At 43.6% G+C, this 71,161-nt stretch overlaps 5 protein-coding genes and 1 long non-coding RNA gene across 6 annotated transcripts; 2 read left to right on the top strand and 4 right to left on the bottom strand.

Moving 5' to 3' along the window:
• Positions 1-30,027: 30,027 nt before the first annotated feature.
• LOC133888410 (OVARIAN TUMOR DOMAIN-containing deubiquitinating enzyme 6-like) lies at positions 30,028-34,521 on the bottom strand. Its single transcript, XM_062328646.1, has 9 exons — positions 34,327-34,521; positions 33,468-34,229; positions 33,029-33,190; positions 31,802-31,879; positions 31,255-31,333; positions 31,013-31,158; positions 30,804-30,872; positions 30,511-30,676; positions 30,028-30,424 (listed from the first exon to the last, which is right to left on the bottom strand). The coding sequence occupies exons 2-9, from the start codon at positions 34,143-34,145 to the stop codon at positions 30,174-30,176; spliced, it is 1,629 nt and encodes a 542-aa protein (XP_062184630.1). The 5' UTR covers positions 34,146-34,229; positions 34,327-34,521; the 3' UTR covers positions 30,028-30,173.
• Positions 34,522-36,265: 1,744 nt separating this feature from the next.
• Positions 36,266-42,953, bottom strand: LOC133889412 (mitochondrial fission protein ELM1-like). Its single transcript, XM_062329943.1, has 10 exons — positions 42,768-42,953; positions 39,279-39,517; positions 38,535-38,631; positions 38,254-38,407; positions 38,037-38,162; positions 37,193-37,305; positions 37,046-37,109; positions 36,868-36,961; positions 36,678-36,786; positions 36,266-36,575 (listed from the first exon to the last, which is right to left on the bottom strand). The coding sequence occupies exons 1-10, from the start codon at positions 42,951-42,953 to the stop codon at positions 36,477-36,479; spliced, it is 1,281 nt and encodes a 426-aa protein (XP_062185927.1). The 3' UTR covers positions 36,266-36,476.
• A 4,723-nt stretch (positions 42,954-47,676) lies between these two features.
• LOC133888226 (uncharacterized) lies at positions 47,677-51,370 on the bottom strand. Its single transcript, XR_009903749.1, has 4 exons — positions 48,457-51,370; positions 48,267-48,370; positions 48,129-48,199; positions 47,677-48,044 (listed from the first exon to the last, which is right to left on the bottom strand). It is a non-coding gene; the product is annotated as an uncharacterized LOC133888226 (long non-coding RNA).
• Positions 51,371-52,397: 1,027 nt separating this feature from the next.
• LOC133888225 (protein S40-7-like) lies at positions 52,398-54,991 on the bottom strand. The gene has a single exon (XM_062328383.1). The coding sequence runs from the start codon at positions 54,834-54,836 to the stop codon at positions 54,093-54,095; it is 744 nt and encodes a 247-aa protein (XP_062184367.1). The 5' UTR covers positions 54,837-54,991; the 3' UTR covers positions 52,398-54,092.
• A 5,251-nt stretch (positions 54,992-60,242) lies between these two features.
• Positions 60,243-63,735, top strand: LOC133888224 (putative hydrolase C777.06c). The gene is made up of 10 exons (XM_062328382.1): positions 60,243-60,609; positions 60,800-60,935; positions 61,060-61,187; positions 61,293-61,440; positions 61,528-61,633; positions 62,394-62,461; positions 62,589-62,627; positions 63,044-63,153; positions 63,237-63,298; positions 63,383-63,735. The coding sequence occupies exons 1-9, from the start codon at positions 60,419-60,421 to the stop codon at positions 63,292-63,294; spliced, it is 984 nt and encodes a 327-aa protein (XP_062184366.1). The 5' UTR covers positions 60,243-60,418; the 3' UTR covers positions 63,295-63,298; positions 63,383-63,735.
• A 739-nt stretch (positions 63,736-64,474) lies between these two features.
• LOC133889313 (small ribosomal subunit protein uS11y) lies at positions 64,475-68,276 on the top strand. Its single transcript, XM_062329831.1, has 6 exons — positions 64,475-64,634; positions 64,722-64,844; positions 64,957-65,002; positions 66,963-67,048; positions 67,122-67,251; positions 68,049-68,276. The coding sequence occupies exons 1-6, from the start codon at positions 64,632-64,634 to the stop codon at positions 68,114-68,116; spliced, it is 456 nt and encodes a 151-aa protein (XP_062185815.1). The 5' UTR covers positions 64,475-64,631; the 3' UTR covers positions 68,117-68,276.
• The last annotated feature ends 2,885 nt before the right edge of the window (positions 68,277-71,161 follow it).

Here is a 71,161-nt window from a genome sequence, read left to right as displayed (position 1 = left end):
CCGGATACTCTGGGTGACCGAAGTCTCTGGATTTTAGTCCAGCAGAGAGTCTTGGTTAGAGCCTAAAAATTTAACCCAGAGTCTTTGGGTTGACCTGGATACTCCGGGTTCTGTGTTCATCCGGACCCTCTGGGTTGGGTTCCAAACAGGCTCGTGGTTGTGCGTTGCATGTCAACCCAGAGTCTCCGAGTTGACCCGGATAATCCGGGTCAGTTCAAAAAGCATAGTAACGGCTAGTTTTTAAGGGGGAGGATATAAAAACCCCCTCCTTCATTTGTTGCTAAACTACTCATGGACAAACTGATTTATAGCCATTCAGTAGCCCTCCTAACTCCTCTAAAGCCTTAAATCTTTGAAGATTTGGAGAGTAGGGTTGGGAGACTGAGACTAAAGAACTAGTGAGCTTAAATCCAATCTTGAGCACTTGAGTTCATCGCCAAGCCGTCGATCTGCGTTATTTACTCTTGAAGCCATGAGCTCCTAGACGGTTAGGCATCGTCCGGAGAGCACCCAAGCTTGTGGAGTGCCCCCGGGAAGTTTGTATTACCCCAACGATTTGAGTAAGCAACCATAATTTGATCTTGGTGGTCGCTTGGGTGAGAAAAAAGAGACACGACTCTTTGTGAGCTCCTTAGTGGAGTGGCTGAACTTTGGAATACAAATTCTTGTCTCCTTTACTTTTTGCACTTTCTTGTTCTAGTTGATTTTGGGCGATTTGCCCCGATCTACTTGCTTGTGCGTGTTTAGTTGCAGGTTGTTGATCAATAGGTCTTTAGACATCTATTAGAACATGTGGTAACTCATAGACTAAATTAGGTTTGCTTAAAAGTTTTTAGTTTTTTGATTTCCTGATCAAGCCAAACTATCCGGGTTCACTCGAAGTATCCAGGTCTGTATAACCCAGAGCCTCCGGATTTACTTGGAGTATCCGAACACTATAATCCGCTGCGAAGTTTTAAATTTCAGGAATCGCCTATTCACCCCCCCCCCTCTAGGTGACATCTCGTACATTCAGGTTTTAGCGGGTGCAATGGTCACAATCGCTACTACAGCTGCCTCTACCCCTTATGCCCAACTTCCACAACCTCCGAACTCCTCGCCGTCTCTCGAGCCCGAGCCACATTGTTTCCCTGAGCCACCTCACGACCGCACGATCCACCTCGTGACTACTGTCTTCGAGCATGTCACTGACCTCGCCATCCTGTAGCCTCATCTCTCTATCTCCAGAGCTCATAGACCTGTCTCCTCATCTCCCTGTCTCCCCATCTCCCAAGCCTGCAACCCTGTCTCTTCATCTCCCTAACTAAACGAGTGGCTAAGTTTGAGTGTTAAATATTATGGCAATAAGTAAATCTAAACAAATGATAGAAAACACATTTGCTTCAAGATAAATTTTTCTCACCTTTATTATATACTTACTATTGTCACTCAGATAGCGCAAGATGTAAAACGGATGGCGCAAGGCTATAGTATCAGAAGCTCTTTGACTTGGAATGTTAGAAGAACTCCTAGTATAGCAGCTTCGTAAACATCTGTTCTTATTTGTTATTGCGAATGTAGATTTAGATATCAAATACTCTACCACGAATATTTTGGCATGGAGTCTTTGTCTAAGTTTGAGGCTGATCCCCATGCTAAAGAGTTCACGCTAGAGTATTTTTATAGGTGTGGATGGTTTATCACTGTCAATTCTTGGCTTGAACTTGCAGTGATAGTTGAATTATCACTGCCAGTTCTTGGTTTGAACCGGCAGTGATACCTCCTATCACTGTCGGTTTATATGCTAGCAGTGATGACATTTTCTGTAGGAGTGAAGCCCTCTTATAGCCTTCATCCATACCAACAGTGGCGGGTGCAGCGATATCATGGAGGGAGGTAGATCTTCTTCTTCCTCCTCCTCCCCCCACTTTGTCTCTCAGAACACATATTTTGAAATTCAAAAAAAAAAGTTCAATTGGCCCTCACCTGATCATCTCAATTAGCAGGAAAGAGCCTGAGAGCATGTAAACCTACCAGCCTCGCCACCGACCTCTTTCCATGAGCTCTCAAATGGAGGTACCCAGAAGTGAAGCGGCAATTGGTGGTGGCATTTGAAGCTAGCGACACGACGTGCTTGGAAGGGATGGCAACGTAGGGGACTCCCCACCTTACGCTAGAGCAAAGGACCGAGCAGTGAGGCACCCGCTCTACATATCACTAGTTCGGAGCCCAGCTTGCCATGGGCAGAGCTATAGGCTTGTCCAGGTAGGCCCAGGACTATGCTGTGATTTTGGCCATGTTAGTAGTTTCCACTTCCCAACGGCCCAGCCCATAGCCAACTTTTGTCGTCTCGATTGACAGCAAGAAAAGGTCTGGCTCGCGACTTGGCAACTCCCATTGTCCTAATCCCCATCCCCAAATCCCCATCTACATCTGGAATTCTGGCATCCCCATCCCAGGACACCACCACCTGCCGACCCACGCGGCCGCTCCTTCCAACCCGCCTGCGTTGCCGACCCACCAGCACGCCAAGGCACCGTCGCGCTGACCCGCACTCAATGGTTGGCCATCGGCACTCGCAGGGTCCTTAGAGTCTTGAAGCAACAGGAGTACCACGTCACATGAGCTAACAATAGCACGAAGCGCAGTGGATCCTCCACGAGGGATTGAGGGTGAGATTAATTTCTAGCTGGTCATATTTCCACACTAGTTGGTGTTGTACACACTACGGATTGAAAATATAATTATTCCAAACATTGATCCGCTCTTCAAAGTAGCTCTAGATGACCATGTTTAGAGCTCCACAATCAGTTATCATTGTTAGTTTGTAATTACTATGTGACTATAAGATGTTCACACTTGGATATCAAACTTCTTTGACCATTGTGCGGATATAGTTTTTAGGTTAAGTGACTTGATCTTGCATCATTTGATTCATTGTATTATCTTGGTTTTGAATTGCATATGTAGAATGCTGATTGTGAGTGAGTATGTGTGGTTTGTTGTCATTGTCAGTGAATTTATTCTATTCTCCCAATTGTTGGTATCATTGTTTGTTAGGTAAGATCTGAAATCAAGCTGTAAAGCTGACATGTAATCTCTAGCCCTAAAGAGTTAGGAAAATGCTTATTTTTCGAACAAGATCGAAGCAGATGTACAGCAAAAATACACCAAGATCTCTAGCCCTTCTAAAAGATCATTTGTTTTACTTGTGAGAAATAACAAAGTGAGGACACCTTAATTCTTGAATCTGAATGATGTTGTAGTTCTAATTGCTTATATATCATTGAAGGCTCAATGCACTTGGAGTCTTGGATTATCATTTCAGTCTTAAAGATAGTCAATATATGTCACACCCCGAAAACCCCAACCTAGACATCGAGCATGCATACGCATCATGACATCATAATTCATGTCATTGGTTTTTAATTTATGTGTCCCAAAAACTTTCTGAAAAGGTTACGTCATTAAACACCTCGCTTTTTCACATAAATGTTTGAGTGGGAATTGTTGGAGCGTAGTTAGATAGCTCAAAATCATTTAGGAAGGAAGGGAAGAAGATTTGATAGAAAAGGGAAAAAGAGGGAGAATTTTCAATAACTGGGTAGCCTGTGGTCTATGTAACACCCAGTTGTAAAGAAACAAAACCAGGTACAACATATGTATGGTAGGATCAAGCTTCATACATGCATTATATCATCAGTGCATCATCACAGTGCCAAATTTACAATAACGACATAACTTATTACAAAAGGACCTAAGGTCTAGAAGAAAACACACCAGAAAAGCTGAACTCCAGTGTCATAGGGTCTTCCATCTTCCATAGGCATTAACCGGGGCAACACCAGCCTAGAAAAGAAGCTCTGGGTCGAAGTCGTCTCCTTCGAAGGGCACATCTTCATGTAGAATGTAAGAGAGGGAGCAACGTGTGTGAGTACATAATATACTCTGCAAGTGTAGAAAAGCTTGATATGGGGCTTAGTCAAGAAAAGGTTAGACACTAGTTTACTGCACTAAGCAACCTCAACCTATAACACCAACAATATGCATCCTATTTACTAAGTATGAAGATACCACTTAAACAAGAAGAACAGCTCATCAGATTTCATCCGACTATCAAGACTCACCAGATAATTCCATTACATGGCTACCCGACTAACCATACCAACACCTTGATCCCAACTAATCAAGAAGAAGTCTGTGAGGAACCGTCTAAATAATATTCTAATTAATCACCAGGAGGATCATTATTCATAATCACAACCTCGATGATTAACCAGAATATCATCCCGGTAGTTCCGGCACGTGTTTTGTGTCCAAGATCGGAACACATGTCTTCCCAACATGTACATCACAACAAAGCTTAAGAAAGAGCGAGTAATTAACATTATATTACAAGTTCTTAAGCATGCAACAAGTTATCACAATTTACATCAAAAGAGAGCTAGGATGAGACTAAAACCTACTCAACTCCTAACCAACAAAAGAACTAAGCAGCGGAAGACTAAAAGCTATACAATAAAATGATATGGAGCCACATGCCCTTAGGCTCCATACCAGAACACTGAGTTCGGAGTAGAGTGTGCTACTCCTGCCCGCCACCCTAATCGGCAGTCACAAAGTAGCCAAACACCGCCCCCTCCTCGCCGACCTGTGAACCTGTATCAACTTAAGGGCAGCACCCTGAGCACAAAGGTACTTGCAAGTCTTACACAATATGGGTATATAATATCCTGACTCCAAGGATTATGCATTGAGCTGTTAGCAAGAGTAGGTCACAAGGTTAAGTAAAACATATGCGGTAAGCAACCTAGACATATGTGTGAGCAACTAACTTAACCAACATATATGAAATTACCCTGCAACTACCAACTGATCATATGGAACTAAAAAAAATTAGTATCAATGTATAACAAGTACCATCTCGACCACCTCCCACATATCTGAACCACAAACCACATATCCAAACCATACAGCCGAACCAACCACGAGAACTCTACGACCGGGTGCAAATAGCATGCTCATGACCGAGAGCGCGGCAGTTCAAACTATTTGTACACCCTGCAGGGGGATACTCCTGGACCCACACGACACGAGGACCATACAGCTTGTGCCACCGGCCAAAGTGCACACAAGGGGGTACTCATGACAACATTTCCCAACCAGCCCCAACCGTGTGGGGCATGCATCGCTCGACGCGGCGATACTAGAACTACTCCCGGAGTAAACTAGTACCGCTTACAAGCCCACCCACTCACACCGTTGATGTCCACGCCCACAAAGCCACAGCTACGAAGGTATTTGGCTCGCCTTACCATTAGATCGGCATGTGGTGAGTAAGGTAAGTGCTAAAGCTAACTACCCCGACAATCGACCTTAAACGATGCAAGGGGCCTATGGTGTCTGGGTTCCCTTCCCGAACTACCCCCGGACTTTCCTTGAGGGCAGATGACACCCCTAACACCGCCCACATCTCATCTCATACTCACCACTCGACCAACCAACACCAACAACCCAACACGGTAACCATTGTGAAAGTAATTTAACTTATAGCTCGCGAACGATGGGACGTTCCACCGCTCGACTCCTACCGATGACCTATGCATTGCTAAGCATCTCGCATCACTTTTAAGTTAGACCTTATCATGAATAAACCCAGACTAAAAGGATATAGATCAACAATAATTCAAGGTAGAGACAATGTGATCAACATAGGTACTACCCGTAAAAGCCCGACATCGACTTCCTATACATGCAAACCTATACATAAGCATAATTTATCAATATTTACACTTTACTCCATTCAACTAACAGGGTTCAATATAATAGATGCTTGCCTTGATGTACTGGTACACAAAGGTGCGGCGCCTCGGGATCGACCTCGCTCGTTGGGATCGTCGGTTCGGCGATCTCTAAAAAGAATAACGCGTGCAATGAATGAAGTGCAAATATATGCCACAATATGTATATAATAGATGAAAATATTTTTCCTAGATAGAAAAAGTGATAAGGGAACTAGAAAAATTGGATTCATCAATTTTGGACTTATGATGAATTAACGGTAAATTAATTAAGCTTTAAACTAATTAATTAATCTCAGAAATTTAATTCATTATTTCATGGATGGGGATATTTTTAGTAGGTATAGTAGGTTATTATGAAACCAAAAAAAATTATTTCATAATTTTTTGGAGCTACAGAGAATTTATTATGAATTTTACAAGTTTCAGCAAGCAGTAACTATGCTGTCTGGGTATACAGCGGTTAGACCGTAGGTATACTGGCGGTCAGACCACCAAGAGTCGAGGTCAAACTGCCGGAAACGAGGTCAGACCACCTCCATGCAGAGGGTTTTGGCCCCTGGCGGTCTAACCGACCTTGGAGTGGCGGTCAGACCGCTGGGAGTCGCTGGGGGCACTTTAGGAGCTCACCGGTGACGATTTCGGTGACATTTGGAGTGGAGACTTAGACCTAGAGCATCACATTAACTTACTCTACTGCGTAGGTGTGAGGAACCGTCCAAATAATATTCTAATTAATCACCAGGAGGATCATTATTCATAATCACAACCTCGATGATTAACCAAAATATCATCCCGGTAGTCCCGGCACGTGTTTTGTGCCCAAGATCGGAACACATGCCTTTCCAACATGTACATCACAACAAAGCTTAAGAAAGAGCGAGTAATTAACATTATATTACAAGTTCTTAAGCATGCAATAAGTTATCATAATTTACAGCAAAAGAGAATTAGGAGGAGACTAAAATCTGCTCAACTCCTAACCAGCAAAAGAACTAAGCAGCGGAAGACTAAAAGCTATACAACAAAAGGATATGGAGCCACATGCCCTTAGGCTCCATACCCGAACACCGAGTTCGGAGTAGAATGTGCTACTCCTGCCCGCCACCCTGATCGGCAGGCACAAAGTAGCCAAACACCGCCTCTTCCTCAACAGCAGCACCTGAAACGCAGGCATGAGTACGAAGGGTACTCGCAAGACTTAAACCATATAGAGCACATAAACATAGCTCGACTCCAAGGATTATGCATTGAGCCATTAGCAAGGATAAAGCCATATGGTTATGTTAAACATTAGCGGTAAGCAATCTAAACATCTATGTGTGAGCAACTAACTTAACCAACAACATGATTCTACCCTACATATACCAACTGAACATAAAGGTAACTGTAACCAACATAAACATAAAACTAGAACCAACATGAGTATATATGTAACCAAGAACCAACTCGCCCATCTCCCACATAACCAACCACAACCACAATCGAAACTCTACGACCGGGTGCAAATGAAACAATAGCATGCTCATGACCGAGAGCGCGGCAGTTCGAACTGTTTATACACCCTGCAGGGGGATACTCCTGGACCCACACGACTCGGGGACCATACGGCTTGTGCCACCCGCTAAAGTGCACACAAGGGGGTACCCGTGTCAACCTTTCCCAACCAGCCCCAACCGTGTGGGGCATGCATCGCTCGGCGCGGCGATACTAGAACTACTCCCGGAGCAAACTAGTACCGCTTACAAGCCCGCCCGCTCACACCGTCGATGTCCACGCCCACAAAGCCACAGCTGCGAAGGTATTCGGCTCGCCTTACCATTAGATCGGCATGTGGTGAGTAAGGTAAGTGCTAAAGCCAACTACCCCGACGATCGGCCTTAAACGATGCAAGCGGTCTACGGTGTCCGGTCTTCCTCTACCGGCCTACCCAGGGGAACTCCACATCCGGGCAGGACAAAACACCATCCTAGCACCGCCCACATCTCGTCTCATACTCACCACTCATACAACCATCACCAACCAATCTCCAACATTGTGATCATAACAACAGTAAATAATGCCTATGCTCGCGAACGATGAAACCATTCACCGCTCGACTTCTACCGAAAGACCTATGCATTGCTAAGCATTTCGATTAATTTGTAATCTAGACAACAACATATTCAAGGCAACAAGGGTATGGATAAACAACATATCAAGGTAGAGGATATGCAATTCAACATAGGATCTACCCATTTATACCCGACAATAACTCACTAAACATGCAAACATACACAAGCATAATTTATCAATTTTAGACTTCATTCAATTCGATTAAATGGGTGCAATATGCAAACATAATAGGTTGCTTGCCTTGATGCACTGGTTCACAAAGGTGCGGCGCCTCGGGATCGACCTCGGTCCCCGGGATCGATGGATCAGCGCGTTCTAAGAAACATAACGCGTGCAATGATAAGCATAAATGAAATGCAACAATCTAAGCCACAAGGTGCAAATGATGAAATATCATGAAAATGTACTTTAAAATGTAGGAAAATATTTTTCCTAACTAGAACAAGTCATAAGAAGACTAGCAAAATTGGTTTCATCCATTTTGGATCTGTAAAGAATTAATGGTGAATTAATGAAGCTTAAGCCTAATTAATTAGCCTCAAAATTTTAATTCGATATTAAATTGCTGGGGATATTTTTAATAGATAGAGTAGTTTATTATGAAACCAACAAAATTGGTTTCATGATTTTTGGAGTTCGTATGAATTAATTATGAATTTTACAAGTTTCAGCAGAGACTGATGAACAGTGCACCCGGATACTCCGGTGAAGGCCGGATACTCCGGGGTACCGGAGACTCCGGGAGACTCTCCGGCAGCACCCTCTCTGTTATTTTCGGCTGGAGCTCACCGGAGACTCCGGGGAAGGCCGGATACTCCGGGGAAGCTCCAGAACTGGGCTGTTTTGAGGGGAAAAATGCCCGGAACGAATTGCAATCTTCTCCAAACCAAAAGGGAACATGTTTGAGCTAGTTCAAGGGTTCTAGAACTCATTTAACAACTTAGAAACTCCATTCCTAACTCAAATTCATCCAATTCCTCAATTTAGGGTTAAACTCACAAAAACTCATGAATTTCACTCTTTTGCAAAATCGACCAATCGAATCACGAATTCCTGCTATGGGGAGCCTAAGAGACTTACCCACAACACTTGTGAAGGTTAGTGGCCGCCGGGTGATGAAGAAAACGGTGGGAAATCGAAGAATTCCGGCGTTCTTCACTTTTCAACCCTATCACCAAAAGACATCCAAATCGGCTCAAATCCTTCGGGAATGAGCAAACAAATTGGAGGAATGAAATGCTTGTGAGCTTGTGATCGCAATGGTACCACATGCATACCTTGATTCGGCTCCTAGAGCACGGATTTGAGGGAGAAAGGGAGAGGGGCTTGAGAGAGTGAGAGAGGGAGGTGGCTCCCTTGCTTGCACGGGAGAGGCACGGGAGTGAGGTGGGGCTGCTGTGGAGTTGGCAGCCGAGTGAGGGAGAGAGAGTGAGGTGTGGGGCCGGCCAGCTGGTGGGTCCCACATGGTAAGGAAAGAGTCCGCTTTGACTGCGAAATTCATTCTTTTCGCTCCCGAATTCGATTCTCTCATCCGATTGACAAGAAACGAATTGCGCTAGAGTTATAAAACAAAATTACACAAAATTAAACATAATGCTTAAGAAGCATAATTATGCTTAATTATGTGATTATGGAATTTGGGACGTGACAAACCTCCCCCCCTTAAAAGGAATCTCGCCCCGAGATTCGGTACGAGTCGGGGAAGAGCACGATGAGTCTAGGAACCACGCTGTGAGAGATAGGATCCAATGAACATTTCCATTTAACACGGTGATGAACACATACATGCGAAATGTTCCAACTGTGCAAAATTTACAACGACTTTTCCAAGCCTGCAAAGAGCTCGGGATACTCGGAGCGGATCTTATCCTCACGCTCCCAAGTTGCCTCGTCTTCCGAGTGGTTGCTCCATTGGACTTTGATGAATTTGATGGAACTTCGCCGTGTCTGGCGTTCGGCTTCGTCCAAGATACGGAGTGGCCGCTCACAATATGTCAAGTCCGGTTGCAACTCTTGGGGTGCAACATCGACAACTTCCGTTGGGACTCGGAGACATTTCTTCAATTGTGACACATGGAACACATTGTGCACGGCGGAGAGAGACGGAGGTAAGTCCAGTTGATATGCCACCTCTCCACGACGAGCAACAATCTGGAATGGTCCCACGTATCGAGGCGCTAACTTGCCTCGAACTTGGAATCGGCGAACACCCTTGAGCGGTGAAACCTTGAGGTATACATAATCTCCAATTGCGAACTCGAGGTCTCGGCGACGACGATCCGCATAGCTCTTTTGCCGGGATTGAGCCGTGAGAAGACTCTTGCGGATATTTAGAACATGATCTTCCGCCTCCTTGACCAAATCCGGACCTAGATAAGCACGTTCGCCGGATTCGGACCAATTTAGCGGCGTTCGACATCTCCGGCCATAAAGAGCCTCAAACGGCGCCATCTCAATACTAGCTTGGAAGCTGTTATTGTAGGAGAATTCTGCGAATGGCAGGCATATGTCCCACTTCTTCCCATAAGTGAGAACACACGCTCGGAGCATGTCTTCTAGAATTTGGTTCACCCTCTCGGTTTGACCGTCTGTCTGAGGATGATATGCCGTGCTGTGAAAAAGCTCGGTTTCCATAGCCTCTTGGAAGCTCCTCCAGAAATGAGAAGTGAATTGCGTGCCTCGATCGGAGACAATCTTCTTCGGAATACCATGAAGGCAAACTATCCTGGTGAGGTACAACTCCGCATATTGCTTGGCCGAAAATGTGGTCTTGACGGGCAAGAAATGAGCGGACTTCGTAAATCGGTCCACAATCACCCATATAGAGTCGTACCCATTCGAGGTCTTCGGCAAGCCGGTAATGAAATCCATTCCAATTTCCTCCCACTTCCAGGAAGGAATGGGCAAAGGCTGAAGTGTACCGGCTGGCCTGAGATGCTCGGCCTTCACTCTTCGGCAGACATCACACTCAGCTACATATCGAGCGATCTCTCGCTTCATGCGAGTCCACCAAAATCTCGGCTTGAGGTCTTGATACATTTTTGTGCTTCCCGGATGAATAGAGAGCAATGAATCATGAGCCTCATCAAGAATCTTCTTTCTCAAAGCCTCAACCTTCGGAACCACGAGACGGTTCCCAAACCATAGAATGCCCTGCTCATCTCCAGAAAAGCATAAGGCTTGACCGATCTTCATCTTCTCTCGGATTCGAGCCATGCCTTTGTCATCCTTCTGAGCTGCCTTGATCTCATCCAGAAGAGTGGATTTGATCTCCAGGTTGGCAATGAATCCATCCGTGACCATCTCGAGCCCAAGCCGTCGGAACTCATCACAAAGTGTGGAATTTCCGGGCTCGACCCTAAGACAATGGCAATGAGCTTTCCGGCTCAAGGCATCGGCGACCACATTCGCCTTGCCGGGGTGATAATGAACTTCCAGCTCGTAGTCCTTAATCAGCTCGAGCCATCTTCGCTGCCTCATATTCAAATCTGCTTGAGTGAAGATGTACTTCAAACTCTTGTGATCCGTATAGATACGGCACAAGTTTCCCAACAAGTAATGACGCCAAATCTTCAGAGCGTGCACGACAGCAGCAAGCTCTAAGTCATGTGTCGGATAATTCTCCTCGTGGCGCTTCAACTGTCGTGAGGCATAAGCGACAACCCTACCTTCTTGCATAAGGACACATCCGAGGCCCATGCGAGAAGCATCGCAATAAACATCGAAACTCTTGCTCATATCGGGCTGAGCGAGAACTGGAGCGGTCGTGAGCAACTTCTTCAAAGTCTGAAAGGCGGACTCACACTCACTTGACCACTCGAACTGGTTGCCCTGCTTCAACAACTCAGTCATTGGCTTGGCAATCTTGGAGAAGTTCTCGATGAACCGGCGGTAATAGCCCGCAAGTCCGAGAAAACTCCGGATGTCAGTGACATTCTTGGGCTGCACCCAATTGAGCACATCCTGCACCTTGCTCGGGTCGACTGCAACACCGTTTTCTGATAGAACATGACCCAGAAAAGCTACCTTCCTAAGCCAGAACTCACATTTGCTGAACTTGGCATAAAGTTGATGATCTCTGAGTCGGCCAAGGACAATACGGAGGTGCTCAACATGTTCTGCATCAGTCTTAGAGTATATAAGAATGTCGTCGATGAAAACCACGACAAACTTATCCAATTCCTCCATGAACACCGTGTTCATCAAGTACATGAAAAATGCCGGTGCATTCGTCAATCCGAAGGACATGACGGTGAATTCATATAAGCCATAGCGAGTCGAGAAAGCCGTCTTCGGAATATCCTCCGGTCGGACTTTGATTTGATGATAGCCCAGTCTTAAGTCAATCTTTGAGAAAACCCGGGCTCCAGTCAATTGATCAAACAGAATATCAATCCTAGGGAGAGGATATTTGTTCTTGATAGTGACCTCATTCAACGGACGGTAATCAACACACATCCGTAGGGTACCATCCTTCTTCTTCACAAAGAGTGCCGAGCATCCCCAAGGCGAGGAGCTCGGACGAATGAACCCCTTCTCCAGCAACTCCTTCAATTGTTTCTTCAGTTCCACTAATTCATTAGGTGGCATCCGATACGACCTCTTTGAGATTGGAGCTGCACCGGGCACGAGATCAATAGAAAACTCGACTGCTCGGTCGGGCGGCATTCCTGGCAACTCATCCGGAAAGACATCCGGGAATTCCCATACCACAGGAATACTCATCATGTCTACGGTGGGGATAGCCTTCAAGGCAAAAAGACAAGATTTGTCACCCTCAAGCTTCAATTGAATACGAGTGTTGGACGGACCATTTAGAGTAACTGTCCGCTGAGCACAACCTAAGACTGCCTCATTCTTGGTGAGCCAGTTCATCCCCAATATAATATCTATTCCCTTCGAGTTCATCACTAGCAAATTTGCCCCAAAAGATATCTCATTGATGATTATCGAGGCGTTGGACACGCATTGCTTAATAAGGACCTTGGCTCCAGGTGCATCTATAAGATAGGGCGTAGGGGTGGTGCTGACTGTCAACCCATGACGCTGAGTATAACTTGCCGCTATGAAGCAGTGAGAAGCTCCAGAATCGAAAAGAACAACTGCTGGAGCTATGACAGAATGTGAATGCACAATCAACGTACCCATCAGGACGGTGTCACTCTCGTGAACGTCTTCAGCGGTGGTGTGGCGTGCTCGGCCACGCTTGGGGACGTGGGTCGCCTGAGAGGACTGTGGTCCAGATTGAGCCGGTGGTGGCCTTGGAGCGGTCACCACGGCTCCCGACCTCGGGTAGGGGCAATCCCGCGCGTAGTGGCCGACACGGCCGTAGTTGTAGCATGGGCCGCCAGGGCCACCAGTCACGCTCACTTGCGAAGCGGTCGGTCGTGGAGGCTGTCCCTGTGGAGCTGAGAACGACGGGCGTTGCACGAGCCACATCGGACGAGGAGCACTTGATGCCGGCACGCGAGATGGTGGAGGTAGACTCTCCGTGCGGGCGCGCTGCAAGCTCCCGCCCACAGAAGGCGAGGGACCCCTCTTGCGCTTCTTCTCCTCCTGGTGGTTCTTGAGCTTGAACTCCACCGTGAGCGAGGTGCTCACAAGTTTGTTGAAATCGGCGAACTCGTGCGCCGACAACCGGTCTTGCATCTTTGAATTGAGACCGTTAATGAAGCGGTATTGTTTCCGCTCGTCAGTGCTCACTTCATCTTGAGCATATTGTGCAAGGTGGTTGAACACCTGCACATATTCCATCACCGATCGGCCTCCCTGCTTGAGGTCCATGAATTCCCGTCGCTTGATCTCCATAAGACCCTTGGGAATGTGGAAATCCCGGAATGCCTGGCGGAACTCCGCCCAAGACACCTGGTGGTTGGCAGGGTGCATGGCCAAGTAGTTGGACCACCATGCGCCCGCCGGGCCCTGAAGTTGGTGGGCGGCGAAGAGCGTCTTCTCGTGATCCTCGCATCTGAGGAGAGCAAGTTTCTGCTCGATAGTCCGGAGCCAGTGGTCGGCATCCAGAGGATCCTCAACCCGCGAGAAAACCGGCGGCTGAGTCCTCAGGAAATCCGAGAAATCATCTCGGCGCCCGGCTCCACCCCCTCCATGAGGAGTCGTGTTGCGCACGAGAGCCTCCAGAAGCGCCTGATTAGTCTGGCGGTTCTGCTCAATCTGCATGAGCACTTCCGCCATTGTTGGCGGCGGGGGAGGGTTATTCTCATTCGAGCCCTCGGGATCATCCGACTCACGACGAGTTCTCACCATACTGTACCGACAAAACAAAAAAAGGAAACGTCAAATTCCAACATAACCTAAAAGCATTCGCCGGATATCATTTACTAGCCCCCCCATAATACATGTATATAGATCATGCATGCATGAATGCAGTATGAGAATGACGCTATGCTCGATCCTAGATACCGTTTCTTTCCCGTGCACTTCTCTCCACAACAAACATCGAAACTCACAAGCAGTTATACTTAGGGGCATAATATAGCAGATTCATACATATTGACAGGAAAATGTATAAGTAAACTTTAGTTGGTTGCTTAGTGGGTTTGACACACTTACTAAACAACGTTCTAATTGTGTTTAGGCTACTTAATTAAACCAAGCTCTGATACCACGCTGTGAGGAACCGTCCAAATAATATTCTAATTAATCACCAGGAGGATCATTATTCATAATCACAACCTCGATGATTAACCAAAATATCATCCCGGTAGTCCCGGCACGTGTTTTGTGCCCAAGATCGGAACACATGCCTTTCCAACATGTACATCACAACAAAGCTTAAGAAAGAGCGAGTAATTAACATTATATTACAAGTTCTTAAGCATGCAATAAGTTATCATAATTTACAGCAAAAGAGAATTAGGAGGAGACTAAAATCTGCTCAACTCCTAACCAGCAAAAGAACTAAGCAGCGGAAGACTAAAAGCTATACAACAAAAGGATATGGAGCCACATGCCCTTAGGCTCCATACCCGAACACCGAGTTCGGAGTAGAATGTGCTACTCCTGCCCGCCACCCTGATCGGCAGGCACAAAGTAGCCAAACACCGCCTCTTCCTCAACAGCAGCACCTGAAACGCAGGCATGAGTACGAAGGGTACTCGCAAGACTTAAACCATATAGAGCACATAAACATAGCTCGACTCCAAGGATTATGCATTGAGCCATTAGCAAGGATAAAGCCATATGGTTATGTTAAACATTAGCGGTAAGCAATCTAAACATCTATGTGTGAGCAACTAACTTAACCAACAACATGATTCTACCCTACATATACCAACTGAACATAAAGGTAACTGTAACCAACATAAACATAAAACTAGAACCAACATGAGTATATATGTAACCAAGAACCAACTCGCCCATCTCCCACATAACCAACCACAACCACAATCGAAACTCTACGACCGGGTGCAAATGAAACAATAGCATGCTCATGACCGAGAGCGCGGCAGTTCGAACTGTTTATACACCCTGCAGGGGGATACTCCTGGACCCACACGACTCGGGGACCATACGGCTTGTGCCACCCGCTAAAGTGCACACAAGGGGGTACCCGTGTCAACCTTTCCCAACCAGCCCCAACCGTGTGGGGCATGCATCGCTCGGCGCGGCGATACTAGAACTACTCCCGGAGCAAACTAGTACCGCTTACAAGCCCGCCCGCTCACACCGTCGATGTCCACGCCCACAAAGCCACAGCTGCGAAGGTATTCGGCTCGCCTTACCATTAGATCGGCATGTGGTGAGTAAGGTAAGTGCTAAAGCCAACTACCCCGACGATCGGCCTTAAACGATGCAAGCGGTCTACGGTGTCCGGTCTTCCTCTACCGGCCTACCCAGGGGAACTCCACATCCGGGCAGGACAAAACACCATCCTAGCACCGCCCACATCTCGTCTCATACTCACCACTCATACAACCATCACCAACCAATCTCCAACATTGTGATCATAACAACAGTAAATAATGCCTATGCTCGCGAACGATGAAACCATTCACCGCTCGACTTCTACCGAAAGACCTATGCATTGCTAAGCATTTCGATTAATTTGTAATCTAGACAACAACATATTCAAGGCAACAAGGGTATGGATAAACAACATATCAAGGTAGAGGATATGCAATTCAACATAGGATCTACCCATTTATACCCGACAATAACTCACTAAACATGCAAACATACACAAGCATAATTTATCAATTTTAGACTTCATTCAATTCGATTAAATGGGTGCAATATGCAAACATAATAGGTTGCTTGCCTTGATGCACTGGTTCACAAAGGTGCGGCGCCTCGGGATCGACCTCGGTCTCCGGGATCGATGGATCAGCGCGTTCTAAGAAACATAACGCGTGCAATGATAAGCATAAATGAAATGCAACAATCTAAGCCACAAGGTGCAAATGATGAAATATCATGAAAATGTACTTTAAAATGTAGGAAAATATTTTTCCTAACTAGAACAAGTCATAAGAAGACTAGCAAAATTGGTTTCATCCATTTTGGATCTGTAAAGAATTAATGGTGAATTAATGAAGCTTAAGCCTAATTAATTAGCCTCAAAATTTTAATTCGATATTAAATTGCTGGGGATATTTTTAATAGATAGAGTAGTTTATTATGAAACCAACAAAATTGGTTTCATGATTTTTGGAGTTCGTATGAATTAATTATGAATTTTACAAGTTTCAGCAGAGACTGATGAACAGTGCACCCGGATACTCCGGTGAAGGCCGGATACTCCGGGGTACCGGAGACTCCGGGAGACTCTCCGGCAGCACCCTCTCTGTTATTTTCGGCTGGAGCTCACCGGAGACTCCGGGGAAGGCCGGATACTCCGGGGAAGCTCCAGAACTGGGCTGTTTTGAGGGGAAAAATGCCCGGAACGAATTGCAATCTTCTCCAAACCAAAAGGGAACATGTTTGAGCTAGTTCAAGGGTTCTAGAACTCATTTAACAACTTAGAAACTCCATTCCTAACTCAAATTCATCCAATTCCTCAATTTAGGGTTAAACTCACAAAAACTCATGAATTTCACTCTTTTGCAAAATCGACCAATCGAATCACGAATTCCTGCTATGGGGAGCCTAAGAGACTTACCCACAACACTTGTGAAGGTTAGTGGCCGCCGGGTGATGAAGAAAACGGTGGGAAATCGAAGAATTCCGGCGTTCTTCACTTTTCAACCCTATCACCAAAAGACATCCAAATCGGCTCAAATCCTTCGGGAATGAGCAAACAAATTGGAGGAATGAAATGCTTGTGAGCTTGTGATCGCAATGGTACCACATGCATACCTTGATTCGGCTCCTAGAGCACGGATTTGAGGGAGAAAGGGAGAGGGGCTTGAGAGAGTGAGAGAGGGAGGTGGCTCCCTTGCTTGCACGGGAGAGGCACGGGAGTGAGGTGGGGCTGCTGTGGAGTTGGCAGCCGAGTGAGGGAGAGAGAGTGAGGTGTGGGGCCGGCCAGCTGGTGGGTCCCACATGGTAAGGAAAGAGTCCGCTTTGACTGCGAAATTCATTCTTTTCGCTCCCGAATTCGATTCTCTCATCCGATTGACAAGAAACGAATTGCGCTAGAGTTATAAAACAAAATTACACAAAATTAAACATAATGCTTAAGAAGCATAATTATGCTTAATTATGTGATTATGGAATTTGGGACGTGACAGTAGGACAACATGTATACGCCGAAATCGACCAAAACTCGGCTATTGCTTCTAATTCATCAAGAACTCATGAACTTCAAACCCCTAGCTCAAAATTTGAAATCCAACCATTCAAAAGGCGGATTCTTGCCATGGGAGTTTAGGGGACTCACCCAAAGGCCTTTACTGAGGTTTTGGACCGTCGATTGAAGGAGGAAATGGAGGGAAAAGCTCGGGAGGCGAAGAAATCCGGTGTTCTTCACATTTCAACCCTAAACACTAAAAGACACCAAATCCGGCTCAAATCCTCCGGGAAAATGAAAATGAATTGGAGGGATGGATAGCTCATGAGCTTGTGATTGCGTGAGTACCACATGCATACCTTAATTCCTCCTCTTGAGCTCGGATTTGAGGGAGGAAGTGAGAGTTTAAGAGAGAGGGGGTGAGAGGTGGCTGCTCCCTTGCTTTGGCTGGTTGGGAGAGGAGAGAGGAGCACATGGGCGAGTGAGGGAGTAGGTGGGGCTGCTGCCCAAGTGGAGGGAGAGATGGTGGGGCTGGCCGGTGGGCCCACGTACAAGAGAGAGAAGTTCGTTTGACTGCGAATTCAATTCTTTTCTCTCCTGAATTTCTTTCTCTCATCCAATTGATTTCAAACAAAGTACTCTAGTGCGCCAAAATAATTTACCTCAAAATTAATTATGATGCTAATGATGCATGATTAAGCTTAATCACGTGATTATAGAATTTGGGACGTGACAAAGTCCAAGCCGCTCTTGACTATAAGCATGGTTGATCGATCAGTTTGATACTCTGTGTAGTTTGCCCATCTTTCCCCACGGGTCGTGATTTCATCACCCACATTACTAGCTGACAGTTCCCATGTTGTTGTGCTGGCCAAGCACTTACACACTTCCTATGGTGTGTTGCCAAGAGATTACTAAAAGGCCTTTACAAAGCTGCCACCGACCCGCAAGCACCCACTAAGGTTTCACCGCTAACAGTGATTCCATCATATCTACCCTATTCATAGGTTTTCAATTTAGACATGCAAGAAGGATAAACAATTAATATAAATATCCTAACATATGTGCAAGATGTTCAAGTACACTTTCCTTTATCTAAGGGTTGCTTAAAGTCTTCAAAAGCTTGGTCTTGCAAGTTCACGAACTGCTCACCTTCTAATCGGCATAAAAAAAAAGCATACAAAAGGAACTACTAAGAATAGTACATCAAACTATAATAAAACTAGGCAAAACCCCTATAAAAAGATTCTGCACGTCGCTAAGAGAATTTGAGCGCGAAAAACACCTAAAACGGAGCTACGAGCAAAAAGTTATGATGGTTTGAAAATCAAGGGGCATATTTGCAAAATTACCTAATTTCAAAGAGTTATAGATTTATTTTATTATAAAAATCCTTTTTATTGTGCAAGATGACTTCATAAATCAGAATTGAAATATTTTTGTTCAAGAAAAATGCACGGACCGGGTCCAAGGGATCATGGATCGAAAGAAAGGGCTCGGCCCACGGGTCCACTGTTGACCAAAGGCGCCGGAGGGGATCAGCGCAGTAGTGGGCGACCGGAGAGTGGCCAGAAAGTGCTCTAGTGGCCGAGGTGCTTCGATGAATGGCAGAAAATGGAGAAGAAGCATCGGAAGTTCACCCCAAGCGAAAATGAGGCGAGAGAGAAGTCGAGGCAGTCGAGTGACTAACGGCGATGGAGGTCGATGCAGCATTGGGGAAGGGGTTCCAACGACCGATCGATGACGATGGCCCATGAATTCGACTCCGGAAGGACCTACAGTGTCAGAGAGAATGTTAACATGGCAGAGACAGTGCAACCACGAAGAATGGCAGCGGCGGTGCAACCTCATTAGAGATGAAGAAGATGACGGTGCTGACGGCAATCCGAGCGATGAGAGAGGGTGTGAGCGGGTGGATGGGGTTGGGAACCTCGCTGTGAAGGCCATGGGAGGCTTAAAAAGGTGCACGGGCCACCAGAACGGCTTGGGCTCAGAGATGAAGTGACAGCGATAATGGCCATATTGGCCAGCGATTACAGCTCAAATTTGAGTAATAAAGAGGGGTAAAGGAGAGGGGAAACGGATGGAGGCTTCATGATGGGGCATAAAGGCTCAGGTCTGGTCATTACGGGGAGGAGAAAGGGCATGGGGAGGCACGAATTTGGCAGCGGCCGGCGGAGGGGATCAAGCCAGGCGGGGGAGGAAGAAGGGGAGATGGCCCGGTTTAGTGGCTCGGCGCGGCGCGGCGTGGCTTGAGCCAGGACCTCATGGCAGAGAGAGGGGCAGGAGGGGAGGCTGGCTCGGGAGCGGGGAGGCCAACTCGGCTGGGTGAATAGGAAGCTCAGGCGGAAGCCCGTTTACTTATGTTTTCTGCCAAGCCTAGAGGGAGCGTGGGAGAAGCCAGCCTCGACCCATGCGGGAAGAAGGAGGGAAACCAGCCCGAGAGAGAAAAGGAGGGAGGGGAAGAGGGAGTTTGGGCCATATTTGAGAAGGAAAATGGCCCAGGAAGGATTTAAGAAATAAGAAACGCTTTTCTTTTTATTTTTAAACCATTTTTGTATAGTGTTTTTAAACGAACGTCTTCTAGCGAACTTTTGCAAACATTTTTCACTCATAAAACCTATTGCAACTACTACAGCATGAATGCATCAAACATAAATTTAACCTATGGCAAATTAATTTTAGAAATTAATTTCCTTCTAAATTGAACAAAATCTACAACTCCTATTTAAATTTAGCAAATTTTAAACTATTGTGAAAATTGAGAATTTAGGGTATTACAGTCTGACTTGGCCTCCCCACAGTCTAACCGCCAATGCTCAGAGCCACTAAATCCCAATCGACCACCTCTAACTCCCTCACTCGTTCATTCCTTCCGACACCCTAGAGAGAGAGAGAGAGAGAGAGGATCCCTCAACATTCCTCCACCTCGAACTCAACAGAAGCTAAACCTTGAAGGAGAATGTCATCCACGTCGTCCCCGAGCTCATCCCCAAGCATCCCCCTTCGCCAGAGCAAGCCCCAAGCCTTCTTCCACCCAAAACCGGAAGAGAGAGAGAGAGAGAGAGAGAGAGAGAGAGAGAGAGAGAGAGAGAGAGGAGAGCTCCACCTCGAGCACCACGACGGCTGGAGATTCACGAAGATGGCTTCCCTGAGCTTCCTGAAGACTTCCACGAACTCCACCACACTGTCTTTCTCACTAGAGAAGCTTCCCCACATCTTCTTCCATCTTTAGGCCAGTTGGAGCAGCCTAGAGTCGATCTCCATATCAGAGCTTCCCTAGAGCCAGCCAACCCTTTAGGAAGCTTTCCACCACCAAGGTGAAGCTCTCCAACCCCCTTTCCCTTGTTTTCTCCAAAATTTCCCCCACTCCCCATAGCCATAGGACCAAGCTCCACATAGCCATGGATGCTAATCCATGGGACCTATGATTTTGGCCCCATGCATATCGCCTAAACAATCCAAAATACACTCCCCTAGTCCTATAGAGTGTTTTGGTACCACCCTTGGCCAAAGGCTTCACCGGCAACCTTGCCGAGGTGTTGCCGACCAGGCCTAGTGGCCTAACTGCCACTAGGGCCAGTTTGACTGCCGAGATGAGCTGTGGCCTACTAGACTCAATTCAGACTCTATAGTCAGGATTCACCACCACTTTCTCGTACGTACCCGTGATCCAAAAGGTCTTGGACTTGTCGTTGAATTTCCTTAGTCTCTTCCGGGTTGGTCCTATATGCAACACAGTTTGGCAAGTTTGCTCCCGAAATCAAATCAATTTGATGTTCTATCCCTCGAATTGGTGGTAATCCCGGGGGACTTCAGCTGGAAATACATCCAAAAACCCCTGCAAAAGGTTAGCAACAGCAGGAGGCAAAGAGCTAGATATATTCTCGAGTGAAACTAAGGCCTCTTTGCATATCAAAGCATAGCATGACAGCTTATTAGCATAAATTTCAGTAAGATCAGATTTAGTAACAAGCATAAGACATCCTTTCAGTCTAATTCCATCGGACTTAGAAGTTGTTGTTGCTTTCTCCTTTTTGGGTGGAAAAACTTTTTCTACTACTTGCTGATTTTCAGATTCATTCTCAAACTCTTTTCTCTTATTTTCAGCTATCTCTTGTTCACATTTCACAATTTCAACAGAGGTTAAAGGCAGAAAAGTTATTTCCTTTCCTTTATGCATAAGGATGTACTTATTACTTCTATCATGATGTGTTGCATCAGTATCAAACTCGCATGATCATCCTAACAAAAGTGAACATGCTTGCATGGGCACTACATCGAAATCAACACAATCATGGTATGAACTAATAGAAAAATGCACCCTAGTTGTTTGTATTACCTTCACCTTACCACTGTTATTGAACCATTAAATATGATAAGAGTGAGGATGGTTTCTTATCGGCAAGGCAAGCTTCTTGATCATATCGGCAAGGCAAGTTGTGGCAGCTTCCTCCATCAATAATGACTCGAACACAAGAATCCTTGACTATGAGGAACATCTGAAACAAATTGTGATGGTGTAGCTGTTCCGCTTGCTCCATTTGAGTGCTCAACACTCGCTGCATAATGAGGGTCTGATAATCCTTCATAGCAGTGGCATCAAACACTTTGTCATGGTCGATATCCGTCTCACATCCATCCTCGTCACCTGCATGGTTAGCTGCAAGAGCATATTCATCCTCAACATCACTAGCACTTACATATCCACTGTCTTCTGTTACAATGTACGCGCGCTGACTTAAGCAATCCTTCATGACATGGCCCATTCCTTTACAATGGTAGCAAATAATCCCAGTTGTGCGACCAGTCGAGGCAACCAAAGAAGAGCTCTTCGCTGGACCCTGCACACTTACGGATTTGCTTACCTCGGAAGTGTGTGACGGTGTCGAAGGTACTGCTAAACGTGCCCTACTCAAGAAGGGGGTAACAGACCGTGTAGCTGAACGTGGGGCTATTTTGACTTGTTCCTGTGTTGATTTGGAAGTAGTCGTCCTTCCAAAATTGCTCTTTGGCCTTTGTTGTCGTCCCTGCAATTCTTTTTCTGCCAAACACACAAGTTGGAACAATCTAGGAACACTATCGTATTCTTTGTAATCAACTATGTCCTGAATTTCATGCATTAACCCTCCATAAAAGTGTGTCATTGCAGTCTCTTCATCGTCAATAATATCACAACGCAACATACTAATTTGAAGCTCCTGATAATATTCTTCTACGGATCTATCATATTGGTTTAAGCGCTGCAATTTCTTACGCAAATTATATTTAAAAGAGAGTGGAACAAATCTATTACGCATAGCAACCTTTAAAGCATTCCATGTAGTAGGCACTAATCCGTCGATGCATACCCTATTCCACCAGATGATTGCAAAATTTTTAAATTCACTAGTGGCTTGCCTAACTCTATGCACTTCAGGAACTAAATGAGCATTAAACTTCTATTCTACCGTCATCTCCCAATCTAAATACCTTTCAGCATCATAAGCACCCTCAAAAGATGGTATAGTAAGCTTAACCTTAGCAAATAGATCATCATTAATACGTGAGTTATGTTGCTGAAAATTATTACTTCTCATACCTTGACGGTTGAAGTTCAATCGGTTCCTTTATCGTTCATCAAAGGCATCACGTTCTTGTCTCAAAATTTCATCATCCGTGACGGACTCCTCTTGTTCATAGGTTGCACCATGAGGATCCACTCGACCATTGTTCGATGGCGGATTAACCAATCGATCAAAGCGTGTATTGAGCATTGCAATGCTTTCATTAAGTCATTGCAATGTTGTATTGGTTCCCGTAAGCTTCTTGTCGATGTCGTCATTAATAATTTGTCGATGATCATCCAACATTGTGAGTTCTTCCCTCAAAACACACTCTTTCGCATCTGATGCTTCTCCTGCCATGGTTAGTCGAAGATAGAAAATAACGAAAGATAAATTATCCCTATCAACTATTAGGTGGTGGAGGTGGAGTCACACACTCTCAAGCGTCTTACCACGCTCTTGCATGTGTTCTTACCAATCACCGCAGTTGGTACAACCGATGGCTGGTTCGTGATACCTTATCGGGTGCGAGTGAGGTAGTTGCAAGGGAATATACCGTTCTGATCGAGAGAAGGTGTAGCTTGGACAGGCAATATTTAGTAGCAAGGAATAGCAATTAATGAAATCAGATTAGCAAAGCTGAATAAAAGTCCACAGTACTTGTCACAGTTGCTAGCCCGATCACGTTCCTAGAACTAGCTCAAGCAAGCCGAAGACTATATCAGACACAAGCACAATGGAACAAAATTCGCAATGCAAATTGATGCTCTTTTTTTTAATTCTCTTTTTTCTCTCTTTTTGCACTCTTTGCTTCTTGCTTGCTTTTTTTTTTTGCGAATGTGACATAAACTCAAAACTCTTCTACTGACTTTTCTAAGTCGAAAGAGGTATATGGGTCACAAACTTTTTCTGGAGAGTAGGGGTATAAATGTAATAAAAATATTCTCTCTCTCTCTCTCTCAACTTTGGCTACCTCTGTTTCAGCTATGGTGGTCGGATCCGAGAAGGTGGGCGACTCTGACTAAGTGGTCGGATCCGAAAAGGTGGGCGAATCCGACTAGGTGGTCGCCACGACTAGGTGGTCGGACCCGAGTGGGTGGTCAGAGTGACTAGTGGTCGAACCCGATTAGATGGTCGACTCGACTAGTGGTCGAACCCGAGTACATTGTCGAATTCGAGTAGGTGATCGAACACAACTAGTGGTCGAAATTGAGTTGATGATCGAACCCGACTAGTGGTTGAAGTGGAGCAGGTGGTCGAACATGACTAGTAGAACCTGAGTTGATGGTCAAACTTGACTAGTTGTCGGCACGGCCTGTGACACAATCTCGACTAAAGCAGACAAGGGCAAATCGAGATACACGATGACTAAGACAGGAAAGACTCGACACTAGAAACTAGAACACGACGACTCGACTAGCAACAAAGACACCGACGATGGACTCAAACTCAATAGCACGAAAACTGAAAACAAAATTGCGAAAAGCTCAAAGTGGTTTGGACAGCAGAAGAACTATTATCTAAATATTTTTGTGGGACAATTTTTCTAGACTCTAGGTAATGGAACAAAACTAAACAAAGGGGATAACTTATATTACCTAACGGGCAACCAAGGCTCTGATACCACTTGATGCGCGTTTTCCGATCTTTCGAAAGTTAATATATGATAAATCGATTGGTGGAGCTTTGACGTTGATGACCCAAAGGCTCCGAACAGAACAGATTGAAAACCCTCGCAGCCACTATACCACTACTCCGTGGTTATCAACAGTGCCAAGACGCAGTTGACCTCACCAAGAAGGCTTTTCCTACAAGCAAATCGAGAACACAAGTAAGAACAGGTAGATGCAATCTGAATATTGCTAATTACTTATGAAGTACTCGAGTTTGGGATTCAACAAACCGATAAATGACGAAACTATCTAAAATAAAATAATCTAAGCTAAACCTAAGCCTAAACTATGACGGCTACCGTATATTTATAGGGGGACATAAAGGGTCAACCTAGGGTTGTGCAGCCGTGAAAAGAGGTGTGCACAACCTGGACTCCGACCTCGACACGATTACAAAACCTGACAGGTCCAGAACGGTGATGCAGCACCTTGTTACTTTGACTCTGACTAAATTATAAGGAATATTTGGTCGAGCATAGATCCATTGGAAAAGGCTAGACATAAGCTTTCCAGTAAGTCCAAGAACGTCTAAAACTAACTTCATATGAGAGAGTTATGCTCGTTTTACTGACGTGCTGTCTTGAGACTCGACCACAACCACGACTTCGACCACATCCACGACATCGACTAGAGCTTAGCCTCGAGTCCAAGTAGACTTGGCCTTCGAGGAGTGACATCCGGATAAAGTTGCAGTGCTTCTCCCACCTTTCTAAGCAATTAAATATCACAAGAATTTAGTAGTAATCCATCCAAGAAAACACGAACAACGAGAAACGAGTTCACCTGATGGTCTAATTGTCGTACACATGCTCTTGTAATTGGACCTTGTATGATTTGAGGATTATTAGCGGTATTGATCATATCCGAAGAAGCCATAGGCTCATCAAAATCCCTACTAAGTGTACAAAAACTAATATCCAGGCAGTCAGCCATGCAGAGATCAACACAATAATCTGAGTTAAAAGCAGGCCATGATTGAAATTGGTACATGAACACTGTAAATATGTAATGCATAACGCTCAAAGGATCACCTAAACGTCACACAAGATGCAGTTCGGTAAACAAAAGATAGTAGTAACACAGGAAAGATTGGCTAGTTGCTAGTTCATCATGGGATCTCAACTGACAGACGTATCTATCAGCCAAAGATCATGGCCGCTCCTGTGTAGGGGCGGAGCTCCCACCGGGGCATCAGGAGCCATGGCATGAGTCGTAGCTCGTGTTCTATCTTTAATTCTCTTATAGTTCCCATAGATCACCAGACTTTAATAGGCATATGTCTGGATGTGGCCTGGGTCTTGAGCCAGGTCTAGCTCCGTCTTTCTCCTGTGCCTCTTGTCACACAGGAGGCCATGGTACCAGGGGCGTCTGGACGACAAGTGGGGAATGAGGGACTCGTTGTAATACATAAAAGAAAGGAAACCCATGTGGATAAGTGGGGCTGAGCCCGACACCACTTGGCCTGACCTCCCCCATCCACCTACCCGACCACCCAAACCCTAGTTGGCCGCCACCGGCCATCACCTCGGTGTTGTCCAGCCACCGTTGTTGGTCCCACCATCGTTGCCCGCCGTCGCGCCTAGTCACTACCTCGAGCCGTCACTGTGCTACCCCAACCATCGTCGTAGTAGCCTCCCACCACCATCATCATAGCCTCCCACCGTCGTTGCCCAGCAGCGCCGCCTTGGCCACCGTCGCTCTTTTGCATGGTCACAGCCTAGCTGCGCCACTTGGCCGCCAGTCGCCTGCTAGAGTGTCGTTGGCCGGTGGATGTGAGGTGGTGCAGGGGCGTGGGAGGGAGGGGCATGGAGGGGGTTGTGAGGAAGGGCCGACCGGCCAGAGAAAAAAGAAAGAAAGAGGAAGGAAAGGAAAGGAAAGGAAGAAGAAAGAAAGAAGAAAGAAAGAGGAAGAAAAGGAAAGGAAAGAAAGAAAGAGGAAGAAAAGAAAAGGAAAGAAAGAAAGAAAGAAAAGAAAAGGAATAGGAACAAGAAAGGAGAAGGAAGGAGGAATAGGAAGAGGAAAGGAAGGAGGATTTTTTTGGAGTTTCGTTGAATTCATCATTGAATCATTTTTTTCCTCGTTGTGAAGGTGGTCTCTCCGTAGTACTTAGATGCTTGTGTATAGTTGAGATTGGTTGTCTTTGTCATCGGATTAGTGTTTCGATAATCCGTTTAGTGTGCAGCAATTTCAAATTAGGGCTAACCAGTATCGGATTTTATTGTATGTTTAAAAGGAAAGTTGTAGGCCTCGTCGCTGGCTTTCTGAAGGCCTTTATCTTGTTCTTGTTAAGCGATTTAGGAGTTTTTGTTGAATCAGTGTGGTTGTCCGGCGAAGGTTAGTCCGTTCGTCGTTGTCTCGGTGTTTGACCTAGCTAGAGGAGGTTCTCACTCGGTATGTTGCAAACAAAATGATAGATGTTTTTTTAACCCTCGGTTGTCATGTTTGTGGGGGGTTTTGGATATAGGAGTGTGTCTCCTTTTTTGCTTTTGTTGTTGTGGTGTTTTGGTACTAATCTATGCACTTGTTCAGGTGATGCCGCTTCGAGACGCAGCTAGTTCCCGTCTTTGTCATCGGTGAAGGCAAGCAAATGTAGTAGATGGCTACACTTTAACTTGTTATTTGGTTACCTCCATCTTTTAATTGCCGCACTTACTAATAATTTATTAAATTAAATGTGAGTGTGTGAATTACCTTATGCCTTCTGAAGAATTGATATTTTCCCTTAATTATGAGGTAAAAGAAGTAAGATATGTCTTCTCTCTTGCAGTTGTTTATATTTCTCAAATGCGAAGCATGACACATATACCTATATTGAAATTATGTCCTTAGATTATGCATGATGTCTTAATATATACTTTCTGAATGTACTTTCTAAAGTTTACTTGAATTCTTGAATTAAGAAGTGAATTAAGCGAGATTTGTCGCTTGGAAGTTGTTCATTTACTATAGTGTGCAATGTTGGAAGTTATGTGTTACTTATGCATGAAGCATGTCATAGATGTGTATCTCATGCATTGAAAGTTATGTCATTATCCTATGGTCACGATCCTACCGGTACAACATCGTATGTTACCCGAGAAGTGTACAGTACAACACCATACATTGCCCGTAGAGAGGTACGGTGCACACCCTAATGTTACCCGAGGAGGGGTAAGGATGAGGAAGAGCATAGCATATGCATACATATGGATTTATATGGATGTCTTTATTTTAATTGTTTTTTTGTTGCAAACGTCTTTTGCTTTAATCGCTTTGATGTCATTTTTATGTTGTAAGAAAGTCTTTAATACTATTTTGGATTGTTATTGCTATGGTGAAACATAGCTAGCGGATGATAGCTTATTAAGATTTTTGAATCTCACTCTTGCTATCTTTGTAGGTGCGTCTTGAGTTGATGGGTAACTGCACGTCGTTTGCACAAACACCTTTGTCTTTGGTTTATCTTTTGTGACATCTTTTTAGCGAGCTTTAGACACTTTTGTTGTATGGTTGATCTGTCGTGGTACTTTTTCATTATTAAAGCTTGTTCCTCGATTGTTAGGATATTTATTGATGCTAGTGTGATGCTTTGTTTACTTTTCTATATGGTGTTTGGTTAGTTATACTCAATTTATAGGGGAGGTGTTGTAAAAATTTTCTTCTAATCTTCATCACCCTGTAAATTAGTCTAAGTGACATTACAGACTTGTTATGGTTCCTGAGGTGTTACACTCGCCTCCAGCTCCAGCTCCGCCTGCGCGGCGAGGTGAGCCTCCCGCATGCGTCGGATGAACTCGTCTGCCAAGGTGACCGCTGCGTGCGCGGCCTCGGCGACCTAGCGCGTGGTCATCCACGACTCCTGCTTCGTCTCCTTCCGCTTGCTCCCTACCGGCACGAGCCACGGCGCCTCCAGTGGGTCGTCGAACAATGACATCATGTCGACCATGTCCTCTAGTCTCATCTCCTCCACCTCCATCTCAGCAGATTTCCTCCTGGCTGTCTGATCCCCTCGGCTTGGTTCAGTGCGTTCCCCTGGATCCCTGGGCCGCAACGAGCCATTCTCCTCCTTTTTATAGACACCGAGTCCGACGCATCGCGCCAGGTCTCCATCTGAGTGTAGGACAACTTGGCATCATTATCCCTTCAGCGTTTTGTAGCGAACGCGTGTTTTCTAGCGTGAGGGAGGACATGTAGTTTTTTTAAAAGTAATATTAATTTAATAGAAAATTAAAAAATAATATGCATTTTTGGATAATTTAAAAAATAGTTCCTATTGGCAATATTTGCCAACAGGTGGCCTGACACGAGATGGGCTCCTGTCAGGATTAAAGCACATGTTGCTTTCAGGGTGTTATTTTTACAATTTTTTAAAAATACATATTATCTTGGTAATTTTTCATTAAATTAATATTATTTTAAAAAAAATCGGAGGACATGGGTTCTTTGTAGGAGTAGGAATTTTCAAGCTTCTAAGTGAACCCATTTCTTCTCTTAAAGTGAGTGTCAATTTAAAAATTGTTTGGGAAAAGAAAAGGAGGAACACAAGTTGCCTCAGCCACGGGCCGCGGGCTCCTGGGCTTGATGGGCCGTTCATTCCGAGGCTAACAGACAGACGAACGTTCTTTGTAGCCTTGTAGGTTGTATGGGCACTTGGGCAGTCCAAAAAACACGCCCGATATAGATGGGCTCGGTTTACATAAAAAAAGTACTCCATCCGTCCAGGAATATTTATTGTGACACTATTTTCAAAATTAAATTTTGATATTTATTTTCTCATAAAATATATGATTTATAGCTATAAAATCAATATAGTATTAAAAAATTAAAATATGAATCTAGTTATATAATATTCATATACTAAACATACTTATAGTTTGAGTAATTGCTAGTTAAAATCTACAAAGTTCGACTTCTTTAAAATAAAATACGCGTTGACTCAGTGGAAAGGAGTGGCATTTTGTCAAATTTTCCGCTAAATCAGACGATGCCCAGCCAATACGTTGGAAACCAAACAGTGGCCACATTTTGATCGTCAAACCTCCAATTTTGATTGGGCAAAGCTTAAACACCCCTAAGAAAGTAAAAGAAACAAACCCTTGGATTCAGTTTTAATTGTTGTTCACCTATGCTCAAAGCATAAACCACCATTTCTTGCAAGTGTACTAGGACAGACGCAAGTCTTGCAGATTCCACGCCGAACATATAGCAAAACACCAACAACCATTCATTTCAAACACCAGGTCGCATCAAAAAGTCGCAACTTGCGAGTACCTTTTATTTATCACCCATAAGGTACCAAGTATATTGACATCTCAACTCTCAAGGCTGTCATTATCTGTATAACTTATGCCCAACGATTTCGATCCCATCACAAGCCAGAGAGGTGAGCACATCACTCTGCAGCCTTCCCTTTCCGGCGATTGCTACCGCCTGCAGAGGCCCCGGAGCCTCCCGTCTCCACCAGGTAGCAGATCATCGAGTCCACGTCCTCGCCGAATATACTGTAGGCTTCCATGACCTGGATGTAGCTGAAGCCCATCGCCAAGAGCAACTGCATGCTGCGAGTCAGTACGGTGTCTGGGAGTACGAAGCACTCCTCGCTCCCTCTATCTGCTGCCGCAGCCGAACGAGATGACCCACTAACTGCAGGATATTGGAAAGCAATCCAGTTTCAAGCAAACTGATAGGCAGGACACTGTAGAGTTCTTCAAATGTCAAGTGGGGCTTACTTGCAGCAGAAGAAGATGGCTCTGCCCCTGATGTTGATGACTCTCTAATGTTGAGCTTTTTCTCTTCGGCAAGATACTCTGCCCGTGAAGCCTCCATCACCATCCGTTCTATTTCCCTTTCTGTCAACTCCAGATCAGAGTAGAATCGCCCCTCAGCCAAAAGTGCCTGCCGTTGCCAACAATAGAAGCATTAAGTGCATGCTATTTGATTCTCAGATAGGTTCAGATAGGCCTGTTTTATTTGTGCGGCTATTCAGATTGCAAGAACGTGGAAAATAACAAGCAGTACTTACATTCTCAATCTGCTGGTCTTGCTGAGCTTTTATTGCAGCCTTCACCTGGTCCCTGTCAACATTATTGGTCTACACAAAAACAAAACGAAAAGATTACTCAACTAGGCCACCAGCTAAACAAAGTAAAGCAATATGAATGAAGATACGGCTAAAAGAGTAATGACAACCATGAACCATCTGCGAGACAAAGAAAAGGTTCAAAGACTTACCCCTCTAAGGGAGCTAAATCCAAGGCCTGCCCCAACTGTCTGTCGACGGGGATCAACCACTGAATTGTAATGATTACCATGATGGTAACTTAACCTAATCAATGGAACGTCTGTATTATAACTTCCTTGAAAAATGTTAATGGGCTCTGCAGTAACAGCAAATTATGTTAAAAGAGCTGATCCTAGCTATCACCATAAACAAACAAGGCTAAAAAAAATTCAAATGCTTGAGGAAAGTTTACCCGTACTGTAGGAATATATGTGAATGGGACGATTGTACATCTCTGCAAATGCCTGGATCTCAACATTATTGCCATATACCTTGAAGAATGGAACAACCAATCAGCATAAATGTTTTCAAGTTAAAGAGGCAACAATGCCAAAATTCTCATTGCATAATTTTTTTTCCTATTCTTTTAGTTTGTATTTGAAGGCAGCTCCTCGCTATATACAATGAAGCACTATTTTAAATCAGCAGAATGTTTCAAAAGTTAAGAAAAAAATGCATGCTTTGTTGTGTGGAAGCACATAAAAATAGGAAACATAAATACAGGTTCAAATAGGTGGACAATGCTTGACGTGTGCACAAGAAAGCACCAGAAAAGAAAAACCAAATATGTATGGCAGCCAGTTGACTGAACAGGATGGGTTTTACAAGGCTATATAGAGAACTGCACAACAGCATTACCTTAGGTTCCCCGCACTGAATTTAGATGAGTAGGAAAGGCAAATGAACCAATAAAGAGGTGGGAAACTAATGATTTTCTAAGCATATATTTAATAGCTTACCTTATCTCTCCTTTTCCTCTTACAGTATGATGTAAAACCTTCAGTTATGAACTGAGAGAAATGATCTCGCTCCCTTTCCTGAAAATGAAGTGGAAAACGACAATAAGCGTTTCAATTGCATGCATAACGGAGTAACGGATAATAACACTATCGTGGTAATGTATGATTTGCCCTATTCTGCGAGTTCAGAGATAATGTAATTCCCCCCATCCTTCAACTTCTTATAACGCACTGGCAAAAAAAAAGGCACCACACAAGCCGACTAAGGAACTAATGCTGTTGTTCTAAAAATCGGAAAGCAGTACTCATTCAATCACGCACCCAGTAATGATTATGCAGCCTAAACGGCTAGATTATTAGGCAACAGGCACAGCACCCAATCCCTAAAAGGATTTTATACGGTCTAGTAGACAATTTTTTACAAAAAAAATGTCTGATGGTCTCAAAGAAATAAAGGAGAATCCCTAATCATCTCACAATATAATAAATGGCAAACTATAAAAAAATATGAGTGTGAAAATAGCACGAGAAAGGTAAAATCGGAAAAATCCGGTTAAATCATTTCTCATTGGCAGGAAACTTTTCAGTGAGGATTTTCTTTGTCAACTCAGACAGAAGTTCATGGAGAATTTAGCAGGGTTCTGTATTGTTCTTTCACATAATATCGTAATAGATAATATTCTTTAACCTACTATGCCAGAAAAGAAAAAAAGTAGCTAGTACTTTTGCTGGAAACAGCCATAAACATTTTCGTAACGGGCATAACCAGTTTTTGACCAGTTCTGAGACACATTGCTGCAAGCTACCTCGGCAAGCACTATGCCTAGTTGAGGGCTGGTTATTACTTGTTAGCAACCAACCAGGCAGAAACCATTATTTTCTATCAGCTGGAAGCATGGAACCATGTGGCAACCATTTCCGCAACACTGCCTGATTGCGAACAGGGCTTTTCAATCTCTCAGTGCACTATTTAGCTCATACCAATCATGTCCAAAACTATGTAAACAGCTAGCGAAGCTAAGGACTCGATGTTCATAAGTAATTGCGAGAGAAAGAGGGCGTGTAGAATATGGCAAGTATTAACACATTAACATAACAAGCCAGAACTTGAGAATTGAGTTCATAAATAAAAAAGGTTGGATATGTGCTGTTTATTGACAACAAAAAAATGTCCTCACAAAGATAAAAATTAGAAAATTACTACTTGGATGCAAAGATGCAACCTACCATATAATCAACACACATCTGCCTAGCCATGTCATAAGCTTCTGCGTCTCCATAAACTTGATCAGCAACTGCTCTGAATAGACAGTTCCCGTCTTCCGCCATCTTTCTGATTTCCAATCCTTTCACTCGCCTTAGGTCATGCTCAAACATGCGCTCCCTTTCCTAAGGCGTAAAGTCAATTATATTGGCAGTTGTGAAATATACAATAATATACCTACCGTGTACATAAAAAAATCGTTACCCAATAATATAAGCAAGAAACATACACCTAGCAAAAACAGTCACGCAAGAGCATATCATTTAACTACAAGGATCCACATCTACAGCATTATCTTCACATTACACAATGAATGCTGGTGTAACACATAAGACTGCTATAAATGTTATAGGAGAAATTAAAGCTCCTATATAAAGCAGACCAAAACAAATGAAATCATACCGAATCATCATAACTTGAGGCATAACAGGGACCCTGTTCATCTGCACTATTGTAACCTTCACCATCAGCAAGTGACCTAGGCGAAGAAGGCCGAGAACCTGACGTAGATGTCCAGGCTGCCACTGGTGGCCAAGCTACTGGCCTTCTTGAGGATCCAATCCGCACACTGTACGAACTTCCAGACCCAATTCTTCGCAACCCATTATTCCCAGGCGACGGTTTTGGAGGTGGAGCTGGCGGAGGAGGTGGGTGCGATGCTGCGCCCGCCATCTGTGACGACCCAGTGCCTGACGGCACTGGATTCCCATGCTCAAATTGATCAGGAATCTGGAGGCTTGTCAGTTCCTCCACCAAGAAAATGGGATCAATAACATTAGAATCATCCTTGGGAGGCTTCTCCCTTGCAGCCCTCTCCTCCGCCGAGCTTGAGCTCTCTGACACGGGATCATCAGGCCTCAAAGGCTTGTCGCTGCTACTAATGTTCTCGCTGCCCTCATGTGGATGCTCAGTTATATCATCCGAAGCCAATAGCTCTTGTGGCTGAGGTTGAGGCTGCAGCGGCAGCTCCTCCTCCCTGGCAGATGATGCTGGCTGCTGCTGCTGCACTGGCTGCGAGCCCGAACGTCCGGAGCTGGACGAGGAGCCGGCAACCCCGCGCTGCACGAAGATCCTCGTCATCTCCCGCCAGGGTCGTACTCAGCGTCGGGCATGGGGGTTTCCGCTGAACCCCCAACTTCTCTAGAAATACAACTGCACCCGCACCTTGGGTTTCCAATCCCTACGCGTCAGCTGAGATCGATCGATCTCGTGCGCGCCGTCGAAGATGAAAAATCCATCCGACCAAATTAGGGTTCCTTACCAACGAAGGGAATTCCAAGCCCGGGTCGATCTCCGGTCCACCGCCCAATCCGATAGCAGCGGAGGAGGGGAATGAGGAGGAGGATGGCGGCGACGGTGGCTGCTAGGGGAGAGCTCCTTCGGGGAGGCTTGCGTGCTTCGGTTGTGGGAGGAGGCTGGTGGCGGGTTCGACTTCGGCGGCGCTGCCGAAGAAGAGGGCGATGCAAAGGTGTGTGAGTCATGCTTTGAGGTCTAGCACAAGGGCTGGGCCGGGCCGGGCCGGGCCTGCTTTTGGCCCGAGCCCAGCCCTGCATCGCTAGGCCTGAATTTCTAAATAAATTATTTCCTCTAAAAAACTAAATAAATTAGTTAAAAATTTACAGTTCTTCTAAATTGAACCGTTTATACTTCTATAATCTGATACACGTTAGGATATTAGTACAACTGTATTCAAATGTCACGGATTAGCCAACGAGTTGTGAAACATAAGCCCAATCCATCACCACCTTACTCCTCAAACAAAATACACCATAAGATGACCAGAAGATTCATCCATGCAACACTGACTTATCACTATGACGACTATTCCTCTTTTGAAGATAACAGGAAGCGTTGATATCCTCTTTTGAGATAACAGGAAGCGTTGATATCCTCTTTGAAGTGCGGATGTAAAGGCTGCTGAACAGTGAAACGTGACACTCCGGGATGTGTCTGGTACTCTAGTTTGTGCTCCTACGTCGCCAAGTCGAACTTTACACTATGTTGAAATCTGGATAATGCTAAATTTTAGAAAAAAAACAAATGATGTTTGGTTTGTGGCCTAGCCAAGACTGAGATGAAGCCAAAATCAATGTTTAGCTCGCCTTGATTTTGCTTATTCTTTGGCTTGCAGGTGCTCTGTGCACGGTCAGGTTCCATCTTGAGCATGGCTAAATTTAGCACCGCAAAACCAAATCCCATCGGAATCGAAATTTGATGCTCTTAACAAACACACCTTGGATCTTATGACGGTGACCATACACCCCAAACATGCTTAACTCATCGTAGTGACCACTACAAACCCAAATCCCACCATTCTGGGCAGTTTTGGCTCTTTCCGACCCAACTTTCTCGGCGTTTATTTTGGCTCTTTGCGAAAACTCCTTCAGGGCACAAACGGCAAATGTCGTCGTGACATGGTTTCCCAGGGAATCTGCGAGCTGTGCACCCCAGTCTGCAGTCTGCACCGATCAAAAGAAAGGAATGACCCAGCACAAAGCTATCCGATATTTGACATGTTACACGCACGCATTCTTGCTTTATTACTGTATTATACATTCTAAATGCTAGTAGGAGATAGCAATCAGCAATACAGCAACTAGCACATTGTTACATACAGTATGCATGAATTAAAAACAGCCCATGGTCCAAGTGACCAAGTCAATTTCACCTTGTAGAGGACACAAACGTACAACAGAACTTGATAACTGCTTACAATGCAATCAAGAATTCTAATCAGCACACAGACAAGCAATAATACAATTACTAACGGACCAATCAGAATCTGGATGATTGGTGCGATTAAAAATGTTCAGCAACCAGCGGCCATCCAACAAATCGTCAGCTACATTCAGCACCCAGAAAGGCCAGACAAGTGATCCCAAGCTATCAGCCGCACCACATAAACAAGAGCAACAGCCAAGCGATAAATTAAACCTTCAACAAAGTAGGCCTTATATATGCTGCCACCCAACGTGGCCTCCACAATTTGTCATGTCACGAAAGCGGGCAAATTTACACATAGTTGTAGCACGAAGGAGCAATAGCATTTGACGATAAACTCAACACAGTCACAGCCCACGACGCCAAATGTCTCATGCCATGCAGCCATGGGGCCATGACCTCTTCCAATGATAAATATTTAACTCCGCTTGAAATTCAATCGGCATCTTTACAGCAGAACAAAAAACTAATGCATGGATATCTCAGGACTCCACACTTTTGGAGGCATGGTTGCTCAAAAAATCATGAGGTATGGGTAAAAAAAGGGGCTGCGTTTCATGGAAATCGCACACAAGCAGTTTCTGCTTTTGTCTCGCAAACAGGACATGACCGAAGTGCAGTCCTTTAACTATCTGAACTTGAAAGAGAACTGGCCAAAAATGGCATTCTCATTCTCTGCTTCGGTTACTGTTAGCCCACCGTCCATCCACGTTTTGCAAGAACCTCACGAACCCGTGCAGCCACGTCAACAGCATCGTTCAGGGGAGGGTAGCTCCAGCTATGTGACATCTACGATCGAGGACATGGTGATGTATAGAAATGAATATCTGGGTGTTGATCTAAGAACCCAAGAGAAACCAGCTGATAAGGGTAGCAATTAAGAAAGCTTACATCTTCCAATCCAGTGAAAGGGCGGACAGCCCCACGCTCATGTAGACGGTTGTGAAAATCTGAGAATTTCCACCTGCATTGCTCAGTTCCAATAACATAAACAGGCTTCCTGTAAGAAGTTAACCTGGAAGCTTAGTGATGCATTCTCATAAGAGCCCAGCACACTGTAACATATAACATAACAGCTCACCCAGTGCTGCACGCCTCGCTTAGCATGCTTATAGAATCTGCTGTTATGATGAAAGCATCAGCCCATGCAAGATGGCCCAAGTGCGGGTTAGGTTCTGCAGCGACACAACTAGATCAACATAAATTTTCGATAATACATAAAGATCAAGATGTCTCACTGATCTCATTTGTGAATATACCTTCACCGTCCCAAATATAAATCTTAAGATGTGTACTGAACTCTTTCAATATAAGATTAGACACCTGCCAATAAATAGTTTGGAAATCAAGTGGCAACACTGGGTAAAACAAGAAAAATGAACAATCAAAGGTTCTAGTGGTACTACCTTTCGTGGTGTTCTCCTAGAAAATGAAATTCTAACACTTCCACATGTCTTCAAAACATTGTGTAGTGAGTTTACCAGCTGCTTGGCAAGGTCGAGATCATATTTACAGTTTCCTAACCATAGAAAATGTTGTGTATCAGATTTACCGATATACCATAGTATATAGTTGGAAAAGAACAAGTTCAAAAAGCGGTTAGAAGTAAAGAAAAACTACTGTAACAAGTGAAGGTCTAAAAGCCTTTGTTTTGTTGCTTTCCGCAAGTTGGCAAACTTGAAAGAGATCTACCTTTTTCTGAATAGTGGAATGAACAAAAAGCATGTGGAATACGAGGGTTTGCACGAAAGGGAATATGGAAAGTGTCAACGTGTCCCTTAATATTTATTTTCTCTTCACCGAAGATTTGATCGCACAGGGTAACTTAAAGTTATGCAATGAATTGTGCAAAATAGAGATCTTAATCTCCTCACTTGAGAAATTACATGGATTGAATGGTTGTCATTTAACGGATTGACATGGGTTAATAGGTTATCTCCCACCTTATGAAGATAAACATCAGCACCTAATATTATTAGAAATGACCGAACTGCAAAGAAGCAGTGTTTACGTCCAAACAACTCATTAAAGTTAACACTATACATAAAGTGTGGATCCAACATGGGATTATGATTTAATTGTAGCATGGCCATATGTTTCGTTCGTAAGGAGCTTTATGTTTCATAAGTATTTGTGATGCCACTGCTAGTACCACAGATGGTTCTCTTCTTCCATAGAACTGACCTATGTACTCGCATTGGAAGAATCTATGATATAGACAGGAAGGACAGGAGGGAGGGAGAAATTTACTTGTTGGTCCTCCAATGTTTACTACTACTAATGGCTTTGGCAAAGGAGCAAGTTCAGCATGCCAGTCTGTAGCAGCAAAGCGTAATGCAGCAGAATCTGCTTGGTGTAGTGCGCCAGCAGTCAGGACTTGGCTTTACAAATTCCAGAGTTTAGAACGGGACATTCATTATGTGCAGAAAACACATAAGACATTTTGTATCAAAAAGAAAATAGCAGCATACCACATTTGAACCAGGTGGTTCTTGTGGAGTAATCCATCTTCGGAGAAGGCGTGGAACTTCCTGTTGTCCCTTTGCAGTTAAAGCGTAGTAATCATGACAAGGAGTCACGACTAAATCAAACCTATCAAGGCAGAACCTAGGATGTTGTATCTGAAATGGAACAAATACAGTATCATTATAATTAAACTAAAATCAACAAGAAAAGCAGCACAATGATTCATAATCCCTATTTTAAGGAGCAAGGAATTTAACAGGTATAGTGATCCGAATATTCTACCTGAATGACAAATACATTATCTGGAGCTAAACGCCTTATGGAACTTGCATATGATATGGTATCTCGGCCACAAGCAACAACCAGCGCTGGACCATCCCTGAAAGCAAAGCAAAATTTGATGTAGCAGGGTGGGAAAACAATGTGCTGACAATGTTAGAAAACTTAATGATAAAACGTCATAGAGAATGTTTAGGTTAGTCATTATTTTGCATAGCAGAAGTCACCCGCAAAGATTCAATACGAATGAATTAAAAAAACTGCGCTTTTAAAAACAATAAAGACACACTTCCTTTCTAGTTTTCTTCCTGGAATCATGTAATCACAATGCAAGGACGACACATGTCTAACATTAACATATGATGGGAGCGATATCAATATAAACATGCTTGCAACCTCAATGGCTAACATATATCCAGAATGAAAGCATTCGAGTTTACTTCTTTTTGAGATGCCAACAAACCTCAATTATATACCAGGCAATGCGGTGATACAAGAAGCCCTATAAGTTCTAACAAGCCCCAGTGATAAAAAAAAATTGATAATGTGCCATGCCATAAAAAATCATCATTTCAAATGTTAGCATGTGCATAGCAATGGAAGCATGGAGAATTCGGATTCAGTGATTCATGAGTTGAAACAGGGAATCGGGGCGAAATTTCAGAAGTGAAAAATAAATAATGCTTATATAGCTATATGGATTGTGCAAAAACAGCGTGGCAAAGATATAAGCTACGTAAATCTTACTTCTCAAAGGTACCACGAACCATGGTCACTATTCTTTGTGAATCTGCTTCCAGTACAGAAGACAATCCAAATGATTGACTGTTATGCACAGGATACTGTGCCAATTTTTTTCCTTGAACCACTGCGGCAAACCTCGTATCAGAAAATACCTGTCTGAGAAATTGGTCCACTAATTTATGAAAGGAGATTGGGAGAAAGTTCAGCCACTTGTTGATTCCTCCTGTTGGCCTCGTAGCACGCTGTGACATCAGAGAGATTCACAAAATATGTGATTAACAACCATTACTTAAAATGCAAGAATGAAAAAGGGATCTTTCATTTGAAACATAGCTAATGGGGCCATGAACAGTTGAACTCCCCCCCCAAAGAAACTCAGAAAGCTAAAAAAGAAGAAGAGAAATAGGTAGTGAGATACAACAACAACAACAACAAAGCCTTTGTCCCAAGTAAGTTGGGGTAGGTTAGAGCTGAAACTCACAAGATCCAACTAAAAAGATGATAAAAAAACAATAATGATAATAAAGGTACTAGTAATAATAAAAAATAAAAGTAATAACGGTATAAGGAGACTTATACAAACAAAGAAATAGGTAATGAGATATCACTAAGAATTTCCCTCTCCTTAAGCCATGTCCTATAATTGACTTCTATTTATTTTGTAACAAAGCAAATACAAACAAAGGCACATGCCTGCATGGACTTGCAACTACAATGCATGCACTCTTAAACTGTGAGAGCTGTGGATAGGAAGGAAACAACAATTTCAGCCTTTGAGGGGTACCGATATTTCGGAATTACATCAAAACACACAATCCAAAAAATTCCACCAGCATTGCGGTAGGGAAAGTGCTGTGAATCTCCTGCCTGCAATCTCCACAAATGCATATGCCAGTAACTAATTGGTTCCAATCCAGCAATCATCATTTCATTTCAGAATTCAATTGATGGACCATTTCAGCATCAACTGAACATTGATGGTCCCCCCCCCCCCCCCCAAAAAAAAGGAAGAACACAACAAACATATCACAAGAGGAACAAGGACCCCTTTAGGGGAACCACAACTGATTATGGAGAGGATAAAAAGGACCACAACTGATTATGGAAAAGAAAACTTTATACAGAATAATGAGTGGAATTGACTAGCGTTCTCACACACTCTGAAACACATACAGCAACATAAAGGATGTCAAGCAAAGAATGTAGGTAACAGCTAAGTAACATCACACTTACAGTTACATCCCTAAATCCTTGAATCACAGCTCTTGATTTACTTATCGAGGAAAGAGGTACAAATTCTCCTTAAACCACATGCCATGGATACACTCCACAAACGACCCGTTTAACGGAATGAGGCAGAAAATGATACAATACATAACGATCCTTTCTTTAAAAAACAACACATAAAGCTAGTAACTTGAATTTTCAAATATCAACTAGCTGGTGTGAGAAACCAAGTTGAAATGTGCATTGGTTTATATGCGATGAGTGATTGACAAAGTTGTCAATTTGATTTGTCGAGTTTTAGATTGCTTGAGATTGGTTTGAACATTTTAATTATGGACTAACTGGAGTTGAAGTTGGAGAAATATGTCTGTTTGTCTCATAGTATGGAGGTGACGGATGCAACTTGATGGTCTATGACAGGTGATCGGGGTTAAACGGGTACTTGGTGTCGAACGATCAAGGAGGCCGGACAGAGTTAAGAGTGATCCTAGCTATACACGTGAAGGTCAATCAAAGTATGAAACGGAGGATGAAGACGACGTGTTGATAAAGTTAAGCGAAAGGGATGTCGATTCAAGTGACAAGATGGCCTGAGGGATCGAGAGCGGGGGAGACTTACCGGCGATCGGGATCGCAAGACAGAGTACACGTGTCGACATCAGAACGCTTGCTTAAGGTGTAAGCAAGTGACGAGTCATGTATTAAGAAGCGTGCAGAGGATTTCACGGTTGGACCTCAAAATTATAGGAGGATTGGATGAGTATGTGACACCATCGCGAAACTTGCGTCGAGACGAAGCTAAGTCATGAAGGTGCTGCGGTCGTTTGATGGACGGAACAAGAAATGAACCAAAATATCGTCGGTGGTAGGTAGAAGTATACTATAATAGATTAGTATTTTGGTAACAAGCTAGAAAACTTATGGACCAAGTTTCTTAGGTCTATAAATAAAGGGGTAGGGCTATGAGAGAGTTTGAATCAGCCACTTAAGACCCTTGTGCCACCCATTTGAAAGCATAGTGCTAGGGTTTTAAAGGAGATGAAGATGAGTGCTTAATCTATGTAATAGTTGAAAGTTTTTGAGAAAAATTCTTGTAATCCGCGTAAAATAAAGCTGGCCGCTTTGAGTAATGAAGTTTATGTTTTTGCATATGCTTGAATTTCCCTTCTAGTCTCTCTATTAGTTTCCTTACAAGTTTGCAAGTTTCACTTTTTCAGTTGTGATTTTCTTTTTCTTTTTAAGCTGCAGTTTTTTCACCTTTGTGAAGTGATTTTTCTTGTTGCTATAGGCATAAAATACGCGTACAATAGTACAAATTTGGGTCTCGATTCCTTTGTCTCTAAGTCATCAACTTAGAGAGTTTCTTCACTCAGTGACTATCTTCTTTGGTTTCGAGTTTTTCTTTGCAAGTTGCTTATCTTTATGGCAATGACTCATAGATTAGTGCTCTATAAAACCTAAGGTTCATATTTCATCCACAGAGCAGTGGCGGATCCAAAGGGTGGCACGGGTGGGTCGTGGACCACCCTAAGGATTTGTCGCCGATGATGTCTCAACAGCTATGCATCTCAGCAGAAGGTGTCTATGACACTAAAACAAGCTCTCTATGCATGGTTGCCTGCCAAGTGATCAACGGTTGGTCAGACGACGAGTTCCTGATGACTGTTCAGTTCTCTCTGGTGGACACCGTGGCGAGGGAGCGTGCCGTTGGGACGATCAGCAGCATTAGAAAGCAGGGTGACACTCTGTTCTTCGAAGCACTGGACTTTGTAGCGCGCGGGATGTACTCGAATGAACGGGCTGAATCAATCTCCAGGATGGACATGGAGAGCATCATGCTGGTGGTCTCCATGACACTGTCCTGCATCTTCACCGCCCTGTAACCATAGCGTCTGGACCACCCTTGTCTAAAATCCTGGATCTACCACTGCCACAGAGCCATGACTTCTTCTAGTTTTGTTTCTTTCACTTAGTTTTCTCTATTTGCTTCCGCTTGTGCATTTTGAGAAGTGTTGAGTGAAAAAGGAGTAGATCGGAGTAGGTCATCTGTTTCGAAGGAAATTTGGAAAGACACCTATTCACCCCTTAGTCGCCGTTCTCGGTCCTACATGGTGGTTTGGGCTAGTATCTAAACAGCTACACCATAGCAATCCAATTTTGCATCAAAAATATAAATGCCGTTGCCAATTAGTCAATAAATCTACACAATGATACCTTAGCTGATGACATGGTGGAACAGAATGAGGGGGCAGGACGGGGGCTTACGTAGAGCGTGAGGCGGTTGGCGAGGCCGAGCGCGCAGAGGAGTCCGAGGCACTGGCTCTCAGCGCCGGCACAGCCGTTGCCGATGACGACGGCGCGGCGCACCACCGCTGCGCTGCTGCCTGCGGCGAAGATCTCCGGCGTGGCCCCGCCCGGCAGCTCCGGCTCTGGCAGCCGTATGGGCTGCATCGGCGCGCCGGCTCGCAGGTGCAGGACTCAGAAATGGGAGGGCGCGGGTGTCTGGTCTGGGGCCCCGGCAAGCGGGAGGCGAGTGAATCAGCGACGAGGAGTGGCCGCTTAAGCAGGGGCTACGATGTGAGTTGCGGTGAGGCAGACAGTCTTGCGGAGCAAGTTTGCTTTTGCCTCTTTTTTTTCAGATTACTTTTTCGCGTGGCTTTGCATCTGGCTGCCTGCCCGGCGGGAGCCGGGAGGGCGGAGGAGACGGCGGGGCGCCGCCGGTGCGAACTTGCCGAGAGGGTTTTGGACTTTGTTTTTAGGTTCTGGATTGGGCTTGGCTAGTGGGCCGAGGCGCGCTAAGGCTTTCAGCCTTTTTAGGCTTCCGTACTCGGCGCCATGGGAGAGTTTTTTTTACATCAGTACAACTCTTAAACGCACCTATATACTCATATTACCACGTATATATTTACATAATATCTACTAAAAATTGAAGATATAGAGCTTAAAAATTAACGAGGTTATCATAATTATCTCATTATCGACAGATACATTAGCTACTACTGAAAAAAAAATCATCTTAATAAGACATATAAGAAACAAACATGTTACTCGATCACTGATAGGTAAGGATACAAACCATCTCTATTAGCTATCCAAACTAAGGTTTGGTTCTACCGTGGGAGAGATTCAAGCAAGCATTTTGTATTCCAAACTTTCAACCATTGGAGATCGGAGAAGATGAAGTATGGAATCACAACACGAGCTACCGCAATTCAAAGCCTGCAAGCTTGTGCTATCGTGTTACTAATTTGTTTATGTTTCGAGCAGTTGTAAACAGAAATCGATTGTGCAAACTTCGAACTCATACTCACAGCCTCCAATATATTTTTTTTGCTGCATTTTCAGCATGTGTCTCATGCAAGATCCAAGTCTATTTTCGTTCTTCACCCTTATCTCGCCTCACAAAAAAACCTGATGCGGCATGGGTTAAATACGAGCTGACCACTTCACTGGCATCTTCGTTACTCAACTCATTGAATCGAAAGCACAAAACTAAAGAGAGCCTTGAGACTTTGAGAGTGACATAATAAATGAACAGGCCGTGATCCAGTTTGTAAGCCCCTGTCCTGGACCCTTTGCACGTTTTTATAAGAGGGGAAAAAACTGAGCTCTTGAGAGTTAAATCACGGTGAAATTACACGTACGAAATGTTTCGTAGCGATCAAATCTGGCTGAGGACTACTTTCAACGAAGAAAAAGTGCTGCCCTAGAGAAGGCAGTTAAACCGTATTAGTTTTAGCAAAAAAAAAAAATTGTCAAGCATACGTAGGCTAGATTACATATATAAAAGATATGCTTATATTTCATAAAAATACTTAATATTACATTTTGTAACCTTTTTTTGGAAATTTCTTATTCGCCATCGAAAAAATTCTTGTTCCCCCACTGCCATTAAAATTTTTGCTCTTTCTTATTTGCCATCGGTCCTAATTTTTCTGCCTTAATCGTCACTGTCATCAATTCCAAGACTAAACGACATTAAATGATACGAGAAAAAACATTTTTGCCCCTGGTTCCGAAATTTTGCCTAGTTTCCTTTCATGCCACTTCTAGACACAATGATGCAGATGCATAGCAAGATGATACAATTAGGCACATAACAATATATACACATGAGAAATCCATCAATAATTCTGCATATATTGCATCAACAAGGACCATGAACAAAACGTAAATAAACATGGCCACATATATCATCGATAATGTTTACAAACACAAGGCTAAATAAATACGAGCATCTCACTAATATATTACATCACGTACATCAATTGTTGATGGACAACCAGCAAAAAAAGTTGCCATATTACATACACATTACATCAGGTTCTACATAGAACAAGGAAAATGGAGCTCACACCACATATTACAGCATGTTTTTTTCAATTTGTTCATGGAGATCAAGTGTCACGTCTCTAAACATTAATTACATAATCACGTCTCTAAACATTAATTACGTAATTACGTCTCATAATCATCATAATGTTATGCTTATGCGTGTTCGTTTGATAATTTGAGTTTTAAACATGTTCAAAATACTTGGAGTTGGCCTAGAGCTCTCTAGGAAGACCCTAAATACTTTAGAGAGAAGGAGAAAAGAAAGAAGAATAAAAATAGAGGAAAGTTAGAAAAAATTTAGAAAAAGAACCCTTCTCGCGGTCTAACCGGGTCTCATCGAGGTCTGACTGCCATGGAGCAACCATGTGGGATTGTCACGTGGGTGTCCCGTGGTCTGACCGACGCCCTCACAGTCTGATCACTAGAGCGTAGCAGAGGGGCTCCTTAAGTGGTAGAACTGTCTCTCTCTCTCCCTCTCTCATTTCACTCTCTCCCTCCCCAAACCCTAGAGAGAGAAGGTGAGATCCGCTCAACGCATTCGACGACCGAAGATCGATGGTGGGAACTCTCACAAGCTCTCCGAAGGACTTCCCCTAGCTTACTCCCCCTTTCCTCCCCACCGGAAGGGTTTTCTCGCCGTTTCTTCCTCCGTAGGCTCATTCACCCTCCGAGAGTCCAATCAGTGGATCAAAGTTTTTCCGTAGGATTCCGATCCAATACAAAGTTCCTCTATGTTTAGGTAAACATCCTCCTACCATTTTCCTATTGTTTCATAGCCTTAGGCGATTGCCATTTTGATTTTCGCCTGAAAGCCCTAGGAAAGCTAAATCTAGATCTCATTTCGGGGGTTTTACGTGTTCGGACTGTGCATGTCGTCCGAACTACCATATAAAATGTTCCCCTAGTCTTGTGGAGTACTTTAATGACCTTCGTTGCCGAAAGTTTCACCGGAGTCCTCACTGGCGACCCCGCAAAGGTGTTGCCGGCAAATTCTAGTTGTCTAACCACCACTAGGGTCGATCTGACCGCCAGATAACGATCTGACCGCCATACATATTGTCAATCTGACCGTTAGACGCCAAAACTCTCTACAGCGGTCAAACAGCCACTTTCACTTCAGTATGATCGCCAGCCATTTAAGATTGTGTGTACTTATGTTACCTTGTCTGGGGTTTCAAACTTTGAAACCCTAATCTTTTGACGGTCTTTTGCAAATATTTTCGAAACACAAAGCCCTATTATTATCCATGCATGCATCATTTACACATTTTTCTATCGTTCATTTGTTTATGCATGCATTCTTGAATCGTTTAAAGAACGTTGCATCGACGGTCCAAGCGAGTGAAGGCGACACCGAGCAACCTGAGGTTTGTGAGTGTTGTGCAGGCAGTATCAGGCAACCGCCAAAGCAACAAGACAAGTATCTAAGCATATTTCACCATTTTGGTTTAATTGAATGGAGTCTAAATTGATAAGTCATTGCTTAGGTATGTTGCATGTTTAGCGAGTCGTTGTTAGACTTACATGGGTAAAACCTATGTTGATTGCATTACCTCTACCTTGAGTTATTGATTATCCATATCTTTGTAGCCTTGATAACATTGTTAATATCTAACTTAAGAGTTGTTCGAAATATTTAGCAATGCATAGATCCTCGGTAGAAGTCGAGCGATGGTTCAACCATCGTTTGTAAGCTTAGGGCTTACCTATTGTTCACAATTACAATGATAATAATGTGGGATTTATAATATGTGAGAATGAGATGAGTGTGGATGGTGCTAAGGATAGGTCAGGAGTGGAACCCGAATGTCATAGACCACTTGCATCGTTTAAGCACCGTCCATCGGTGCCGTTGGCTTTAGCACTTTTCGTACAACCACATATTCGGATAATTGACGAATGAGTTGAGTATCATACGTCATGCTGACGCTTGCTTTGTGACCCCGTGACATGTAAGAAAAATAAAGAAGCAAGGTGACGGAGAGCCAGAGGTGTCCGGTACACGCTCGCGGTAACCTCAATGCCATAGGGGCATGTGCAAGTGGGTAGTTCTGGGTATGAGAAAGGTTGTATCGGGGGCTAAGAGGATAGATCCGAGTCGTGTGGGTAAAGTTGAACCCCTGCAGGGTGTAAGAACAATTTGAATTGTCGCGCTCCCGGTCATGAGCATGCTTCTGTCCATCTGCATCGGTTGTAGAGTTTTCAAATTTGGGGATATGACATGATATGTCGGGTCTGGTTGTTGAGGATTATTGATTACATGATATGGTTCCTTTTACATTTATGTGCAGGTTGATGTTGCAGGGTAGATGTATCTTGAGTTAAATATATATGCTCACACATAGATGTTAGGTTGCTTACGCATATGAATTTACTTAACCCTGTAGCATACTCCTTGCTAATGACTCAAATGCATAATCTTTCGAGTCGGGTTATTTATATGTACACATTATGGATTAAGTCTTGTGAGTACATTCACACTCACGCTGCTCTTTCAGGTTCCACAGGTGAGGAGGAGTTCGTGTTGACTATTTCGCGTCCGCCGATGTAGGTGATGGGAATGAGTAGTCTAAGCTACTCATGTGACGTGCTTTTGAGTGGAGTCTAAAGGCATATTGCTTCACCTAGCTTTTGGTGTTAGTATGTGTTACCTTTCCGCTACGTAGTTTCTCAAATCTTTTATTGTAAATTGTTGTAAATGATAATACTCTAATGCTTGTAATATAATTTCAATTGCCCGCTCTTTCTTAAGTTTTATTGTGATGTTATATGTTGGAAAGTCACGTGTTTCGATCTTAGGCACAAAATATGGGCCGGGACTACCGGGGTGATATTCTGATTAATCATTGTAGTCATGATTATGTTAATGATCGATATAATGATTAACTAGAATATTATTTAGACAGCTTCTCACACCAAGCAAAAGGAGCTGACATCACACATTGCATCAGGTTCATAAACTGAGCCTTCTTTTGTTTCTAGTGGCCATTGTAGGGCTAGTTGTTTATGGTTTTTTTGCTTCCTGTGCCCATTGCAGGGCTATCACACAGCATCTCAGGATTCACCTTCTTTGCCTTCCCTTTAACCTTTTTCTTCTTTCTTACTGTGGGAGCAGAAGCAGCAGCAGTAGCTTGTGTTTCATCACCTGACATTGGCACTGGATACTCAATGGAAAGAGCCTCGGGTTGATTTGAACCATTGTCTAACCTGCATTTGATAATTATATGACAAATGAAGCATTTTAGCACACTAAAAATCACATCTTATACGCAACATGCGTTAATCATTTACCTGATTGATCTTCTGAAATCTGATGCATCGACTTTTCCTTTTTTTTCTTAGTAGAAGGTTCAATGTTTTGGCTATGGTTAAAAAGCAAGAGATTTAGAATCTAAAGCAAGTGTGATACAAACATAGATATGCGCTAACCTTGGTGGAAAAGTCATAGAGAGTGTTGGTGCTTCATCCTCAAAAGTGACCATGCTTGTCTCGGTGGATGCTTTAGTGGCCTCTTCCTTTTCTTTGGTGGTCCTCTGTACGAATGATGGTTTAATTGTAACATGCAAATAAGTGAACATATAAAAATAAAAAAAATATAAAGAAGCAAACAATGTATTACGTTATAGCCATCATAGCTGTAATGTCCTCTAGGTCACCTTCCAGTGATGCCCATAGTCTTTATAAATAGGGCATTGATGCTACACTTGATTCCTTGTTGTGGTACCCTTGCTCTCAGTACAGCCTCTGAACCTCTGGTTCTTTCTCCTTCCAGCTGTGGCTTTCAAAAGAGGTGGATGCATGAAGAAATCATAGCAAGATTTAGGCCATTGTGACTTGTCTGGCAAAGCAAGGGATTAGTTGAGCATATGTAGCTTGAAACTTCTCTACAGAATAAAACAAGTCCACATAGTTGTCTAGAAGCACATTGTTAAGGGAGGTGATGAATGATATAGCATGGACACAAGGGATGACTGAAACTTGCCATTCTCTACAAGAACATGTCTTTTCATGTAACTTCACCACAAATCTTAAGCCATTGCCTCCCATTACAGAAATTTCGGCAGCTTCATCTGAGCATTTCATGACTTCCAAGTCTAAGTCCCGGCTCCTTTCCTTCAACCTGTTAACTATATGCGGCAGAATCAGACCTCTAAGCTTCATGGTAACCTTTCTCATTTGTTCTCACTTGATCATAAGTAATTGTCTGATCTTATCCATGAAGTCATCCAAGTTCAAGCTCTTGTAGTGTTTTATCCAGCTGTTAAAGCTCTCTACTAAATTGTTGGTCACATAGTCCACCTTGCAAAGGGTTGAGAACTGGCTTCTAGTTCATAGTCTAGTGTAGCACTTCCTTAAATAATCCATTGCAGCTGGTTTTGCATTCTTCATTGCAGCCCAATGTTTCTCAAAGAAATGTGGGTGCCACGAGTAAGTTGCTACCCAAAGATGATCATCAAACACCTTTCCATAGAACTTCTTCTTGAAGTTTTGAACCAAGTGGTATATGCATTCCCTATGCTCTACATTTGGGAACACTTCTTTGACTCCTCCCATCACTGCTTGTCCAGCATTAGTGCATATGGCAAAGCCACGTGGTGATCCTATGGCCTCCTTAAGCCTTTACATGAACCAGATCCAGTTGTCATTAGTTTCATAATCCATCACACCAAAAGCGACTGGATACATCCAGTTATATCCATCGACAGCAACAGCAATAGCCAACTGACCCTTAAACATGCCTATCAAGAATGTGCTATCTATTGCCAAATATGGCCTGCAGCCACTAATGAATCTTTCTATGCATGGTTTCAAAGCAAAGAACAACCTCCTAAATCTAATCTTGTCATTTATGGTGTAATGATCAATGACTACAAAGCTACCAGAAGATGACCTCTCAATTTCTGCCTTAAACTTATACAGGTTGTCAAAACTACCATCCCAATCATCATATAGTTGATTCAGTGCTAGCTGTTTACCCATGTAGACTCTTTTGTAGTGAACCTTCACCTTGTGTTTGTCTTTAAGTCTCCTCTGCAGTTCATTTGCCCCTACAGTTGCATCTTCAATGAACCAGTCTTTCACCTTCTAACACACCCAATATTTTGTTGTATTCCTCAACTTTTTAGTTCTTGTGCTTGTGCATTCATGGCCTGAAGGGTTCTTCTTCACATTCATATGTGAAATAGAACAATTATAAGTGTAAAGAAGGGGAATACAATTAAGACAAATATGAAGAAGTGAAGCATGTCATTACCTTGATAGTGACTTTGTCATATGTTGTAGAAGTATGTATTCTCCAGGGGCAATTATCTTCAAGTTTCCTTGAACAATAGGCCCTGAAGCTCCCTGGTTCACTCTTTTCAGTGTTATATTCAAACTCATATTTCACTGCATGTTGAGCTAATGCCAACTTAAATTCTTCAATATTAGGATATATGTTGCCTGCTGTCATTGGTGGGTCTTCTTAATCATAATCAACATTTGCTATATCATCTTGCAAAGAGTCTTTTCCTACCAAATCCTCCTCAACCTCTTCCTCTGACTCGGACTTAGAACCACAATCATAATCCTCCTCATACTCAGACCTAGAATCAGAACACTCCATTGGAACATTGTCCTTGTCAAGTCTAGTAGCAACCAGTATAGCATCTGAAGGTTTCTTGTCTAAGTACGTACACTCCTCATCAACACCCACATGCTCATTATCTAGTAATGGGTTTACTAGATAATTATCCTCATCTTGTTGCTAGGATGGGACATCATGACCATCACTATACCCCTTTTCAAGTGGTGAAATGGACCACTTTGTGATAAGTGGAGCTAGTCCTGAGGGATCATAGTATGAAATGAGCATGAGCACCTCCTTTCTCTCAGCAGGTTTGTCAAACATTGATCGCAGATCTTGGTCTGTTTTGACTTGTGGAAAGGCTTTCGAAGTAGCATCATAGTACTAAACAATGCAAACTTCCTTATAGTCTGGCGGGTACTTATCTACGACCGATTTAACAAAGTCTATGAAATTTGTTGTGTCAGAATCTAAAACTTTTGTGAAGCTAAAACAACTGAACTCTGGCCTAGCCTTTTGGTTGCTAACAAGTTTGATTTCTAGTAAGTAGGTAGAATTAGGATCCATCCTGCAAATAATATGCAATGATTCTAGAAGAATTTTAGTATTTTCCACCCAACAGAAGTCTAATACCTCTATAGTACACCAAGAACATTGTATATTTTTCCCCAACTATGACACCTCTACAATTAGAACTAATGGAGCACAAGTAGCCAAAGCCCACTATGCACTGGTGAGGGAGAGGTGGGCAAACTTACCCTTCAAGGAGCCAAGCAAGATGAGGGTTTGGCACTGATCCCATCATCCTCTTCGTGGTTGTCGTGCCCGAGCTCAACCACGTGCAGTCCCCACCTGCCTCGATCAAGCCCTAGCACCACCGCACCAGGGCCTCAGCGCAGCGCCTTAGCGGCACTCGAGCTGTCGAGCCTCCACACACCCCAGCCGTCAAGCCCCAGCGTCGCGTGCCCGACCCCAGCGCTACCCACCGTTCTTGCCACGCCAGCCTCGTCGCCCAACTAGGGTTTGGAGTACATGGGTGGTTGTGGTTGGGGGAGGTCAGGAGGGGGTTTGGGGTGTGTGGTTTGCTTTGGGTTCGGAAGGAGGTGTTCCACCGGTCAATGCAAAAGGCCATGGGCAGGGTGGACATGAAACAAAAAAAAACTCATAGGCCCTGGGACAAAAGCACAAACGAAAGCTGATGGAATCGACGGCGATGATGATTAAGGCAGAAAAGTTAGGACTGATGGCAAATAAGGAAGAGCAAAATTTTCAATGGCAGTGAGGGAACAAGAACTTTTTTCGATGGCGAGTAAGGAATTTCCCCAGGATTGAAAGCATTGCCCTCTGATGTGTTTTGCATTTTGAGGCAGGAACTAAAAGATGGCATCACGGCTGTTCTACCAACAGGGAACACACACACCTGGACATCATAGAGAGTACCCCAACTCTGGGCAACTTGCACATCTTGGGAAGCAGCTTATCAGCAAGCAGGGGCAGCAATTGCCATGCTCCAGATAGATTCATAATGCTTCTGAGCAATCTAATGTGCAAGCAGTGCAGTTAGTTCTCATTGAATGGAAGAAGCAGGCAGCAAATTCACTCAACACAACCCCACAGAGGCAGAGACAGAATGGCATGCACCAAAGCATGGCATATTCAATTCCATCAATCAGTGCTTGGTTCATTGCATGGATCCATGGCATGTCGAATAGGGTCCAACAATTGACTAAAGCACTGCACTCACATCTGAATTTGACAAGGGCAAAGAAGAGCACAAAGGAATAAAGCAAAATCTAGCTAAAAAAAGGGCAACAAAAACCCACTTCCCCAACAAAGGCGCACTAAAAGTGGACAGAGTGATTCACAGTCCAAACTTAACCAAATTGTCTAAGAAAACTATGTTTGATAAAGACAGAAAGCATCAAGCCTTATTGCTCGCTCCCAAATCCTTTGTTTTATGAACATCAACAGCAAAAAAAAGGATTTCCCAACAGAATTCAAAAGGCTAACCGATTCATAATAAACATCACGTGAAGTACCGGTGATTCAATGTAATTGTCTTCATGTTTGCACAGTTCCCCTAGCTGCAAGCACCTGGTTTCATATTTCCAAAACCATACAAGTTCCGAACAATGATGCATGTAGCTTGCTGATCAAATAAAAGGAACTCAATTGTTGAGGGCATCCAAAAATTTCCAGCTTTCATAACCCTGCATCGATGCAGAGGATCTACAACAGCCACAGACCTAAAGCCACTGAAATATACCACATTAGAAGTCTAGAAGATACAAACGCTAAAGTGCAGGCAGAAAATCATTAAGCACTGAAGAAAGATTATACGTTCTAGTAGCACTAGTAGTACACCTAGCATCTTTCAGCATTGTGTGCTACAACAAGGCAGAAGTACGTATACACTAAGGTGCCGTTTGGTAGCGCTCTGGGAGCTGATTCTGCCCCAGAATCGGCGGGAGCGCTACCAAACGCCATGTTGGTGAATCGATTCCGCACCAGAATCAGAGAGAATCACTCCCACGTTTTGTACTGCGAGGTGGGAGCCGAAAAATCTAGCTTCCACCGATTCCCGGCTAATTCTCCTCAATTTCAACACAATATTCTTTCAAGAATCACTTCCACCATTAACATACTAAACGATTTCATAAACGGAATCACTTTCACCATATAATCTACTTCTATCACAGAATGACTTCCATCACAGAATCAGGAGATTGAAGAGCTCTACCAAACGGCCCCTAAATGAAAATTGCAGCAATGCATGATTCAAATAAGTTGCTGGTACCTATCCCATTTGTTCAACAACTGATTGTCATTAGAGTGCCGAAACTACTGAAACTGAACATGCCAAGCAATTTCCTAGACAAGAACATGACAAGCAGTTTCATTGTTAACACCAAACTGGTGACGTTTTCAAAAATGTTACAAACTGAAGCATAGAGAAGTACTAACGTAAGTTCGAAATAACAAGCTCAGTTCCTGCAGCTGCTTGTGCCAAAAGAGCTCAAGTACCAACTACCAATCTTTCCCAGGAAATAAACCATGAGCATTAGTGAATGAGTTGATACATTGCTTCCAATTCAGATGCCATGACACAAACCCACATACGCCTCAGATACACGTTTGAAAGCATTATCAGTTCTCTAGGGAACGAGAGCATATTGGTGATTCAAATAATTTTGCACTTCTCTCAGAAGTAAGAAGATTCAATCAAGAATGCACATCAGGCAACCAGCACAGAGAAATTGCACCTTTCCATCACCAACGGCAATTTGGTGATATAAAGAGGCTAAGAAGCAAAAATAACAAAATTGTCACCAGGAGTGAACGAGCATTGGTCTCGACGATCATCATGATAGGTACGCCCAACAAACAATCTTGACAAAAAAAATCTCTTTCCTCCTGAATTACAGAGAGCTCCCAGAGACCCAGACACAAAACATCAGTTCTTATTATTGCTGAAGCTTACAGTAATATACTAATATCACACGCACACATCCAAGGACACCAAAATTGCAAGCAGTTGCATCAAAAACTCAACCTGTTACTTGACCATCTCGCTTTGCCTCTCGATCTACACCAAGAACCCCACTTGAATTATACTAATAATGTAACCCATCTATGACTCTGAGCATGCGGAGCTGAACAAAAGGCCAGAGCCACATCACCTTGCTGATTCAGTCTAGGAAGCCGGTTTGTCGAAGCACGGCGTCGCGCACCCGGCGCAGGTCTCGGCCCTTGAGCGTGCGCCCGGCGCCCTCGAGCATGGAGAAGGGCGCGGCGGGCCCGGCCCCACCAGCGGATGCGCGGGCGACCATCTCGTGCGGGGGTAACATGGCGGCGTCGCCGCGCCGGAAGTCGTCGTCGTCATCGTCGAATTCGCCCCACCGGCCCATCGCCGGCTTCCGGGGCGGCCGGACGGGCACCTTCACGGGCGCCGACTGGTGGTACGGCGGAGCAGGGCCCGCGTTCTTCGGCTTCGCGGTTGCCGGGATGGCCCGCGCGGAAGAAGTCGGGGACTGGGTGGGCGACAGCGAGCTCCCACTCCCGGACGCCGCCGAGGCCGAGGCGGCGGCGGCCGCGATGGTTGCCTTGCGCCGGAGCAGCGTTCCCGCGTTGGCAGCGGCCGCGGCAGCCCCTCCCCCTCCCCCACCGCCTCGGACCAGGAGTCTCATGTCCCCCTCGTGCAGCGCCAGCGCGGCGAGGAGGCCGAGGTGCCCCTGCGTCACTCCCCGGCCCGGGCTCCTGGGCCAGTCGAGCTGCGGCGGCACGTCCGTCGACGAGAAGAGGAAGTCATCCTCGTGGAGCTCGTCCCCGGCGACGAACGAGGGCTCCGTCGGCGAAGACGAGGGCGACGGCGACGAGAACATCCCGATGAATCGCTCGCCGGCCGGCGACCGGCGCGGCCGGTACTCTTCCATGGACGGCCGCACGCTCCGGCTCTGGGTCCGGGGCTCAGGAGGCGGCGCGCGGCCGCGGGAGCATGCGGATGCGGGCTGAATCGGGACCCCGCGGGCTCGTCCCGGCTCCCAGCGGCGGGCGGGCGGGCGACTTGGTTGGGGAAAGGAAGGGAAGAGCGAGGCGTCGTGGGGTTTGGTTTTTATGGGCGCGGCGCGACCCACTATGGTGAGGGGAGACACGCGGGCCCGCACGCTCGCTTCGATCGGTTCCTCGGCTCGGCACGTACGCGGGCGCAGGGCGCGGTGTGTACGGACGAGGGAGATTTGGAGGCGGCCGTTGAATTCGTCCGGTCAGATATAGATAGTATGGATGGACTCTTATGAGAATGTTTTTGATAGAATTCTATAGAATTCGTTTTCTAAATTTGTTTCTGCGCAGGACGGATCCAAAATGTGGAGTGTTTGGAAAATAAAAGATTATTGGTGAACTTTTTTAAATAGATATAAAAGTTTCTAACAAAAGCCGTAAGTAATGTTCTTTATGTATAAGAATCAACTATACCATATATAATTATATATGTAACGTAGTTTACGCGAATGCGATCGGTTCCTCGACTCGGCACGTATGCAGGTGCAGGGCGTGGTGGGTACGGACGGGGAAGATTTGGAGGTGGCCGTTGAATTCGTCAGGTGTGCGGGTGCCCATGCGTAAATTTTATAAGATCGGTAACTTTCTATATATAACTATTTTCACTCTCTTATTTTCAATTTAATCATTAAATCACAGTATATATGGTATGGATAGAGTCTTATAAGAATCTTTATTTTTCACTTTAGTCATTGAATCACGGTATGTATGGTATGGATAGAGTTTTACGAGAATTTTTCTGAATATAATTCTATAGAATTTGCTTTCTAATTCTGTTTCTGCGTTCTGATCCAAAATTTGGTAGGTAGTGGTAATCGTGGAATGTAGATAGCAGGACGAGCACTTGGCGGTCTGTGTTTGAAAAATAAAAGATTATTGGTGAACTTTTTTAAGTAGATATAAAAGTTTCTGTCAAAAGCCGTAAATAATGTTCTTTATATATAAGAATCAACTATATCATATGCAATGATATATGTAACTTAGTTTATGCGAATGCGAACCAGTCTAGCATGCTAAATACAATAACCTTTTTTTAATGCTTAGAAGATCTAAGGGTAGTCAAAATTGAGGTTGAAAAGGACATTAAACTATTTGTGTAGTTTTGGCCCGATTAAGATTCAAACGGTTTTTCTACAAACATGCTAACAACAGTCGACCACAAATAAGGGTTGAGCCATTTAACGTCAAATTAGGCTTGCTTTTTAAAGGAGAGATGAGGTTCTCAACTAAAAAGTCAATGGCTTTGACACAGTCTTCAAGTTGTAGCTACCGAGAACACAAGTGACGACATAAATGCTATCGGTTGGTCTCATCTCAAACCCAGGGAAGCCGGGAACAGAAGGAAACGATGGCGGGATATACAATTGGGTGGACATAACACTACCTCCGCGGATAAAATACGCTGGATCCAATCTTTTCTCCCAGGTCCCATTCACTTGCTCCCGCACTCTACCGAGGCCGCGTCATGCCTCGCTGTTCGGGGGCCCCGTCGGTGTGCGATCCTAAATATGCGATCCTAAATATTCGCGGCGACCTTTCGGACTCGCTGGGGCTGGCCGCGCCGCGACCGGACAACCTCTGCCGTTCGATGGGCTTCGAAGAAGCAGATTTTATATGATTCTATTAAAAAATATTTTGTAAAATTTATTTAAGTTATTTATCACATAATCTTAATAACTAAATTGAAAATAATATATATTATAAAAAATCTTTCATAAGATCAAATCTTATAAAATTTATTTTCAGACCTGGAACGGCGATACCACCGTATGGACTCAGAGCAGAGACCAGGAGCGGACCCAGCTCTATAGAAGCAGTGGCATAGGTCCTGGCTCATTTTTGTTAGTTTAGAGGAATATAGATGTTTTACTGTAGCTCTAATATTACTGTAGCTAACAGATCGAGCTGAGTCGGTCCCCTGCCTCCCGAGTCCTGGACCCCTGGGCATCCGGACACTGTACACGCGCACGTGTAGTGTAGCCCGCGACAAGGTTTTCTTCGGGGACCCGGCCGTCACCGTATGTCTGGGCTCACTTTTTCCACTGACGTTTGCCTGACAGGCGGCGCCCTTCTATTCGTTGCGTAGCGCGGTGAAAATGTGATATCCCGCCATCGAACGGCAGAGGTCGTCCGGTCGCAGCACTCTGGAGAAGCGTTCGATTTGCCATGCACCTGTGTTAATTACAGCGCAGCTGTTTTTCTTTGAACTATTATAGCGCAGCTGGTTTATAACTTTATATGCACACAATTACGAGGAAGGTCTTCCATGTGTTACATTCCTTTACATACAAAAGAGAAGCTCCAAATACAAGTCAGAGCAACAAATTAAACGAGCCAAAAGATTTCTAACTACACTAGTTTCCCATAGAATTTCACGCAATTAAGTTCCTTTCCACAGCGAAGTGGCCAGAGACATAAGGAGTTCATCATAGTAAACGGCTAAACGCTTACACCGGATCTGCATATTTAGATCGTCTCCAACAGAGGAGGAATCGACCGCTACAAGGATGGATACGGTGAGCGAGCGTCCAGAAAACGCCTCCAGCATACACCTTTTCTATTGCTACAGGGAATCGGGAGGAGGCAAAAATGCGGGAGAAGGGAGGAGGCTGTATTACTATGTGGTTGTGTGAATAGAAGATAACTGTGGGTCCGATGAGAGATAGTAAGTAATAAAATATAAGAAATAGGTACCTGCTGGAGATGAGAAAAATAAAAAAAATACTATAATAGTGTTAGGGGATGATGTAATAGTGTTATAGGGAACGAATTTTTAAAGTATCTGTTGGAGATGACCTTAAAATCATATCATGTTGACACCGGACCTACATATTTAGTATCACATCATGTTGATTCTCAAGTGCTAACCATCGAAACATTGTTAAGTATTTCCTCTGTTTAAGAATGTGAGGTGTATTTTTTTTCGAAAAAGACAAGCTTCAAAGCTTTTGGTCGACAATTAGTCAAATTATATACATGTTTAGTATGCAAAAATTCCTTCAATAAATTTGTATTTTAAAATACTTTTAATATGATGTTGATTTTATAACTGACAACATATTATAAAAAAAATTAATGACTTTCAAAACAAAATACGTATTTTGCAAGGTACGTGGTTGCATAACAGCGACACGCATGTTAGTACTGATTATTCTTTGTCTCGCAGGCCTTGTCGGGTACAATACGAGTCACGTCATTCTGAGCTGCATCACGCCAGGTCCGGACCCAAGTAACACGACAATGCCTTGCATTATAAGCGAGAGAGACCATCGAGAATGCGAAAGAGATTGCATCGAAATATACGTAGACGTGCCTCGTCGACTAAAGCCTTCTACGCCTTATGTTGAATTGCATATGACATTAACAGCAGAATCATGTCGTTTCCCGAACGAAAAATCGCAAGTAATAATGCTTCGATCGGTCGGGTGCAATCTGGAGCCTGATGTGTGAAGGCCAAAGGCAATATATTCCAATCATTGCATTTTAAGCAGGTGGTTGATCAAGCCAATAGCTCACCTAATACGATCTCGGGCATGCGTAGCCTTTCGTGCTAACCTCTATCATTAGCTTGTCTCAATCATGTGGATGACGGACTTAAGTGCTGGATTAAACAAACATCACATGCTTCATCGCGAAAAAAAAAAAAACATCGCATGCAGGGGCGGATTCACCATGAGGTAGAAGGGGCTAAACCCCAGCGCAACTCGGAGTCCTCAAGCCTCCTCTTTAATTTTTTGACATAAAAGAGAAATATAGACAAGGAGGAAGAAAGAGAGATCTGACTCTAGATTTGTGATCACATGGTTCTAAAACAGCGGCTGGCTGCAGGATCTAGACACATCAACGTCAAGCTGCACTGCAAATATCCCAGCTCGTCAACACTTTAGGCTATCTCTAACAGATACTCTAAAAATTTATTTCCTATAACATTATTACAACATCTCTTATTTTTTTATCTCCAACAGCTACCTTATTTCATATTTTTCATTACTCTCCTCCTTTCCTTTAATCGGACTCACAACCATACTCTTATGAACAGTATTACGAGTCTGTTTCCGACTATAAATTTATCGTCTCCTCTGTCCAACTGGCTTCCCTGTATGTGTGCTGTAGCACTAGATAGAGTCTCCGTTGGAGACTGTTGCTGGCTGAACGGATCGGCATTTCCTGCGGCACAGTAATTTGCCAGGTGGATGCTGACTCGGTTAGAGTTGGCCTTAGCGCTACACATACGGCAGGTGGCTGATAGCTGTGATGCATTTTGCCGTGCAGATCTTGTGCAAATCCTGCTCGTGCCACCTACCAACTAACAAGGTTTTGAGATGTACTCGATTGTTAATCGCGTCAGGTTACAACTTACAAGACCTGGTTTAGGCAATTATTGGAAGGGACGTTGAATAATCGGAACAGATTCTGTCTTGTACTTTACGGCAGAAAACCATAATCATGAGGCTATATTAGGTTAGCTGACATTCTTTACGGCAGAAAACTATAATCATGAGGCTATGCTAGTTCTTATGCGAAATTGTATAAAAACGAAAGTTTGGCCGAGTGGTCTAAGACGTCAGATTTAGGTTTGTTTGTTTGAGTTTCTGTTTTTTATTTTTTTAAAAGCTGTGTTTTTAATTTATCTGAAAAGCTTTTTTTCGCTTCTCAGTATAAAAGTGTCTCTCAACGAGTTTCTTAACTTTAGTTTATTTTTTTCGCTTCTCAGTATAAAAGTGTCTCTCAACTTTAGTTTCTCAAATCTCGTTTGTTCTGACTTCTCACAGTAGTAAAAGTAGAAAATAAGTAGGACTAGACTCTGGTTCGAAAGGACTGTAGGTTCAAATCCCACGGCTGTCAGTTTTTTAATATATATTTTTAAAAATTTTCCTCGTTAATCCAGCTTATTTCGTGCTACACCAAGTTCAGCTTTCAGTGATTTCATCATCTATATTCATTTTCATTCGGCTGAGCAGTGATTATCTCCTTATTCATGTTCTTAAGAAGATTCTTCTATGGATACCAAGGGGCTCAAGCCTCCTATCCTCTGGTGCTCCATGGAGAGAAGAGAGATGAGGGCTGGAGGAGGGAGAAGAGGAGATGAGCCTCCTAGTTTTACTTTCTTCTCCGCCGCTGATGGTCTTGTACAAAGCTCAACTAGATTAAGGCCAAGCATAACCACGGATGCACAGAGCAGACTGAGCCCAATGAGGCGATGACGATAGCTTGGTGTGCTGAGTAATCAATTATTCACTCTTGGCTACGTGCATTTCACCGTGCGCGTAAGAAAAAGGTTACTCAAAGTCAGTCGCAAAGACCTCCCGAGGTCAATATCAAATGCGAGGAAACAGAAGACTTCCCGCCCCGGGCCGGCACCATCAATAAACAAACAGCAGAACCAACCAAGAGTCCAAGACAGCACCAACCAAAAGCTCTTCCCTGCGAGAACCAACCAAGAATCGATCCCGCGATGGAGCCTGATCCGGCCACGACCCCGACCAGCGGCACCGCGGCGGCTGCATCGTCGTCGCTCATCTTCTTGGGCACGGGTTGCTCCGGCGCGCTCCCCGACACACGGTGCCTCATCAAGCCCTCCACGCCGCCCTGCGCCGTCTGCTCCACGGCCCTCTCCCTGCCGCCGGACCGAAACCCCAACTACAGGTGAGTCAGCCGCCCTTCAGCTTCAATCAACTATCAGCGTGAATCAATCCATTTGGGAAAAGTTGTATATTTCTAGAACAAACAGTCAGGGAATCTAGGATTAGAAAATTAATTGCTTATTATCAGATTCCCTACCAAATAAGCTAGGACTTGCCAGTGCTTATGTGACAACATGCATGTTTGCTTTCAGGTTGAACACCTCCCTCTTGATAGATTATTGCCATAACGACGGAACCCACAAGTACACTCTAATCGATGTCGGCAAGACCTTCAGAGAACAAGTTCTCCGGTGGTTTGTCCACCACAAAGTGCCTTCCGTTGATGCGGTGAGATCTTGATGCTGCATTCTCTCTTTTTTGTTAAAAAAACTGATGCTCACTTTTAATCATCCAATCCCCTGATGATCAATCCATACGGATGTCATGACTAAGATGGTTCTGTGCAGTGCAGATCATTCTGACTCATGACCACGCGGATGCTATCTTAGGCCTTGATGATATTTGGGTAGTGCAGCCAAGTAATGGTGAAAATGATGCTGACCAAATTCCTATTTTTCTCACCCAATTCACAATGGACAGGTTCATCCTAAGTCCTAATGTTCCTAAGGAATTAACATCTGAATAACCGTATTGCTTTAGCCATCAACACAACGTATCAAATAATACCAGCCGCCAATTTTACAGTATTGCAGCAAGATTCCCCTACTTGGTGGAGCGGAAGCAGGAGGATGGTGATGAAGATGCCCGCGGCGCGCTACTCGACTGGAAGATAATTGAGGATGATGTCAACAAACCATTTACATCATCAGGGCTACAGTTTGTGCCCTTGCCAGTTAAGAACCAGCGTTGTCAAGTGTTGCTTTGATCTTCTTCATGTTTGCCGGCCCCTGAAGCGGTTAGCTTGCTACAATCTGTTCAGGTAATGCACGGAGAGGGGTATATTTGTTTAGGATTCTTATTTGGGAGGAGGGCCAGAGTTGCATATTTATCTGATGTCTCAAGATTCCTACCTAGCACTGAGCATGGTATGGTCTTCTGTCCTCCATAATTCTTTGCTCAAATAACGAGAATGCTTGTTTTTATAGATGGGAATGTTTTTAATCAATGCGGCATGAAGTTTTCACTGTCATATTTGGAAATAACGTGATAGTTTATATAAGCTAATGTGTGTAATGGTTATGTCATGAGGAAATAAGATGATATTGATCCATTAAACTTGCATTCAGAATTCTCGACTTTATTTGGGAAATGCAGAAGATCAAGACAGTGTAGGTTGTTCATCTAACTGTTATTGCTAATCCTCTATATCAAATATTATCTGTGGAATCTTGAAAATCGACTAAGTTTACACAGGAACTCTAGTGATTTTAGCCGATCAATTTCATCAGTGATACTTTTCAATCTTTTTCTCAAGATCAGAGTTTTAGGGTTTGTTTGTTTCAGCTGTGGATTATGAATTGTAAAAAATTGAATTGTAAATGTTGAATTATATAATCTGTAGAAGCAAATGGAAGGTGAATTGCTAAATTATTATAATCTGAGGGCTAGATTGTACAATCCAACTTTTATAATCCATCCTGTTTGTTTCAACTTGCAGACTGCGATTTCTGTTTGTATAATCCAGTCTATAAGCCGAAACAAACAGACTATTAGTATCATGTCAGCAATCAAATATCACTGACCCACACGACAACATTTCTAGCTAATTTTTGTAGTTGGATTCTCTTGATTTCTGTTTGATTGCTCCATGTTACTGGAACAAACTGATGTAATCTTTGTCTGCAGCAATTTCGAAGTCTGGCGCTGGACAAATTGATCTTCTTATACTAGAAGCAAACGGTTTGCACGGGGTGGTAAGCCTATGCTACATGCTTGCCATCTGAGAAAAAAAACATCTTTGATAAATCTTTCATACAACTAAACTCCGTATGCTGTCAAATATGTTGATAGCCTGATACAAACTTCATGTTCCGTGAACAGGGAGGACATCCTCGCAGTACCCATTTAACTCTGAGTCAGGTTATTTATGAAGATCTCTTAGTATTGCCTTGATATTTTTTTATCAGAATTGCTAACACAAAGTGTCAAATGGTTTGTTTTGGAAAAAAAAAACCAATTGATTTTTGTGCCTTGTGATTTGCTTGAAGATTCATGCTCTGAGTCCACCTTCCAAGTCTTTAACACGGGGTCTACGCCTATAAATCCATGAAGCCACTCAATTTTTTTTAGAAATTTCAAAGACATAGAGGCTCTAGCTCAGGATGAGCAAGCCCAGTTGCCCAGCCAAATGGCGGAGCTTGTTTCTTGTTCCACCCTTGCCAAGCGGTGTTTACCTAGTTTCATCCAACATTAACTGGAAACATGTGTGCAAAATGTCTAAATCAACCCAATAATTTGTTCTTCAATATCATGCCAACATTGTATAATTTTTGCAGAGTCTTGATGCTATCAAGAGGATCTGTCCTAAAAAAGCTCTGCTGATTGGAATGAGGCACGAGTTTGAACACCACAGAGAAAACCAGATGCTGGCAGAATGGTCTCGCAGGTGCGCGTGGTTGCTGATACAATTACCTTTTTCTTTTTTCTCACCAAAGGCCTTGTTTAATGTGTAAGCCTGTATGATTGTAGAGAAGGAATACCAGTACAACTAGCTCATGACGGCCTGCGCGTACTCATTGATTTATAATAAGGTACGCAGTTGTAGGTCGCAATGCAGTATTTCATCAACACTGTTTTGTTGGCATCTTTGAACAGTTTCAGTGATATTATTGCAGATTGCAGCATCATATCTCCGCTATCTGATTTCGATTGGGAACAAAGTTCTACCCGTGCAAGTAGTTCACTGACAATTTCATGCTTTGCATTGTCGTGCATGCAAACCTGATTGTGCGTACTAGCTCTGCTGGGATTATCTGTACTAAATTAGCAAGTGAGAAGGATATATAATCTAGGCTTTCAATGGACTCATTGTACCGCCTTTTTCTGATGATAAGTTGTTGACCTTTACTAAATCAGATCCTCTGATTTAGAAGAGGCAAGTCAGCCATAAATATAACTGTTACAAGTCCCTCGTTACAGCAAAATTAGTGCAGTAATTTATGAACAATAATTACGCTACAGTATCACTTACTCGCAACTCTGTACTTGTCTAGTTGCCATTTGCAAAAGTGTTGGATTGGAGTGCCCCTCGGAGGAAAGGGTCGATGCCAAAAACACATTTTCTTCTCTCTAGTTTTCCCAACCAGGATGCACAATACATTGTTGTAAATTATGAAAACACTCAAAATATGCTGAAAAAACATATTAGCTCGCTTCACTTAGGTGCAGGTTCAGCTAGTCTCAAATTGTCAAACAAAAGCGCTCTCGATATGAAAGATGAGCCTAGTTAAAATAAAAGAAAAGGGGCTTTTGCAAATTTACTACTGGTTTTTTTATTTTTTGTAAGAATACCACTCGAATGACAGTTCTGATGGTTTTTTGTAATTTTTTAGTGGTAAATTTGCAATAACGAATAACGGTTCAAAACAGTGGCAAATTTACAATTGTCCCAAAAGAAAATTATCGTTTAGCAGAGCTCTAGCTTCCAACTTTACATCAGACTTTGAGATTATTGGCTATAATAAAATTATTTAAGTTACTATTTTTAATCTAAAATAGGAATAAAATAACTCAAATAAATATCCTCAATATACTCACGGTTCTAACTTCACACAATTTTAAAACTAGAAATACCAAACTCTAATAATTCTTGAATCCAAACCTCTACCAAACATACCCAAAATAACCTCACAAACATAGTAGACCGTCGAAGTAATTGGCCCACTAGGACCGTGGGCCTACATACAACCAACCAAGCCTTCTCTCTGAAAAAAGGCCGCTCAGCCGTCGGCCCACTCCACGCCGGGGTTTATCCCTACACATTTCTCCACCCCACCCGCTCCTCGCCTCCCCCCTCCGAACCCTAGCCTTCTTCCTCTCCTCCTTCTCCCCGCCGCCGCCGCCGCCGAGCGCGCAGACGCAGCCATGGTAATGCCCCTCCTCTTTTTTCTTCGTTAGCTACGCACCGGTTTTCCTTCTGTGCTGACCCGTCCTGGCCGTGCTCTGCGTGCGCAGTCCGGGAGGAAGAAGACGCGGGAACCCAAGGAGGAGAACGTGACGCTCGGCCCCGCCGTCCGCGAGGGCGAGTACGTCTTCGGCGTCGCGCGCATCTTCGCCTCCTTCAACGATACCTTCATCGTGAGATCCCGACAACTCCACATCCTTCTTCGTGCTTCCTGGTTCTTGCTGTTCTAGGCGCGGCGTGCTGCTCGGTACTGAGACAGTGTTTTGTTCGTTTTCGTTCTTGCAGCATGTCACGGATCTGTCCGGGAGGGAGACGCTCGTCCGCATCACTGGTAATTACCCTCCTTTGAGAACACTCATTCTTGCCATATTGTTGGTGTCGTTATGATCCAATTTTGTTGGTTGTGTGTAAAACAACTGTAGATTTTTCTCATTGTAGTTCGAGTATGTAGTACTCGTATTGTTTTTTAATGCTATTTGTGCAAGTGGGATCTTAATGTGCTGATCATGCTGATATACATATACCACTACGACTGTACCATGTTCTGTAGAGATAGCTCATTGTCGTTTAGAATTAAGTTGCTTTGCTGGCTTTGGAACATTATAATTCTCTATTTCTCTTTAACTTGGCATAGGATTATATCTTAAAACACTTTCTTGAACTTGTACCTTTTAAGGCAAATCAGGTAGCATAGTATTTTGTTAAGACGTAGCTATTCAGTTGGAGTTCGTTTGGAGTTCTTATTGACCTATTAAGTGTTGACCCTGGAAAGCCATTCACTTGACTTGAGGTTAGGGTTTAAGTTTACTAACAATTATACAGATAAGTTGGTGTTTGGCCTAGATATTTATTGCGAGTTGTTTGGTATATTGGGTATGTTACCAAGCATGGTCCTTCCTTACAGTTCTTCATTGACACTTGTGATGTTTCTTGTTACAAGCATCTGGCATACTTTGTTACATGATAGGTTAGTTGATGTATAACAACAGAAGACTAATGTTAATATATTTGCCTATTTGGGATTGTAAATATTTAAGCTTGTTGTTTGGTTACTGAGCTTAAGAATTTGCGTTGCAAGCATGGCCCTTAAGATCGCCTCCCTTTGTTTTGTGGGAGCGTGTCGAGTCATAGCCATGCAAAATTGACGACGAGGGACCAGAGAGTTTTTCTCTGGAACTTCTTCTCTTCCTCTTTCAGTTCCAGGTGTCTCCATCATGGAATTGGGTTTCCTGAAGTGTATGACCAGTACGGAGCAGCTGCTTTCTGCATTGCTTGTGCTGAGTTTATTACCTTGCAACTCTCTGCCAAATTAAATGGAGACGTCTGAATCTTGGAAGTGAACATGCTTTCTAAGAAAATTTCAGGAAAATATGTGTAATTTGTCAAGTTGTATACTTGTATCAGAATTTGGAACATTAAGAAAGTAAAACATTATAACCCTTTTCAACTGCCTGGATCTGCACTGATCTGTTGGTGCTATGTGGTGCCAGCGGTCTCTCTGCTGGTGGCTACCCACTGTTACCCAGCAATGAACTCTCGGAGGCTTCCCTGCCTTCACCTCTTGCCCTCGACGTTCATGTTGATGGAGCAATTATAGCTCTTCCCAAGTCTGTTGACCTCACCAGCACTGGCCCTCCCAATTGCTGTTTGACTCTGGAGGTTGTCATTTTTCTTTGTAAGCATGGTCCTTAAGATTGTGCCTTCCTTTTGTTGTGTGGGAGCTTGTCTGAGTCATTGCTACACAAGATACATAAGACAGACCAGAGAGTTCTTCTATGGAACCTTCTATTTGAAAATTTTAGATCTCAGCTGTCCAGTTTTGTCCACCTCCTTGTTGCTTTAATGGTCCCCAGCAAATGGTATTATAGAGGAATGCTTCTATTGGAACGTAGCAGGAGAATGATTATAGTTTCTTAGGATCATGTATGGCTGTATGCACATTTTAATTGATGATTGTTGACGAAGTGACTATTATTTGAGCTACCTCATCAGTGTCTTTAACTAGGTCAGTAACCAGATAGCAGCCACCTGATTAGTTCCTTTCACTAGGTCAGCAACCAGATTATGTGAACGACTGATTTAATACACTCAGCACCTGTTACTTGTACGTCTTTGTAGCTTTTATACTCAGCTATGTCTGTCCTCTGTGTTTTCAAGATCATCTTTCTGTGGTTGCATTTCACAAATCACATTGACTTTTGAGTTCAATAAGATTAACTGTGTCTGTCTTTACACAAATTTCTTTTGTCGACTTCTGTGATGTTCACTACCTGCATGATTTTGTTTTGCAGGTGGGATGAAGGTCAAAGCTGACCGTGATGAGTCATCCCCCTATGCAGCCATGCTTGCAGCCCAGGATGTTGCACAAAGATGCAAGGTACTGTGCTACTTGTTCAAACATTGATTTGTCAACTGTTAGTTGATATTTACTGTGCGACTGCCCTCTTTAGGAGCTTGGAATTACTGCTCTGCATATTAAGCTCCGCGCTACAGGTGGAAACAAAACAAAAACTCCAGGTCCTGGTGCTCAATCTGCTCTTAGAGCTCTTGCCCGTTCTGGGATGAAGATTGGACGTATTGGTAAGCCTATGATCCTTTTTTTGTCTCAATGCTCTTGAGTAGTTTATCTGCACTTACTGTTAGTTCATCATTTCTTTCTGTTTGTTTGCAAAGTGAAAATTGATTGCACTATTTGATTGAGCGATACATTATCATTATGGGGGTGTTTGGATGCGTGCATCCGCGCGTGCAACGTTTGGCGTATAGGATGATTGAGATGGACGTTTGGATGGGCGGATGACCAGAGCAGCCTTGCACGTGCGGGTGCAGGCATACGGTCGGATGCTGCATCCGCACGTGCGTCCGATTCGGCCGTAGCTGCCGTCCTGGCTCGCCGGATGCAGTTTCAGATTCAGCCTACCAAACGCAAACTTAATTTCAACCTACATCCGCTCATCCAACCAACCAAACACACTTCTTTTCCAGAATACGGATCCCCTTAGCCTGCTTCCACTCATCCAGGATATACGATGTAGCTCTACAAAACCTCATGTGGACAACCAAACACACCCTATAAGTTTGGTTTTGTGTGGAGTTACTATTATAGTTTTTAAACCATTTGAATTCTTTGAAGTATGCTTGGCGGTCAGACTAGGATTTGTGGCGTTCCTTGTGTAGTCTGTGGTTGCACTCCTTGAGGTTGGGCGTTCCTTGTGTAGTCTGTGGATGCACTCCTTGAGGTTTCGGCATCCCTTGTGTAGCTTTAAGCCATTTAACCTGGCAAGTTATACAAACGTTCATTGACTTGAAATGCCCATTTCTCTATATTATTTCCACCAAAGATTTAACACTTTTGCTGTTTTCTGCTTGTTGAACAGAGGACGTGACTCCAGTTCCGACTGACAGCACTCGTAGAAAGGGTGGTAGAAGAGGAAGGAGGCTGTGATTTCTGTCATTTTCGCTGTTTGAGAAATACCGATATCAAACCTGGTTGTGCAACTTGTATCTTGTTTATGATGTTAGCATCGGATTTCGTGGATTTATAAATTTTGAGCTATGTTGTGTTGTCGTTATAGCATGGATGGCCTGTTTTTCTTCTTGACAAAGTGATTGCTACACCGCAAGTTATCTTTATCATCATTTCGCAATTTTGACGGCATTTGTCCTGAAATGATGCCGTGGCCGTTTTCAAACCACATGCACTTTTTGTTTCTTTTTTGTGAGATGCATACACAGTTGATTCAACCACTAGGTCGTGCACTAGTGGGATCTTTTCTGTTTAGATCCTAGGTTCCTGGGATTTTGAAATACTGCATGGTACAGCCAGGGTTCAAAAATGAGTCGGCTACCGTTCGAAATGTGCGGTAACTGCCCCTCTTGGTCGGCTCGGTTTTGTAATGCTTTCGGTAACCAAATTTGAATTTTATAAAAATTCAAATCAATTTTGAATTTTTTAAAAAAATATATAATTTTTTTTTATAAAAACTAGAGGTAATTCTTTGACTCTGTGAAAAGAATTTTCAAAAAACATGTCGTTTGTATCATGACATAGTTGATCAAAGTTCGATGGTTGGTAAAAAGGTCGAAAAAAGTAAAAGGCTGAAACGGATCGAATGCATAGTGAAATCGGAACATTTCGGTCCAGCTGAAAGGGATAAGGGCAGTCGCCTGGCTAGTCAAATCCGCGTCACTCCGACGGAAATCCGGCGTCGAAGTTGCGATTCTCTAGTGAACAACATCGGTAACCGACCGCATCTCAGCGGTTACCGTTTGCCTTCGAAGAGCAGCACAGAGTCCCTGATGCTGAGCGATTTTCGAAGATTCTTGTTCGGTAGCCGCAGTTTTACTTGCGATTTCTCGTGTTATTCATTCGGTAATCGTGCTGAGGTGGTCGGTAGTTTGTTGTGCGGTCGATTAGGACGATTTAGTGTTTGGTTTGCTCGGTTATCGATCATTTATTAGCGATTTTTCGTGTCATATGTTCGGTAATCGTTATTAGTAGGGCGGTAGTTCATTGTGTGATCGATTATGACGATTTAGTGGTTGATTCGCTCGGTTATTGACCCTATTGTGGCGGTTTTTAGCTCGATGCGCACAGTTGTTATCTTATACTTGCAAATGTGGTTAATATTCGATCAAGTTAATTGTTTTTTAAAATATTTATGCATGACTAGCAACATGACAACACATATTTATCAATTTAACATGCATGAATATAATTATTAGTAGGTTAACTATTGAGTTTTTTTTTCTTCCAACAGATACAATACAAACTAATCGATGGCGGATAGAAATATGGTGTGGCAGCATGGGGGCAATTTGGCATGTCATACAGGGTGGGCATGATAGATCATAAGATAGTGGAAGTTATTCCAGCAACTATGGTATGAAGAATAGTTCTGGATCATATCCGTATCACTATCCTGTCCCTGATGCTCTGTGTCTTACTTATAGAAACTAGAGATTACAACTCATATTTATAGCAACCTGCTAATTCTGAATCCTAAACTGAATCATGACATCCCACGATCCGACTTCGACTCAAAATCTGACTACTCCTATCACACCGCACGAATGAACTTTCCAAGTTACGACCAGGACTCCAAACTTCAATCGAGTCTCTGAGACCCACGACTAGAATTAAGTCCAATAAAGACATGTGCACCATATCATGCCTTGCTACAATCTAGGAATTAGGTAGATTTAGGCCTAGTCTCATACCAATATGTCATCTTGCTTTTTAGACCAAATCTAGAGTTGTGTTCGTAATTGATTGTGGGGGATACAGATTGATCTGCACCGTTATAATCTGGACCGTTATAATTTCTTGGCATTAAGAGAAAGGAGGTGGCTCCTTTTAACTTTATTTTGCTAAAGTAAATAATTTGTTTTGGTATTTTGTTTCCCAATTTGCATAGAAATCAAATCACTATTTTTTTTCTTCATATTTTTAAATTTATATAGACTCTTTGGTTTAATATAGACCATTAGATGATCATAACAATCAATGATGCATATCTTTTATGTTCATAACAATAAGTGATATAGATTATTTTTTTTCTGATTAATATGGTAATTTCGTAGTTTTAAGAGTGAAGTGGAGGCTCTTTTGTACTCAAATATTAAGATACTAGGTAGATAGATTAAAAAGGTAAAAGTGCATGGAAAAAATGCAAGGCCCGGTGGGCTCTTTTCAAGCTAGCTAGCTTCTGCTCCATTAAAAATGCCCACAATATCAAGGCTTTGTTTGCACTGGTTAAACTAAGCAGTCTAGGTAGGTGCAGGCCCGACAACAATTTTACTTTTCTCAGTAGCATGGTCCAGAAGCTTTGTTTGCACTGGTTAAACTAAGCAATCTAGGTAGGTGCAGGCCCGACAACAATTTTACTTTTCTCAGTAGCATGGTCCAGAAGTATTTCCCCTCATTTGATGCACCGATTGATGTACATTGTTCCCAAAGTACTACTAAGGTAGGATGAGTGCATGCACGGCCTTCGAGTGGACTAGCAACTTCCATCAAGGATTGCAATACTTTTCTCAGAAAAGAATGAAAAGGAAATCCCCTTGTACTGCACAACTGCAGTAGTTAGGCCGATGGGATAATTAAGAAGCAACTGAAAACGTTGTCAAGATCAGGCCAAGATAAGACTCGTGCACATATATGGGAAGACGTAGCAGCGAAGTTAAAGTTCAAGAATAAGGCACTTGTACAGTGGGCTATACGCTTGGCAACATCCAGTTTGTCCTCGTGAGTAGTACTGGAAAAAGAGATAAAGAAAACGCACTGGACTACGAATGTGTTCCACTGTCCAGTTGATGAGCTACATTACAGTGGACTTGCATGTCATCCTCATCCACTATATGAGATATCACTGTTAGTAATATATCTCTTCGCAGATTTATATATGACTTTGTTCGGCACTCCGCAGGGGCAAAAGTCGCGCACTTCCTCCTATTCTAAAAGAAATACAGTTTCAGAATGTTCGCATAT

The sequence above is a fragment of the Phragmites australis genome, chromosome 13 (genome assembly GCF_958298935.1).
Source record: "Phragmites australis chromosome 13, lpPhrAust1.1, whole genome shotgun sequence".
In the NCBI taxonomy this organism is placed as follows: Eukaryota; Viridiplantae; Streptophyta; class Magnoliopsida; order Poales; family Poaceae; genus Phragmites; species Phragmites australis.
This window is presented reverse-complemented; position numbering and strand designations above follow the sequence as displayed.

Coding starts and splice junctions, on each gene's coding strand:
- LOC133888410 (XM_062328646.1), bottom strand. CDS start 34,145: ATGACGAGGATCTTCGTGCAGCGCGGGGTTGCCGGCTCCTCGTCCAGC. Junction 31,880..33,028: donor AGATGTGTGTTGATTATATG/GTAGGTTGCATC, acceptor CTTCATTTTCAG/GAAAGGGAGCGAGATCATTT. Junction 30,425..30,510: donor GCCATCTTCTTCTGCTGCAA/GTAAGCCCCACT, acceptor AATATCCTGCAG/TTAGTGGGTCATCTCGTTCG.
- LOC133889412 (XM_062329943.1), bottom strand. CDS start 42,953: ATGCAGCCCATACGGCTGCCAGAGCCGGAGCTGCCGGGCGGGGCCACG. Junction 36,962..37,045: donor TTATATTTGGGACGGTGAAG/GTATATTCACAA, acceptor GTGTCGCTGCAG/AACCTAACCCGCACTTGGGC. Junction 36,576..36,677: donor CTTTCACTGGATTGGAAGAT/GTAAGCTTTCTT, acceptor CCTCGATCGTAG/ATGTCACATAGCTGGAGCTA.
- LOC133888225 (XM_062328383.1), bottom strand. CDS start 54,836: ATGGAAGAGTACCGGCCGCGCCGGTCGCCGGCCGGCGAGCGATTCATC.
- LOC133888224 (XM_062328382.1), top strand. CDS start 60,419: ATGGAGCCTGATCCGGCCACGACCCCGACCAGCGGCACCGCGGCGGCT. Junction 61,188..61,292: donor ACCCAATTCACAATGGACAG/GTTCATCCTAAG, acceptor CCAATTTTACAG/TATTGCAGCAAGATTCCCCT. Junction 61,441..61,527: donor TACAGTTTGTGCCCTTGCCA/GTTAAGAACCAG, acceptor CAATCTGTTCAG/GTAATGCACGGAGAGGGGTA.
- LOC133889313 (XM_062329831.1), top strand. Junction 67,049..67,121: donor ATGTTGCACAAAGATGCAAG/GTACTGTGCTAC, acceptor TGCCCTCTTTAG/GAGCTTGGAATTACTGCTCT. Junction 67,252..68,048: donor GATGAAGATTGGACGTATTG/GTAAGCCTATGA, acceptor CTTGTTGAACAG/AGGACGTGACTCCAGTTCCG.